The sequence below is a fragment of the Schistocerca cancellata genome, chromosome 8 (assembly GCF_023864275.1).
Source record: "Schistocerca cancellata isolate TAMUIC-IGC-003103 chromosome 8, iqSchCanc2.1, whole genome shotgun sequence".
NCBI lineage: Eukaryota > Metazoa > Arthropoda > Insecta > Orthoptera > Acrididae > Schistocerca > Schistocerca cancellata.
In genome coordinates this window covers 47,998,706-48,070,794 of record NC_064633.1, presented here as the reverse complement: position 1 = coordinate 48,070,794, position 72,089 = coordinate 47,998,706, and positions in this window count along the sequence as shown.

The window sequence follows — 72,089 nt, the reverse complement described above, 5'->3', positions numbered from 1 at the left end:
CTGATGACCTCAGATGTTAAGTCCCATAGTGCTTAGACCCATTTTGAGCCATCAGAATGACGAACATTTTCGGTGCCTGCTCGCCACACTGTGCCAAAGTTATTGTACGTTTTAGAACATTAGCCCTACGTCTGACAGAGTTTCCTGCGCTATTTCGAAGACTGCGTTCTATAGAGCCTTTCATTGGCACTTTCATCCAGCATAGCTTAGTGTGTGCGCTCTGTTTCTGCACAAGTGTTCATGGTTTGTCTGTCGATCATGGCTACTGCAGCACAAGAACTGTTCAAATGTATGTGAAATCTTATGGGCCTTAACTGCTACGGTCATCAGTCCCTAAGCTTACACACTACTTAACCTAAATTATCCTAAGGACAACCACACACACCCATGCCCGAGGGAGGACTCGAACCTCCGCCGGGACCAGCCGCACAGTCCATGACTGCAGCGCCTCAGATCGCCACAAGAACTGTCACAAACTCAGATTATTGAGTTGGAGGCTCAGGAGATGCAACAGCTTATGGAGTGCACAACAGACTGCTAGCAACGCAACTAAACACCGTGGCTCCGCCCCCCGGCGGACGCATCACATTTAAGATACGGACAGGTAACCATATTTTCTTGCAACAGTTGATGTTCCAGTGTATCGGTTAGCCTGCAAACTTTCTACAACCACCCGCCCTGAAAGTGATCCTTACGATGAACTAATTGCTGCACTACACAAGTACTATGGTGAGCAGATTTAATGCGACAGTTTGCGTAGGCGACCAAGTCAGACACATAAGCAGTGGGTGGGTGGCTTAAAAGGACTGACACGCCACTGCAAATTCAAGCGTGAGTGCTGTACTCACACCACTAGTAGAGACACTATTATTGAAAACGTATCAGATTCCCGCATGCGCTTACAGATTCTAAATATCCTGATCCTCACTTGAAATAGGTTTTGGAGCATTAGATAGTGCAGTGATGGACTTTGATTGTGCTCCTATTTGTGCAGTTGAGAGTAAATGTAAACAGGATGTGCCGATCAGCCGCGTCGCACGGCAGGCAAAATGTTAGCCAGGGAAGCGTCGTAAACAGGAGCAACGGGCTTGGTTGCCCTTAGTGTTTCACAACAGTCGGCACATAATCGGCAGGCGTGCCCCTGTATTGACGTTAAGCAAACACGGACACGTTCAGGCCGTCGGTCTGCAGAAACGCAAACAAACTCTCTGCATGTTTTCCAGTGCACGTCTATCGATGTAAACTCAATGTTTTCAAAAACAGGTAGCGTTTCTCGTACTAGTCACTTGAAGTCATGTACAACAGCGAAGAACTCACTCACTTCGTCCATTCTGGACTACGCTGATAACCTGTCACTTTGCCGACTACCAAACCCAATGTAGTTGTTGTGGTCTTCAGTCCTGTGACTGGTTTGATGCAGCTCTCCATGCTACTCTACCCTGTGCAAGCTTCTTCATCTCCCAGTACCTACTGCAACCTACATCCTTCTGAATCTGCTTGGTGTACTCATCTCTTGGTCTCCCTCTGCGAGTTTTACTCTCCGCGCTGCCCTTCAATACTAAACTGGCGATCCCTTGATGCCTCAGAATATGTCCTACCAACCGATCCCTTCTTCTAGTCAAGTTGTACCACAAATTTCTCTTCTCACCAATTCTATTCAATACCTCCTCATTAGTTATATGATCTACCCATCTAATCTTCAGCATTCTTCTGTAGCACCACATTTCGAAAGCGTCTAATCTGTTCTTGTCCAAACTATTTATCGTCCATGTTTCACTTCCATACATGGCTACACTCCATACAAATACTTTCAGAAACGACTTCCTGACACATCTATACCCGATGTTAACAAATTTCTCTTCTTCAGAAATGCTTTCCTTGCCATTGCCAGTCTACATTTTATATCTTCTCTACTTCGACCATCATCAGTTATTTTGCTCCCCAAATAGCAAAACTTATTTATTACTTTAAGTGTCTCATTTCCTAATCTAATTCCCTCAGCGTCAACCGACTTAATTCGACTACATTCCATTATCCTCGTTTTGCTTTTATTGATGTTCATCTTATGACCTCCTTTCAAGACACTATCCATTTCCTGAAACTGCTCTTCCAGGTCATTTGCTGTCTCTGACAGAATTACAATGTCATCGGCGAACCTCAAAGTTTTTATTTCCTCTCCATGGATTTTAATTCGTACTCTGAATTTATCTTTTGTTTCCTTTACTGCTTGCTCAATATACAGATTGAATAATATCGGCGATAGGCCAGAGACCTGTCTCACTCCCTTCCCAGCCACTGCTTCCCTTTCATGCCCCTCGACTCTTATAAATGCCATCTGGTTTCTGTACAAATTGTAAATAGCCTTTTGCTCCCTGTATTTTATCTTTGCCACCTTCGGAATTTGAAAGAGAGTATTCAAGTCACCAAACACAAAATCCATATGCAATTGATACTGGTGCGCCTGATTAGAAGCACGTACGAACTATTAGGCAAGCGGAAGCTATGTAAGTCGCAGATAACTCTTTCTGCTTATGATGTATGTAACATTCCTGTACTAGGTATGTGCAGCCCATCTGCCAAATTTCGTACAGTTACAAAAAACACTACACGGTTTTGTGCAGCCATCCAAGATGGCCGAGGCAGAGCCAACAATTTCGAGGGTCAAATTACCATGAAATACAAGGTGTGACCCCGGTTTTGCCGAGCACGGCTCCTCCCTCAAGCTATCAGCGTTCAAGTGGCACAGGAACTCTTATTTTAGCAGGACAATGGTCCCGACTTGGCAGTCCCCTTGTGCATCTGTTATCGTGGACCACATGTCGCTGCACTGGCATCTAGTGATTCGCGTCTGTTAATACAATACTCCATGGCGTCTTCCACGCTACTTCTCATTACTTCTGCTGAAGACCTGCACAAAGGCTGGTTAGCGACACTACACTTGCCCCTCTGTGGAGAACACCCAGCTGCGCGGGATTAGTCGAGCGGTCTAAGGCGCTGCAGTCGTGGACTGTGCGCTTGGTCCCGGCGGAGTTTCGAGTCCTCCCTCGGGCATGGGTGTGTGTGTTCTTAGGATAATTTAGGTTAAGTAGTGTGTAAGCTTAGGGACTGATGACCTTAGCAATTAAGTCCCATAAGATTTCAAACACATTGGAACATTTTTTTTTTTGAGAACACCCAGTCCCTTGGATCTTGTCCTGGCCCCGTTCTCTGCTTACCCTTTATATATGAAACATATTAGTCAACCCTCTTAAACGCTGCACAACTGCTACCTTAATCCTTAACCTCCATAAAGCTATATTTCGGTTTCTGCTCGCTCTGCTTAATCTCACATCGTCTCCCAAGCGTCACTTTCCCTCATCATTAACTCAATTACTGAAAACCGCAGTTCAGTGATAGGCTTCTTGCTATGCTTATTCAAAACAGCTACTAAGTCTCCATTCCACACTTACAAATTCAATGACTGTCTTTGATTCCTCAATAAATTATCCTTAACATATCAGCTTCAACCAGACGTTTTCTGGCTTTATTAAACTCTTATGCTTCACATCTCATATCTCATTTGTCTATCTGGGGGTTTCTTAACCCTTCGTTATGGAACAACTTTTGAAATTTGAGACAACAGTTCTTCCTATGCTTCCCCAGTTCTTCTTATGCCTCCCAGCAAGGGGGGGGGACTCTGATTTGTCAAAGAGGACCTTAAAGGGACTCGTTTTCCATTTCATTCTGAAAAGACATATATTATTTTTTTAATTTTATTTCCATGATATGCTTTCATGAGGCCTTCATACAAATAATATTTCTTCTATAAAAGTAAGCAAGAAAAACTGTTCTTAGGAAACTATAACACATTTTTCTCAACAGCATATATGTGTATGAAATTTCGGGGATACATTTGTCGAAATAACATATTTCAGTGATGAACATTGCAAAATCACAGGTTAATATAAGTGTGGGATAATCCATTACAAATGCGAAATGTTGGTGTTGCAGATGTGCATGCATTGTGTTGTACAGGTTCCGGATGTCAGTTTGTGGGATAGGGTTCCACGCCTGTTGCTCTTAGTTGGTCAACACAGGGATGGTTAATACTGTTTGTGGATGACTCCGAAGTTGTCATCCGATGATGTCCCATATGTGCTCAATTTGAGACAGATATGATGATGAGGTAGGTCAATACAACATGTCGACAATCTGTAGAGCAGGTTGGGTTAGAACAGCGATATTCTGGTGAGCGTTATCCTGTTGGAAAACATTCCATAGAATTCATGAATGGCAGCACAACTGGTCGAATTACCAGATTGATGTACACATTTGAGGTCAGGGCGCATGGGATAACAACGAGATTGCTCCCGCTGTCATCGTACCACAAACCACAACTCCAGGTGTAGGTCCAGTGTGTCTCGCACAAAGACAAGTGGTTGCAGGTCCTCAACTGGCCTCCTTCTAACCAGCACATGGCCATCGCTGGTACCGAGGCAGAGCCGTCTTTCATCAGAAAACACAAGGGACTTCCAACCTGCCCTCCATTAAGCTCTCGCTTGACACCACTGAAGTCCCAAAAGGCGGTGGCTTGGCGCTAGGAAAATGCACGCTACATGGCCTCCGGATCGTAGCTGTCCCTGAGGTAACCGATATATAACAGTTCGTTGTGTCACTGTGGTGCCAACTGGTGCTCAAATTACGGCAGAAGATGCAGTACCATGCGCCAGAGATAAGCTCCGAACACGGTGGTTCTACGTCTACATCTACATCCATACTCCGCAAGCCACCTGACGGTGTACCTTGAGTACCTCTATCGGTTCTCCCTTCCATTCCAGTCTCGTATTGTTCGTCGAAAGAGAGATGCCTCTGTGTGGGCTCTAATCTCTCTGATTTTATCCTCATGGTCTCTTCGCGAGATATACGTAGGAAGGAGCAATATACTGCTTGACTCCTCGGTGAAGGTATGTTCTCGAAACTTCTACAAAAGCCCGTACCGAGCTACTGAGCGTCTCTCCTGCAGAGTCTTCCACTGGAGTTTATCTATCATCTCCGTAACGCTTTCGCGATTACTAAATGATCCTGTAACGAAGCGCGCTGCACTCCGTTGGATCTTATCTATCTCTTCTATCAACCCTATCTGGTACGGATCCCACACTGGTGACCGGTATTCAAGCAGTGGGCAAACAAGCGTACTGTAACCTACTTCCTTTGTTTTCGGATTGCATTTCCTTAGGATTCTTCCAATGAATCTCAGTCTGGCATCTGCATTACCGACGATCAACTTTATATGATCATTCCATTTGAAATCACTCCTAATGCGTACTCCCAGATAATTTATGGAATTAACTGCTTCCAGTTGCTGACCTGCTACATTGTAGCTAAATGATAAGGGATCTTTCTTTCTATGTATTCGCAGCACATTACACTTGTCTACATTGAGATTCAATTGCCATTCCCAGCACCATGCGTCAATTCGCTGCAGATCCTCCTGCATTTCAGTACAATTTTCCATTGTTATAACCTCTCGATATACCACAGCATCATCATCCGCAAAAAGTCTCAGTGAACTTCCGATGTCATCCACCAGGTCATTTATTTCCGGAGTCCCGTCTTCTTGCGACAGCACATTCTCGTAACCGCTGCTGCCATTTATCAGGTACAATGGCGACATTCCGGCGAAGTCTTTCTGCAACATCGCAGAAGGCACCTCCAGCTTCTCGTAGTCCTATCAAGCGACCTCGTTCAAACTCAGTGAGCTACTGACAATGCGTTTTTGTCACGTTAAAGACGTTCTTAACTAACTTCAACTCACAACGTCCAACCTCAAAGGTAAGCAACGCTCATGACCGCTACAGCGCGTGTTTGAAGCGAACCTGATATCCATCCTCATAGTGACACATTCTCTTATGCGACTAGTGTGTGCATTTAAATTTACGACTTATCTGAAACCAATTCAGAATTTCTTCAGCACATCAGAGCATCACACTTCCCTCAATTCAGTCTCAAACTTTATTAAAATATATTTCATTTCACGAAAACGGTTGTTTCCTTAAGTAATCAAGAACTTTGTGAAAATTATTTTTTCAACAGTCAACCTAAAACCATTGCAACCAAATGTATTTGTAAAACAAAATGGACTACACAAATACTATTAGCTAAGTTCCGAGACCTCAGCACTGATTCAGGCAATGATTCAAACTAGAATTCTAATGTATGCGACCTCATAGATTGGTTTGTACTTCGCCATGATAATATGGTTGCACAGTCTTTGGTGCTAATAAAGTCCTCTACGATGTACAACATACATTGACGTTTAGATGACGTTTATTTATAAATACTGTAGAACTGTGACTGTTTGTCTCAGGATATTATGTATAAGATATTTCATAGTGGTCCATCGTTGTTGTGTAAGTAGGCCGTTTATGTTTTCTTATTGGCAACATTACGTAGCGCTCTGTATGAAAATCTCTGGCTATGTTGTGTGCAGTCTGTGGCTAGTTTGCATTGTTGTCTGCCATTGTAGTGTTGGGCAGCGGCAGCTGGATGTGAACAGCGCGTAGCGTTGCGCAGTTGGAGGTGAGCCGCCAGCAGTGGTGGATGTGGGGAGAGAAATGGCGGAGATTTCAAATTTGTAAGACTGGATGGCATATATATTATGATTATTAAGGTAAATACATTGTTTGTTCTCTATTAAAATCTTTCATTTGCTAACTATGCCTATCAGTAGTTAGTGCCTTCAGTAGTTTGAATCTTTTATTTAGCTGGCAGTAGTGGCGCTCGCTGTATTGCAGTAGTTCGAGTAACGAAGATTTTTGGTGAGGTAAGTGATTTGTGAAAGGTACAGGTTAATGTTAGTCAGGGCCATTCCTTTGTAGGGACTTCTGAAAGTCAGATTGCGTTGCGCTAAAAAATATTGTGTGTCAGTTTAAGCACAGTCACGTGTATAATTGTTTTAAGGGGACGTTTCATACTTGTAATAAAACTTGAAGACACAATATATCACCATCCTACAGCCGCGCGGGATTAGCCAAGCGGTCTAAGGCGCTGCAGTCATGGACTGTGCGGCTGGTCCCGGCGGAGGTTCGAGTCCTCCCTCGGGCATGGATGTGTGTGTTTGTCCTTAGGATAATTTAGGTTAAGTAATGTGTAAGCTTAGGGACTGTTGACTTTAGCAGTTAAGTCTCGTAAGATTTCACACACATTTTTGAACCATTCCACAAGTGAGTCATATTTATGAACAGATAAATAGTGAAAAATACCTATCGCTAGCCGCTTTGCAAAGTAAATATGGCATTTAGTGCTGGAGGTCTCCAAAGAGATGTTTGGCTCGCCTTTGATGCAGCTTTCTTCACTCGAACAGAGAGGCTGCATCTTTAAGGGAATTTGAATCTGTCAGGGAAGGAAGGGATTCGGAAGGATTTGGCTCTGGCGTATAGCAAGAGCCTAAACTGAAAATAGGAAACCACAAAAAACCATTTTCAGGATCGCCAGCGGATAAATTCGAACCACCACATCCCTGAATCCACGGACTGCTAGCTCAGCGCCTGAGTGCGCAGAGATAACCCAGTCGATGGAGAATTTGGAAAAAAAATATTGGTTGTTGTACATTGTTGTACAGTAAAATAAAATGCCTCACAACAATAGATGGACTTCTGAATTGCACTTTTTCCTTTAATTGTGTATATTTACTCTCCTGTCTTCAGTTATTATAGTATTACGGAGCGTAAATAGCTTTTGGATCAAAGGTAGGGGGGGTTGGGGGAGGGATGCGGGGCGCAGGCGGCTCTCATGAGTTCAAGCAGCTCACTGAAAGAATCTTTTAAGAGGCGAAGTGCACAATGTGCTGTCACAACATACCCCTTCTGCTCTCCACAAACTCCACCCCATCGTTCTGTATCGAAACTAGTTTCTAAACTGAGTACCACCCAGGTGACTAGATTGGGCTATATTTTGGCATTTGATCTACTAATGATATAATTTTGAGCATAATTTTAAAGAAACGAAATCATCGCCGTTACGGCGATATTGTTGTTGATCAACTCGATTTTAGGGCGACACTGGCAAATCCAAGTGTATTTTGATGCACTGGTTTTTATTGAATATTATTTGTAATTATCAGGTTACCTTCCATTAGGAACGTGGATGCACTCACTGACTGTGATACGATTCACAAATGACAGAGCACAGCAATCTGTCGTCCTTTTTTGAAAGTTTTATTTGGCAAATATAGATTTCGGCTAGTGCCTAGCCATTATCAGTGCAATATTTCATTAATGGCTAGGCACTAGCCGAAATCTATATTTGCCAAATAAAACCTGCTAAAAGGGAGGACTGATAGCTGCGCTCTATCATTTCAAAAAAATTCAAATGGCTCTACGCACTATGGGACTTAACTTCTAAGGTCATCAGTCCCCTAGAACTTAGAATTACTTAAACCTAACTAACCTAAGGACATCACACAGACCCATACCCGAGGCAGGATTCGAATCTGCGGCTGTAGCGGTCGCTCGGTTCCAGACTGAAGCGCCTAGAACCACTCGGCCACCACGGCCGGCGCTCTATCATTTGTAAATTTGTTATTGTGTTTGCCTCTCCGTGTCTTGTGAAGTTCTGAAATATTGCAAGTACGAAGTTCTACCAGACTCCAAATACGACTCCAATACTAACATCAAAGTGTTGTAGATAGGTAAGTAGGCTGTTATAGTAGAGCACACATATTATTAACACTCCGTAATGGAAGAATCAAAACTGTTTTTCCTCTTCCTTCCTATTACAGCCGGCCGGCGTGGCCGAGCGCTACAGTCTGGAACCGCGCGACCGCTACGGTCGCAGGTTCGAATCCTGCCTCGGGCATGGATGTATGTGTTGTCCTTAGGTTAGTTAGGTTTAAGTAGTTCTAAGTTCTAGGGGACTGATGACCTTAGAAGTCCCATAGTGCTCAGAGCCATTTTTTTTGTTACAAACTTACCTGTAACTGGAAACTAGCAGAACAGCACTCAGCACAAAAACAATAAACGACAGCACTTACATTGCATTCAGCTGCAAGTAAGAACTGAACTGATTAACAAAATAACAACTGCGCTCAAGTAAGGCGGACAATGTATAGTAGACAGTCTCGGCTAAAGTACGGATGGGCGATTGCCGATAGTGCTGTCGATATCTCGATGTTTTGTTATCTGTAGATGGTTCAAATGGCTCTGAGCAGTCCCCTAGAACTTAGAACTACTTAAACCTAACTAACCTAAGGACATCACACACATCCATGCCCGAGGCAGGATTCGAACCTGCGACCGTAGCGGCCGCGCGGTTCCAGACTCAAGCACCTAGAACCGCTCGGCCACATCGGCCGGCCTCTGTAGATGGCCTTGTTGACTATCGACAGTACATATAATTTTTTCATCTTATGACTAAAAGCCAAAATATCTTTCCGTAGCACTACACGGCAACTAGAGCGTATAATTTCATTTAGGAGGGTCCGCACCCCCTGCCCCCCCCCCCCCCCTCCCCGCTTCCGCTTTGGCTACGTCGTTGCTCCCTGGACAATATACTCCACATCCTTACAAGAAAACCAGAAAACCACATACAGCACTATCATTCACAATACTGTTTTCCGGTACTCCTGCTCACCTAAAACAACTTCCCGGTGCCTGGAGGCACCATACCATGCGAATCACTCCTTCGCGCTTTTATACACGGTTTAACTGGTTTGTCTTGTACACTATATTCAGCTGGTGACAGCTCTGCAGTGGCAACAGCTCTCTGTCGCCGAAAGGAATCTTTAGCATAATTTTCACTCGAAACGCTTGCTTTCTGGCTCATGTTGTTTGCTTCAGCCAATTCATATTCTTTGCGTACGTCAGACTTCGGCTGTGCTGTAAACAGCTCGCTGCACACGTCAGCTGCAAGGCTCTGACCTAGCACTTGTGTCTGCACCACATTCTGAGCCCTGTCTAATTTGATTATACACTCTACGAACTCGTCTGCTCCTTATTTTCCTCCGTTTACCATGCTTCTGTGGAGATATGCGTCTATGCCGTTTCTGACACAACATCTGCAGCATAACGATCAGCAACTTCATATGCATTCCCTGTAGTAGTTAAAACAACAAAATCGTCTGCAGTTCCACTCTGCGCAGTGCAAGAATCACTGGGGCTTGTACTTCCGTGTGCATCTAACCCAGGCTGTTTGACTTCACCGCAACACCCATTATCTCCCAATGGGAAGATACTCCCACATCACTCATGTCGTTGTCCGAACACTTAATCATTTTGGTACAGCCGACATGCCGTCTGCTTGGCCCTACAGTTACCACAGACTTTACAGTTTCACTGGATATCCGAAATGGTACATTGTATACGAGTATTAACCGAGGACTTAGAAAGGACGGAGAGGCTCCGTCCTCGCCGCAGCCGCAGTGGTCCACAACCCCACAACGACTAACGCAGTCCACTTCACCCCTCCGCCGCCCCACACCGAACCCGGGTTATTGTGCGGTTCGGTCCCCGGTAGACCCCCGAGAGAACGTCTCATACCAGACGAGTGTAACCTCTATGTTTGCGTGGTAGAGTAATGGTGGTGTACGCGGTTGTGGAGAACTTGTTTGCGCAGCAGTCACCGACATGGTGTAACTGAGGCGGAATAAGGGGTACCAGCCTGCATTCGCCAGGCAGATGGAAAACCGCCTAAAAACCATCCACAGTCTGGCTGGTTCACCGGACCTCGACACAAATCCGCCGGGCGGACTCGGGCCGGGGACCAGGCGCTCCTTCCCGCCCGGAAAGCCGTGCGTTAGATCACCGCACGACCAACCTGGCGGGCAAATGGTACATTACTCTCCTTAACTTCAATAAACTCACCACTCTGTGGCCCACATAAATTCTCAGGAACTTATATTACGATTAACCTAATCTTTCCACTAAAAAGAATGTCTAACCAACCTCACAGGATCAACAGGTTCAATTACACCAACTGCAGTCAGACGTTCTCCAGGAACAGGTAAACCATCCATATATTACTTAAACGTGGTTGCCTAAAACGAAAACTTTATTACCACACAGACCCCGTGCAAATTGTAATGTGGCAGGTCCCAACTTCTCCTACCTAATAACTCTCTTCGGAGCACTGAAACATGCACCACTGTGCCCAACGAAACTTGATATTCCCTACACACCCACTATGGCATATTCCACCTCTGAATTCGTTTTTACTGTACTCATCTTTATTGGGAACTCCTTCTGGTAGCACTGGATTTCCATTTTCAATTGAACAGGTACTTCTTACCAGTCAGATCACCTCTCCTATTACCATTATATCCCTGTCGTTGGTACACACTACCACTACAATGAGTTACATTAAACTGTCTGGAGGCCACTCCATCTCTGTTACCCCTCTGTTGTCGCGAACACGCTCCTTGGGTCCCTTACATCAATCTTCTCGTACTCCAATGTTAGCCTAAACGCTGCATGGAAGACTTTCGGCGCCCCAGTCACATCCTGCTACACATCCCCGTCGCCAAACCTCTCAGAGAAGCATCAAGCCTACCTTGCTCGGCATCTTGTAAAAATACTTTGTTCTTCTCCTTCCACTGCACATTTAGTTCCGTAATCCTATCCACGAAATCCTCAACCGCTTCAATATGCCTCTTGGAAACAGTACGCAATCGCTCACGAAAAAGACCGTGCGCTATTCTACTTTCTGTGCCTTTGATCCTGCCCCTGCCTGGGTTGCTCAAAAGCCTGTGCACTGCGTAGCGACTCTATGCACTGCACAAACATCATCTCTTATTAAAAATAACCTTGCTATCCGCGACAATTGTTCATCAGGCCAATCCCCTGTGTTAGCCGATGACCTGAGAGCCTTCAAAGATGTCAGTGCATCCTCAGACGCCCTTCTAGAGAAGAGAGAAAAAAAGGTTATCAACTGCTGGATCCACTCCTAGAACCTGTGACCTTAATATCTCGATTTCCTGATATTTCTCTGGGACCACTTTATCCGCCTTTAACTGAGTCACCTGATTCACCAACGACTGTATAGCCTCCTCACTAATGACACCTTGCGTCTGCGATTTTTCCACAACACAGAATAATAAATTACAAGTAACCAGTACAGAAAAGGTAGCCGTGCAGCACTCTACCATCCTACTTCTTCTGCATAAGCACGAGCTACATGACTCCCTACATTACCTGGCCATGTGCCAGAAACAATGACATGTAAAAATAAAAAAAAAAAAACAACAGACTAGGCATAAGGGGCAGAACGTCCAAGCAAATTGAATTGCACTGTGTACAACACATTGGCACTAACCACTCATATCTCAAATTTCCCTTAAATTCTGATAAGACCACTGATTCTTCTGGTTGCAAAAAGATGACCCTCATACACTCCTGGAAATGGAAAAAAAAGCACATTGACACCGGTGTGTCAGACCCACCATACTTGCTCCGGACACTGCGAGAGGGCTGTACAAGCAATGATCACACGCACGGCACAGCGGACACACCAGGAACCGCGGTGTTGGCCGTCGAATGGCGCTAGCTGCGCAGCATTTGTGCACCGCCGCCGTCAGTGTCAGCCAGTTTGCCGTGGCATACGGAGCTCCATCGCAGTCTTTAACACTGGTAGCATGCCGCGACAGCGTGGACGTGAACCGTATGTGCAGTTGACGGACTTTGAGCGAGGGCGTATAGCGGGCATGCGGGAGGCCGGGTGGACGTACCGCCCAATTGCTCAACACGTGGGGCGTGAGGTCTCCACAGTACATCGATGTTGTCGCCAGTGGTCGGCGGAAGGTGCACGTGCCCGTCGACCTGGGACCGGACCGCAGCGACGCACGGATGCACGCCAAGACCGTAGGATCCTACGCAGTGCCGTAGGGGACCGCACCGCCACTTCCCAGCAAATTAGGGACACTGTTGCTCCTGGGGTATCGGCGAGGACCATTCGCAACCGTCTCCATGAAGCTGGGCTACGGTCCCGCACACCGTTAGGCCGTCTTCCGCTCACGCCCCAACATAGTGCAGCCCGCCTCCAGTGGTGTCGCGACAGGCGTGAATGGAGGGACGAATGGAGACGTGTCGTCTTCAGCGATGAGAGTCGCTTCTGCCTTGGTGCCAATGATGGTCGTATGCGTGTTCGGCGCCGTGCAGGTGAGCGCCACAATCAGGCCTGCATACGACCGAGGCACACAGGGCCAACACCCGGCATCATGGTGTGGGGAGCGATCTCCTACACTGGCCGTACACCACTGGTGATCGTCGAGGGGACACTGAATAGTGCACGGTACATCCAAACCGTCATCGAACCCATCGTTCTACCATTCCTAGACCGGCAAGGGAACTTGCTGTTCCAACAGGACAATGCACGTCCGCATGTATCCCGTGCCACCCAACGTGCTCTAGAAGGTGTAAGTCAACTACCCTGGCCAGCAAGATCTCCGGATCTGTCCCCCATTGAGCATGTTTGGGACTGGATGAAGCGTCGTCTCACGCGGTCTGCACGTCCAGCACGAACGCTGGTCCAACTGAGGCGCCAGGTGGAAATGGCATGGCAAGCCGTTCCACAGGACTACATCCAGCATCTCTACGATCGTCTCCATGGGAGAATAGCAGCCTGCATTGCTGCGAAAGGTGGATATACACTGTACTAGTGCCGACATTGTGCATGCTCTGTTGCCTGTGTCTATGTGGCTGTGGTTCTGTCAGTGTGATCATGTGATGTATCTGACCCCAGGAATGTGTCAATAAAGTTTCCACTTCCTGGGACAATGAATTCACGGTGTTCTTATTTCAATTTCCAGGAGTGTATAATCATACCCCCTAAACTTCGACCACATGATTATCACCACAAAACAACAAAAGAAGGCTGACTCACCTCAAATGTCGACAGTTGTGAATGGTGGTCTGGTGGCCCAGTGGAAACACTGTTGGCAGTTATGGATGGCTTTCATTAACACTACATGATATAGTGAGGCAAGCATGCCTCTCTCTCTAGTCTCGGGCCAGCGCTGACTGGTGGGCAGTGGCCTCTGCCCTGGCTGCTGTGAAAGCACCCTACATTGCTGACAGCAGGCCTGTGGTAGTCCAGCAACCTGAAGAGACCATGACGACTGACATCAGTAGTGCACGACTTTCCTCAGCATCGTGGAATCGTGGAGCCCCCATGGCCCATCACTCCACATGTGTCACTGTGGTGGTATGTAAAGATGGCTGTGCATGGTGTGTAGCTCACTGTCCTCTATCAAAGTTGGGCAGCAGCTGGTGCAGTGGCACCAAGTCTCACTAGAAACTCGGTGTCAGTGGCAGCTGGAATGTACAGCAAGTCTCGAGAACGATTCAGTGTTGGCAGCAGCCGCAGACTGGCCTCGAAACCATGACTGCTGCTGGCAGTGCCCAGTCATCCATCTCACTGTCTGGTGTATCCCTGGTGTCGTGGGGATGCTGCTGGTTTCTGGTGACAAAGGACGATACCCTGCCACGAAATTCAGACTCATTTATATGCTCCAAAGGAAATAAAGATTTTGGCTGCTATTGAACATTGAAATATATCAATGAGGAAAACTGAAAATTTATGCCAGACTGGGATTCAAACACTCGTGAATGGTCACTTTGACTGCTCCAGCCATCTGGACACAGTGTCTGATCAACTCAAGTTCTCAACTTATCCACACACTACTGATGCAGTGCCCCTGCGTATTAACCTGACTACTCACAGCCATTCACTGATTCCTGTAAGAGTTTGAGCATGTTTGTGCACATGGACTATATACCGATATGCCGCTGGGGCACATTTCTTTCACTAAAACCTGGCACCTAATTCACGTCGCCCATACCAAGAGATTAGCCCTGGTGTGGTGACCATTGTGTGCTGCAGTATACTGTTGTGCTCAGCTATCATGTCGCCACTCTGGCAGCTACCAGCTTGTGGCTGTTAACACAATGCTCCATGGAAGCTTCAACACTACTTCTCATTACTAAAACTAAAGACATAATGTTTGCTTAAAGACAGGGTAGCGGCGCTACAACAGGTAAACCGGGGAGAATAAGTTACAAAAATCCATGTTCTTATCTGTTGACGCTATTGTAAGTAATTTTATTTAGATTTACCTTTATTGGCTGTCCTTAATAATTTTTGGTTATATAAATTACACGGATGCTTTCTTTCCTATGTGCGGTAACCTGAAGATGCTGCTTTAATGCAGCGAAACTGGTCGTTAATAAATCATCACTTTACAGCTGCTTGCGTTTGATTCAAGTTCAGTTTACCTCATTTATTTAGTCTGCGGTAGCCTGACGAGATAACCACCATCGGTACAGTCGTTTTTGCCTTAGAACCAAAACAGTCCCGGATATATTTATAATTTTTCTTTAATTTACATTTTGTTCACGTTTATAATCATTTTAATAATTTTGTATCATTATAACAGTATTTTCATGTAATACCACCTTAAATGTTTCGCTTAATTAATGATAGTTACGTTACACGTGTTGCTGGTTTGTTTAACACTTACTTCATTTCTTCATTACTTAATTATATTAAATAAGTGCAATGTATCAGGATAAGTTTAAAGAATTTTAGTTTTTACACAAATGTATTAGTAGTACAACTGTCTCAAAAGATGTACTTAAAATTATTATAATGAAAACTAAGTAAACCTTTGTAAGACAGTCTTCTGTTTCATTTTCTCATCAAGCGTATCATTGTAAAATGCTAACTGCGTCCGCTACATTTTTTTTTTAAATTAGCTCGGTTCCAGAATGTTTATAATTTTTTTTAAAATTTGTTAAAAAAATGTCAGCAATTTCTTTCTTTAGAAGTTATTTTTCGAAATCATATTTTGATACTTGTAATAAACAGAATCATAAAAATTATTTAACAGCATGGTATCACAACTCCTTGCGAAGAAAATAAGACCTCAACATTTACTGTAAGGCCTTGCTGAATATGTCTAGGCAATTACTGAGAGCGCCTTTTTTTCCAAAAAATCTATGTATTGAAGAAATAATTAATATTTTTTAATTTTTCAAACAAGTAATTAATGTGGGCTATACTTAAAACTAAACAGGAAGTATGGGAATGTGAATGTCAAGGATTTATAGAGATCCGATTGTTAACGGTTTTTCGATCTATCTCGAAACGTAAGAAGGCAATCGTTACTTATAAATAGAAATCGATAGACTTTTTATGCCTACAACTTTCTCATTTAACATTTTTCGATCGGAACTTAAGTACTGTTTACTTATTTACAAAAAAGCGTTTTTTTGTCACTTTGCAGATTTTTTATGGCCGTGTTCGACTTGTTGGCGTCGAGTTTCGTGAAAAATAACGTTTTCAGGTGGTAAGTGTTGCGAATTTAACGCCAGGGCATCACACAGTGTTTGGCGTATCTACTGCACGCACCAACACTGGGGCACGTGACCACCGACACTGGGGCACTGATGTGTTATACATCAAAACGATGCTCACTCGCCCAGATTTGAAAGTTCCAGAATCCAGGACAAATGAGGAGTACAACCTCGATACGTTAAAACATTAAAGATAGCAGTTCTTACATAGGAAGATATTTACACAGTTGCATTTGAGAGGCACCCACATGCCTTGCTCATACTGTGGCATCGAGCAGTCAGGCTTGCAAGATGAGTGGTCTGCCAAGCGAGTGGATTAATTCTTATTTATCGAGTAACATGAACTCTCGTACTCACAATTAAGTTACAAATTATCCTCCTGTATGAATAATACGCAACGGAAACGCACATCTGACTATCAGTGATTTACAGAACTCAGACTGTTCACTACGCACTGGCAATACCACATTTTCTTTATGTCTTTTATTTAACGGCTTTTATCAACACGTGGCCACCGCACTGAATATGAGTGGCGCAAACATTATAAATGCGGGACATTATTACAACATACAATTCGAAGGAAAAGTCCACCAATCTTTTTCTTTTCACTATCTTATTTATTCCGATAAATTCTATAACCTAAACACACAAATTCTATAACCTACAACAATAACACATGAGAAATTCCGCCCAGTGGGCATGGCTTTACATTGGTGAATCTCTATATTATGGTCTCGTAATTATTTAACGCTACAGTGCACTTTCTGGATAGGATGGTGGATCTTTTGTTATACCTCACACTTCGACTCTCACAATCATCACGAAACTTTCCTCCAGACCGAGCGGTACAGAAGGAACAAGCATAACCCACTAATCTTTTGAAACTACCTCGCTACTCTCCCATGCAAACCACACATACCCAAATTACATGACATACATCACACTACAATATGAAATACTACACAGGTATAGTCACAACATATCACTTTCAGCTTTCCCACTTCAATTAATATTTATCCCAGTTTCACACGACATTGCCCCATTTCGTAATTCTACTTTCCCACTATGAACTCTGGAGATATATGCACGTCTTCCTGTGCAATGCAAGCCAAGTGGCGTTGCTGGATAGACGGCCGACTCACCTTGTTTCTCTCTCAGAGTTTGAATCTAGCGTCACACGGAATCATATCACGCAAAGTAATGTTAAGAACGTATTCATCACACACGCGAGTCCTCAACTGATACCATGGGCGAGTACTTCTCTTTATCCTTTGTCTCATACACAGTTTGAGACTCACACAGTACTCACCACGGGGAAGTACTCGTCTCTAATTTCAAGTCCTGCACACGCCATTTCTTAAATATTTCAACTTATGGTACACACGCTATTTCTTAAATATTTCAGCTTATTGTACACACGCTAGTAATTCAGCTTAACTTAAGCACACGGAAGTATTTCAACTTATTGCTACACGTGGTTTCATTGTGACCGTTGGTCACTTCCAAAGATTACTAGAATCCCATTAATATTACCTCCCTGACATTTAATTCTCCCCACAAAAGTTCCTGAAATAGAGAAATTATTATTTCAAACTACTCTTAAATATTCCACATCCATACCATGTCTCCACTCTTTCGTCATTACAGAGCACAACTAAAACAGGTCATAACAGCACAAGATCCAGCGGCAGAGTTCTGAAACATGGCCGTTCTCGAGGTCCTCTCGCACCTCTGCTGAAGTGGGGGAGCACCTTGCTACTGTATTGGTCAGCCACATTTCAGGCGCTCAAAGCTCAGGTAAATTTCATCTCTTTGGTCCCACCAAAGGTGGCCAAAGGATCGACTCAAAGATGATCATATATTCACATTCACTATCTGCAGTTAGCAGACGACCATACACTCATTCATTTCAAAAGATCTCACCAAACTGGACGTAGGGATTTATTTTGTGGGAGTGCACATGTGATCAATTAAATAAATAGATTGTCATTCTTTCCCACACTGATATCCGGCTTCGCTGTATTAATTGAAATTGAGTTATTTTACAAAAAAAAATGTGTTGTTCTGACAAAAATAATGAAGTATGTTGTACCTATTTTCAATGTCTGGCGGTACTGTACCCTTTCACATTATACGAAATATTATAGAATTGAAACATTCATCTACATCTACATCTACATGATTACTCTGCAATTCACACGTAGGTGCATGGCAGAGGGTTCATCGAACCACATTCATGCTATTTCTCTACCGTTCCATTCTTGAACAGAGCGTGGTAAAAACGAGCACTTAAATCATACTGTGTGCTCTGCTTTCTCGTATATAATCACGATGATCATTTTCCCCTATGTATATGAGTATCAACTGAATATTTTCGTAACCGGAGAAGAAAGATGGCGATTAAAATTTCAGAAGAAGATCCTGCCACAGCGAGAAACGTCTTTGTTTTAATGATTGTCACCGGAATACACGTATCATGTCCGTAGCATTCTCCTATTTCGCGATAATACAAAACGAGCTGCCCTTCTTTGAACTTTCTCGATGTCCTTCGTCAGTCCCATCTGATGTGGACCCACAGTAATATTCCAGAAGAGTGCTGACTAGTGTGGTGTAAGGAGTACCTTTATTAGGCCTTTTGCAGTTTCTAAATGTTCTGCCAATAACTGGCAATCTTTGGTTTGCTTTACCCGCAACATTATTTTTGTGGTCGTTTCAATTTAAATTATTTGTAATTGTAGTCCCTAAGTATTTAGTTGAATTTATAGCCTTTAGATTTGTGTGATTTATCGTGTGACGGAAATTTGGGGGGTTTCTTTTAGTACTCATGGTAATAACTTCACAGTTTTCATTATTTAGAGTCAATTGCCACTTTTCCCACCATACAGATATCTTGTCTAAACCATTTTGCAATTGGTTTTGATAGTCTGATGACTTTGCAAGACAGTAAATAAATGCATCATCTGCAAACAATGTAAGAGCGCTACTCAGATTGTCTCCTATGTCGTTAACGTAGATCAGGAACAGCAGAGGGCCAGAACACTTCCTTGGGGAACGCCATAGATTACTTCTGCTTTACTCGACAACTTTCCGCCAGTTCCTACGAAATGTGATCTCTCGGACAGGAAATGACGAATCCAGTCACACAGCTGAGGCGATACTCCACAGGCAAGCGATTTGATTAGATGTCTCTTGTGAGGAACGGTATCTGAAGCCTTCTGGGAATCTAAAACTATGGAATCAATTTGACATCATCTGTCAATAGCACTCACTACTCTGTGAGACCAAAAAGCTATTTGTGTTTCACAGAACGATGTTTTCTGAATCCGTGCTGAATATTTCTCAATAAATACTTTTCTTCGAGGTAATTCATAGTGTTAGAACACAACATATGTTGTAAATTCCTACTGCAAATCGTCATTAGTGATATGGATCTGTAATTCAACGGATTACTCCTATTTCCTTTCTTGGGTACTGGTTGACTTGTCCAACTTTTCAGTCTTTAGGTACGGATCTTTCGAAGAGCTAACGCTTGTATACGACTGTGAATCATGGATTTATTACATCAGCATACTCTGAAAGGAACCTGACTGCTATACAGTCGGGACCACAGGCCTTGCCTTTATTAAGTGCTTTAAGTTGCTTCAATATACCAACGTTATCTACTTCTAAGTTACTCATGTTGGCAGTTATTCTTGATTTGAATTTTGGAATATTTACTTCGTCTTCTTTGGTGAAGGACTTTCGGAAAACCATGTTTAGTAACTCCGCTTTAGGGGCACTGTCATAAGTAGCATCACCATTATTATCGCACAATGAAGGTACTAATTGAGTCTTGCAGCTGGTGTTCTTTACATGCGTATGACCATTATCTCTTTGCTTTTTGTGCTAAATTCGTGTGGGAACTACTGAAAGCATCTCGCATTGAAATTCGTGCTAAATCTCATGGACTTTGGGTTATTTTAAATTTGGCATGCTTTTTTCGTTGCTTCTGCGACAGTGTTCTGACCCGTTCTGGAAACCATGGGGGATCAGTACCACCTATTATTAATTCATGTGGTATATACAGAGTGATTATTAAAAAACTTTCAAACCGCTGTAGAAATAACACCACTGGTCGGAATGGCCTCAAATTGCAACTGAATATTATCGCAGAAGAAAAATAAATAAATACAAAATGTAGCAATATATGGCGCGGTTGTTGTTGTGGTCTTCAGTCCTGAGACTGGTTTGATGCAGCTCTCCATGCTACTCCATCCTGTGCAAGCTTCTTCATCTCCCAGTACCTACTGCAACCTACATCCTTCTGAATCTGCTTGGTGTACTCATCTCTTGCTCTCCCTCTGCGATTTTTACTCTCCGCGCTGCACTCCAATACTAAATTGGTGATCCCTTGATGCCTCAGAACATGTCCTACCAACCGATCCCTTCTTCTAGTCAAGTTGTGCCACAAACTTCTCTTCTCACCAATTCTATTCAATACCTCCTCATCTAATCTTCAGCATTCTTCTGTAGCACCACATTTCGAAAGCTTCTATTCTCTTCTTGTCTAAACTATTTATCGTCCATGTTTGACTTCCATACATGGCTACACTCCATACAAATACTTTCAGAAACGACTTCCTGACACTTACATCTATACCCGATGTTAACAAATTTCTCTTCTTCAGAAATGCTTTCCTTGCCATTGCCAGTCTACATTTTATATCCTCTCTACTTCGACCATCATCAGTTATTTTGCTCCCCAAATAGCAAAACTCCTTTACTACTTTAAGTGTCTCATTTCCTAATCTAATTCCCTCAGCAGCACCCGACTTAATTTGACTACATTCCGTTAAGTTACACGAAAAAACGGTAGCAGCATGCTCGTAAATATATTTATTCCTCTATGTCTCTCTTCGACTACATTCCATTATCCTCGTTTTGCTTTTGTTGATGTTCATCTTATATCCTTCTTTCAAGACACTATCCATTCCGTTCAACTGCTCTTCCAAGTCCTTTGCTGTCTCTGACAGAATTACAATGTCATCGGCGAACCTCAAAGTTTTTATTTCTTCTCCATGGATTTTAATACCTACTCCGAAATTTTCTTTTGTTTCCTTTACTGCTTGCTCAATATACAGATTGAATAACATCGGGGAGAGGCTACAACCCTGTCTTACTCCCTTCCCAACCACTGCTTCCCTTTCATGTCCCCCGACTCTTATAACTGTCATCTGGTTTCTGTAAAAATTGTAAATAGCCTTTCGCTCCCTGTATTTTACCCCTGCCACCTTTAGAATTTGAAAGAGAGTATTCCAGTCAACATTGTCAAAAGCTTTCTCTAAGTCTACAATCTTTCTTCTAAGATAAGTCGTAAGGTCAGTATTGCCTCACGTGATCCAGTATTTCTACGGAATCCAAACTGATCTTCCCCGAGATCGACTTCTACTAGTTTTTCCATTCGTCTGTAAAGAATTCGTGTTAGTATTTTGCAACTGTGGCTTATTAAACTGATTGTTCGGTAATTTTCACATCTGTCAACACCTGATTTCTTTGGGATTGGAGTTATTATATTCTTCTTGAAGTCTGAGGGTATTTCGCCTGTTTCATACATCTTGCTCACCAGATGGTAGAGTTTTGTCAGGACTGGCTCTCCCAAGGCCGTCAGTAGTTCCAATGGAATGTTGTCTACTCCGGGGGCCTTGTTTCGACTTAGGTCTTTCAGTGCTCTGTCAAACTCTTCACGCAGTATCGTATCTCCCATTTCATCTTCATCTACATCCTCTTCCATTTCCATAATATTGTCCTCAAGTACATCGCCCTTGTATAGACCCTCTATATACTGCTTCCACCTTTCTGCTTTCCCTTCTTTGCTTAGAACTGGGTTTCCATCTGAGCTCTTGATGTTTATACAAGTGGTTCTCTTATCTCCAAAAGTCTCTTTAATTTTCCTGTAGGCAGTATCTATCTTCCCCCTAGTGAGATAAGCCTCTACATCCTTACATTTATCCTCTAGCCATCCCTGCTTAGCCATTTTGCACTTCCTGTCGCTCTCATTTTTGAGACGTTGGCATTCCTTTTTGCCTGCTTCATTTACTGCATTTTTATATTTTCTCCTTTCATCAACTAAATTCAATATTTCTTCTGTTACCCAAGGATTTCTACTAGTCCTCGTCTTTTTATCTACTTGATCCTCTGCCGCCTTCACTACTTCATCCCTCAAAGCTAACCATTCTTCTTCTACTGTATTTCTTTCCCCCATTCCTGCCATTTGTTCCCTTACGCGCTCCCTGAAACTCTGTACAACCTCTGGTTTAGTCAGTTTATCTAGGTCCCATCTCCTTTTTGCAGTTTCTTCAGTTTAAATCTACAGTTCATAACCAATAGATTGTGGTCAGAGTCCACATCTGCCCCTGGAAATGTCTTACAATTTAAAACGTGGTTCCTAAATCTCTGTCTTACCATTATATAATCTATCAGAAATCTGTCAGTATCTCCAGGCTTCTTCCATGTATACAACCTTCTTTTATGATTATTGAACCAAGTGTTAGCTATGATGAAGTTGTGCTCTGTGCAAAATTCTACCAGGCGGCATCCTCTTTCATTTCTTAGCCCCAATCCATATTCACCTACTACGTTTCCTTCTCTCCCTTTTCCTGCTACCGAATTCCAGTCACCTATGACTATTAATTTTTTGTCTCCCTTCACTATCTGAATAATTTCTTTTATTTCATCATACATTTCTTAAATTTCTTCGTCATCTGCAGAGCTAGTTGGCATATAAACTTGTACTACTGTAGTAGGCGTGGGCTTCGAGTCTATCTTGGCCACAATAATGCGTTCACTATGCTGTTTGTAGTAGCTTACCCGCATTCCTATTTTTTTATTCATTATTAAAACCTACTCCTGCATCACCCCTATTTGAATTTGTATTTATAACCTTGTATTCTCCTGACCAAAAGTCTTGTTCCTCCTGCCACCCAACTTCACTAATTCCCACTATATCTAACTTTAACTTATCCATTTCCCTTTTTAAATTTTCTAACCTACCTGCCCGATTAAGGGATCTGACATTCCACGCTCCGATCCGTAGAACGCCAGTTTTCTTTCTCCTGATAACGATGTCATCTTGAGTAGTCCCCGCACGGAGATCCGAATGGGGGACTATTTTACCTCCGGAATATTTTACGCAAGAGGACGCGGTAGGGATCATAATTTAATAGTGGTCGACTACAAATGACAAATTAATCATACAACAGTGCCTAAGGTGTACGTTTGACGTTAAACAAACTGCACCACTCAGGTGTGATACTGTTAGTTACGTAAGCCCATCCACCACGGAAAGGTCATACCACATCGGATGGGAAAAATCGGTTTTAATTGTCCTGAGGGCATCAATCACATCGGTTTTTAATTGCCCTGAGGCCAAAAACCGCATCAAAATCATCAATCATATCGGTTTTTAATCGTCCTAAGGCCAAAAATCGCATAAAAAGCACCAATCAAAATCGAATCGGATTATTAATTTCCGTGTGACTGGCGCAAAACATGTTCAATATGCTCTCCACCGTTTTCTGCAAGAAGCTGAAATCGAGAATCAGCATTTTCCACAACTGATCGAAGAGTTTCCGGGGTCACGTTCAGAATGTGTTGCGCAATGCGTGCCTGCAGTGCAAACAACACCTTTCATATAGCTCCACAGCCAGAAGTCATACGGATTAAGATTAGGTGATCGGGACGGCAAGGCTGTAGGGAAATGGTGGTTGATAATTCTAGCATTTCTGAAATGATGCTTCAGCAGCTGATTAAGTGGATTTGTGATGTGCGGAGGTGCGCCATCTTGCATAAAAATGATCCCATCCACGCTGTGGGAGTACTGGAATGATGAGGTTGCGCAAAGACACTCATAGCGCTCGCCAGTGACGCTACAGGTAACAGCACCGGAAGCACCTGTCTTTTCGAAAAAATATGGCCCTATGATAAACGATGCTGTAAACCCGCACCACACAGAGACATTTCAGGATGAAGTGGTAATGGTTGATTTGCATGTGGATTTTCCGTTGCCCATATTCAACAATTCTGTGGATTGATATATCCTGTCAGATGGAAATGGACTTCATCTGTCCACAAAATCTTCCACTGCCAGTCACTGTACTCTTCCATGAGAGCAAGAATTTATAAAGCAAAGATCTCTCTTGTTGGTAGGTCAACGGGGTGCAACTCGTGCACACGGGTAATTTTGAATGGGTAGCAGAGAAGGATGTTTCGAAGGATTTTACGCACAGTGGTCACGGGTATGTCCGATGTTCGGGCAATTCTCCGTACACTACGCGTTCGCACACCACCACTCGTCTCCTCCTGCATTGCCGTGGCCACTGCTTCCACTGACGTCGAATCAATTCGTTTCCTCCCTCTACCAGGTTGTACACCATATGAACCTGTCTTTTCGAGTTCCCGAATCATTTTGTCCAGACCAACGGCAATCATCGGACCAACGCCTTTTTTCAAACTCTTCAGTGTCCGGAACTTCTGCTGAGCGACGTTTGCACAGTCATCAATGTTGTAATACAACTTTGCAAGCACAGCGCGATCCTGCATTGAGAAAGTCATGGCGTACGTCGCAGACATGAAAGGAGGAAAAGCCGTGTATCCGGCGCGTTTATACGAACTTCAATGGGTAGTGCGCATGACAGGTGTTTTCATTTACATGTTCTGACACATACAGCGCAATCTATTGATAAATTTTCACACTATTTGTTTTCTTCTGCCATACGTATTCCCCCTTCTCTGATAATATTCCGTTGCAATTTGACGTCATTCTGACCAGTGGTGTTATTTCTACAGCGTTTTGAAAGTTTAACTTCAATTATGATCACCCTGTATCTCTCAATGCCGTCGATACTATTTCTTTGAGTTCAAACCACAGCTGTTCTGCACTTTTGTAGTCAGAGCAGAAGGAGCTGAAACTGTTTCCTAGAAAGGCATCAAGGGAATCTTCATATGATTTTTTTAAATAGATGTATTTTGCGTTTGTTTTTGGTGGGTTTGGATGTTAGGTGTTCAGTCTCGCCACAACTGCTTTGTGGTCACTAGTCGCTGTATCCGTCATGATGCTCCCTATTTGCTTATGATTATTTCTTGCTAAGAGATCAGTTATGTATTAGCAACCATTTACATTTCGAGTGGACTGCTGAACTAATTGTTCAATGTAATTTACTGACAAAGCATTCAGTATGATTTCAGACGATGTTTTATGCCTACCATAGGCTTTAAACACGTATTTTGGCCAACATGTCGTGGGTAGATTGAAGTTACCACCAACTATAATTGTATGAGTGGGGCATGTACTTGAAATAAGACTCATGTTTTCTTTGATCTGTTCAGCAATGTACCATTTGAGTTAGGGTTTCGATAAAATGAACCAATTAGTAATTTATTCTGGTTGTCAGGTATAACGTCTGCTCATACTAATTCACAGGAACTATCTACTTCAACTTCACTACAAAGTAAACTTCTTCTGACAGCAATAAACACTCCACCACCAACTGTATTTAATCTATCTTTTGTGAACACTGTTAGGTTCCTTGAAAAAGTTTAAGTTGTACTTATTTTTGGCTTTAGCCATCTTTCCGTATCTATAATGATTCAGTGCTTTCTATCAGCGCTTGGAGGTCTGGTTCTTTCTCAACACAACTACGACAATTTACAACTACATTGCCGATTGCTGCTAGGTGTACTTTCCTTTGTTTGCCCTGCACCATTTTAGATTCAAGCCCTCTCTGTAATTTCCCAACACCCTCTAACTGAACAACCCAGTGCCCTCCACACATCCCCCACTACCTCTGTGTGTAATGGAGCCCTGATCTCCAAAGCGAAACACAGAAATCCCCACGTAATGACACAAGTCGCAGAACCACCTGTGCCTCTTAAGACCATCAGTCGGCTCTGTACCAAAGGACCACAGTTGGTCCTATCGGCGATGCTGCAGATGGTGAGTTCCACGTTCCTCTCACAAGCAAGGCTGGTCGTCTTTATCCACTTAGCTAGTTGCCAGAAACCAGAGCGAATCTCTTCCGATCCAAAGCGACACACATCGCTGCTACTGACATAAGACACCACCCGCAGCTGGATACAGCCCGCGCTCTTCGTGGCCTCTGGCAGCATCCACTCCACTTCTGGAATGACACCTCCCGGTATGCACACAGAGTGTATACTGATTTTCTTTCCCTCCTTGGTTGCCATACCCCTAAAGGGGTCCATTATGTGCCTAACGTTGGAGCTCTCACCTACCAATAAACCTAACTTCTGTGAATGCCCGGACCTTGCAGGCCAAGAAGAGGGCGAGCGACTGCATCAGGTTCAGGGACTTCATCAGCCACACATAGCGCCAGAATCTTTTCGTTAGACGAAGCGGTGTGGCCCTCCGATCGGCACCAAGAAATGTAAGTGTGTCTTAGTTTATGTCACGTAAACTATGGTGAGGGATACAGACTAACATTGTTTTCTTATTGAAATATATATTGTCACTTAGCTGATAAGCAACAAAGCTTGAGGCGTATTTGACTTCATGAACATATTCAGGATACTTATCTGAGCCTCAGATTCATACAAATCGTCACTGAAAAGCATTTTCCTGGTACAAACACCTCACGATCTAATGCTACTGACATCCATGTTTATGTCACTTATCACTGTTTACATCACACATCGTGACGAAGTTACCGTGAGCGCTAATCTCCAATTAGAGATAGAAATTCTGTATATCTGTGCGTTAATTACCATTTTTTACGTGAAATAACTCTGTAATTGACTCTCCCTTAAGTTCTTCCTTTTACTTTAATTCTGTTTAGATTTCTTTCGCGGTGTATGTAATTTATATAAATGCAATTTTTTCATCTATTGTGGCTGCAGCAACATTCGCTACTGATACTAGTACTACCAATAAACCTGGTACTGCATGTAAAACCTATTGAATGAGATATTCAGAATGTCAGTGTGAAATTATTGTGCCTTGCATATTCAGAGTAATTAATGTTTGCCTCCCTACCTAAAAGACCAATCTGGATACTTCATCGAAATGATTGTTTTGCATGTCTTAGACAAATGGAAAAGCATCACATGATGATGTGGGAATTCCCACCAATAGTATCACAGAATTTACAGAAGAAAATGCTGTGGAAGCTCTGCATTAATCAGAGCTGAAAACAGAAAAACTACTACCCCCACAAACCACATGGGGTTCAGGCGAAAAGTGTTGCATTCTGGTTTTCCACACAAAGAAAAAGAAAGAAAACCGAAGGCGGTTAACTGTAACTGGGAGACACTGAAGGACCTAAATCGAAACAAGAGCCTGAGAGTAAACGACATTCTGTCAGAACTACTGATAGCCTTGGGAGAGCCATGACAAAATATTTCCGTGCTATGTGCAACCTGCATGAAACAGGCGAAGTACCCTCAGACTTCAAGAAGAATATAATAATTCCAGTTCCAAAGAAAGCAGGAGCTGAAAAGTGTGAATATTACCGAAATATGCGTTTAATAAGTCATCGTTGCAAAATACTAACACGAACTATTTACAGAAGAATGAAAAACTGATAGAAGCTGAACTCGGGGAAGGTTAGTTTGGATTCTGGAGAAATGAAGGAACGCGAGGCAGTACTGACCCTACAACTTCTCGAAGGTAGGTTAAGGAAAGGCAAACCTACGTTTATAATATCTGTAGACTTAGAATACAGGGAGCGAAAGGCTATTTGCAACTTGTACAGAAATCAGATGGCAGATGTAAGAGTGGAGGGGCATGAAGGGACGCAGTGGTTGAGAAGTTAGTGAGACAGGGTTGTGGCCTCTCCACCCGATGTTATTCAATCTGTACATTGTGCAAGCAGTAAAAGAAACCAAACAAAGCCGCAATAGCAACTTAGGTTCAAGCAGAAGAAATAAATACTCTGCGGTTTGCCCGTGACATCGTTATTCTGTCAGAGACGGCATAGGACTCGGAAGAGCAGTTGAACGGAATGAACAGGGTCTTGAAAGGAGAATATAAGATGAACATTGTCAGTTCTTTATAAATTATTGAACTACTTAAATGAATGCCTGAACTGGGAATGCATACAAAACGGGAGTCATCGTGTAGCGTGTTGCAACTGCAAGTTGTGTGCTTGATCTATGTTATAGTTAGCAAAACTTCACACAGACTGATTGGGCAATGCAACTCCCAATACTAATAAGGAAATACAGTCACTGCACAATACATTCAGCCCCGTAGGTACTGAATCCTCTGGCCCTGTTCAAAACTGATAAGTTTGGTCCCTGTGCATGTAACAAATAAATAAAATTGCCTTACCTCTAAAGCAGCAATGATGGATCATGTTATTTCTGCTCTCTCATGAAGAAGAACAAAATATACTAGCTACAGGCTCAGCGGTGTGCAATGCTGGCTATAATACTTTGAAATACACATAAAATTTTTTTGCCTGATAAATGAAAACATTTAATAAAAACTTAATTTCTTTAAGAAAAAAAAACATAGACCTGGACAGGGAGGCGGCAGTGATCTGGGTGACTTACTAACAATGACTTTTTCAATAGTGAAGCTGTATTCGAAGTTAGGTTTGGCTTTTCAAAATACCTGCCAAGTGAAACTACATTGCTCAGAAAAAAAAAATCCTTTTTAATAAATGAAAAACCTTTCTTTTCTGACGTAGCGACAAACAATGAGATTATTTTGTACAGCAAGTATTATCCAACATCACTAAAAAGCATAAAGACAAATCTTTAAATTACGTATATCTGTGTTAACAAATCTTAGAAACATTACAGAAGGAAAATATCTAACTAGCCTATACATGGAATCTGTTTACATGCATTCTGGGTTACTCAACATAGAACTCATTTACACTAACGCGCCGGCAAAAGGAAAATAATAAAAAATTAACTTCTTCGTCTTAACTGTGAGAAAACTTCTACTTCGACATTTATATTTCCAATAATACATGTACTCGTAAAGCTTCTTTGTAATATCAGTCCGGTAATCCTTTCTTGTCACAATTAAAGTTACATTTCATTACTTCACTTTACATTCCTTTATAAAATCACTCATCATTTTTAACTGCCTATTTTACATGCGGTGTAACACAAAATGTTGGTACGAGAAAATGTGTACATTATACTCTAACACTTGGTGTCTTTACAGAGCACACCACAAAAACTGCCTACTGCATTCTCTTTCGCTCACAGATTGAAACACACTCACTGCTGTGTACCAAGTGCTCTCTCACTCCAACACTACAATCTCAGACCAGAAGCAGTATCTTTGGCTCTGCGGTCATGAAAAGTCAGCGATCCACTTTATAGAGTCCATCAGAAACATACGTTGTTCACAATACAATAGTTCCATTTTAGTTTACACTTGTATCATTACAATATTTGGGTGCGGCATATAAGTGTATCCCAGTAGACTCCTTTCACAACCCTCCAGCAGGGTTTAATAAATTTGCTGTACGGTTTGAATGTGCACTGGGCACAAAGTGTAGAACAAATTTTTACATCAGTGTTTACAATATGAATAATTCATGTTACGTAATCCTTACAATATAATCCTAAAGACCATAGAAAGATGTATGTCGTCATGTGACCAAGTATAACAGTACAAATCATTGAGCTCTTCAGCAAACTGCTGCTCTGGAGCATAAGCAGTAAATTTAAAGCCTGGTCATGTCATATACAAAATGCTCTAAATTCCTGTTGCTAGAAGATGCATAACATTAGTGAAAGAAAGAGTAAAGTACATCCGTAGTTGTCAAGAAAATAATGGGTAAATGGTTGACATGTCAATTCTATACAACACAATGAGAAGTCTGGCAACAGTCTGCCTGTAAGTAAAATAGCTCTCTTTAACATATGACAAGAAATATGGCATTAGTCTGTCTGTGAGTATATCAGCACCAGCATACATGCCAAATAAACAAGACATAAAGGTTTAAGCAAACAAGGTAAGATAAAATTATTGGTAATGCATAATCCTACATAGTAACCTACAAAGGCCTATATACATAAAGCATAAAGAAGTGGTTAGACATATTAGAAAAATAGTGGGATGGTTACAAGTTCATTTTACGTAGTGTAATCCTGACAAAGTATTATATTAATGAAAGCTCATAGGTTGGCTACAAGTGGCCGTTATAGAGTATGCATGAGTACATACCTAACTAAAACTGTAGTGTAAATTTAAAGTTCCTGGCTCTTAATGTCCTTTTGACATAAACTTCTCACAAACTTCTCATAAAATGTCATGAAAATTAGAATGCTGGCTCTCAATGGCCAATTGATATAGAATGTATTATAGTCTAGGAAACAACATAAATTCATTTATCTACATCTGTACGTGTAACACAAGATTAATGGTCATTATAAGGACAGGTACATAAATAGCTTCATGAATCACGTGTAGCATAATAGCTGTTAAAGTAGAGATGCAGTACTTGTAAGCTGAATAACACTGTCAGGTCCGTATACACTGTGAGTTGACAAATGACCTAAGTCTATAAAATGTGCATAACTATAGCAAAAGGATTTGGAACATAGTTGTAAGGAAAGTGCACTTAATCACTGAAAAGAAATGACTGGCAGACATTTGTCTGTCACAGGATGCCACACAATGGTGCAGTTAAAACATAATTATAATGAGTGTGACCACAGTATAGTTATAAAAAAAACGATAGTGCTAAGTATAGGATTGCTTACTGCAAATACATGAGATAGATGGGTGAAAATGAGAGTGTTGTAAGATTTGTCACTAGGAAATAATGTTATTAGGGTGAAAGGAGATACACTTATATAACGTCACATAACAAGACAATGACATCTGCAGTAACACGAAAAATGCGAAGTGTTAAATATAAAGTTTCAATGGCAGTTTCATCACAAGCACATGAATTCGCAAAGTACAGGGAAGACAAATTAGCCTAGAAAGGACATGACATACACAGTAGATATAACATTATAGCGAAGCACAGTAAAATTTATGTGAGAATAATTTTCTTTATTTCTGTGCAGCTCGGGAGGGGGGGGGGTGAACACAGTTAAATTCCCATTTCATTATATTATAAATTCGTGCAGCACAAATGCTGACACATACAATATATACCATAATAATTCTTAAAACTAATACACATACCAAAGAAAATACTTAATATTAAACTTTACAGCCAATATACCCTATCCACGCTGAATGCTGACGAAAAATGTGAATTTAAATCGCTGCCAAAGAACAGTGACAAAAGTGTAAGTGACGTCAATAAAATTATTCTGGGTTTGAGGCCGTATTGTCATCTGCAAAATTCCGACGTTCCGGCAACTATTGCAAGGCGCCTTCCTCAGGGTGTATTGCTAGCAATACCTACAACGTGAGGAAAGTTTCCAACCGATTTCTCATAGACAAACAGCAGTTGTCGGGCGTTGCCTGGTGAAACGTTGTTGTGATGCCTCGTGTAAGGAGGAGAAATGCGTAACATCACATTTCCGACTTTGATAAAGGTCGGATTGCAGCCAATCGCAATTGCGGTTTATAGTATCGCGACATTGCTGCTCGCGTTGGTCGAGATCCAATGACTGTTAGCAGAATAAGGAATCGGTGGGTTCAGGAGGGTAATACGGAACGCCGTGCTGGATCCCAACGGCCTCGTATCACTAGCAGTCGAGATGACATGCGTCTTATCTGCATGGCTGTAACGGATCGTGCAGCCACGTCTCGATCCCTGAGTCAACAGATGGGGAAGTTTGCAAAAAACAACCATCTGCACGAACACTTCGACGACGTTTGCAGCAGCATGGACTATCAGCTATGAGACCATGGCTGCGGCTACCCTTGACGCTGCATCACAGGCAGGAGCGCCTGCGATGGTGTACTCAACGACGAACCTGGGTGCAGGAATAGCAAAACGTCACTTTTTCGGATGAATCCAGGTTCTGTTTACAGCATCATGATAGTCACATCCGTGTTTGGCGACATCCAGATGAACGCACATTGGAAGCGTGTATTCGTCATCGCCATACTGGCGCATCACCCGGCGCGATGGTATGGGGACCATTGAGTACACGTTTCGGTCACCTCTTGTTCGCAGTGACGGCACTTTGAACAGTGGACGTTACATTTCAGATGTGTTACGACCCGTGGCTCTACCCTTCATTCGATCCTTGTGAAACCCTACATTTCAGCAAAATAATGCACGACCGCGTGTTGCAGGTCCTGTACGGGCGTTTCTGGATACAGAAAATGTTCGACTGCTGCCCTGGCCAGCACATTCTCCAGATCCCTCACCAACTGAAAACGTCTGGTCAATGGTGGCCGAGCAACTGGCTCGTCACAATACGCCAGTCACTACTCTTGATGGTGGTATTGTGTTGAAGCTGCATGGGCAGCTGTACCTGTACTCTCCATCCAATCTCTGTTTGACTCAATGCCCAGGCGTATCAAGGCCGTTATTACGGCCAGAGGTGGTTTTTCTAGGTACTGATTTCTCAGGATCTATGCACCCAAATTGCGTGAAAATGTAATCTCATCTCAGTTCTAGTATAATGTATTTGTCCAGTGAATACCCGTTTGTCATCTGCATTTCTTCTTGGTGTAGCAGTTTCAATGGCCAGTAGTGTATATACACTTTATATACAAAAGAACACAAATTGTTATAATAAAAAAAATGGTTTGGGTTACATTGTGTAGCGGTCAGACTAATGAAAGAGTATGATCTGCTGTGCATTTGCAGAAAATAAAATATCTCCCTCAGTTGGGTCCTAATATAGATTCTTATGAAAAAAATGCCTAAGTGTACAGCAACAGAACCGACCTGCAAGATTCCTCACCGGGCATGTCGCCACCTAATAAAATGCTGAATAATCAAGGATGGGTGAAAACAAGGTACCAACAGAATATGTATGAGGATGGGAGATGTATCAGGTAAGAAGAATCTGTGTTGTGTCATGTTATTATGTACACTCATATCTAAATCAGAATAAGAATATATAGAACCTGGTAAGATAAATATGGACATCAGTAAAAAATTTTGCAAGTATCATATTTCCTGAAAAGTAGCAAAAAAAATTATACAATGCTGAAAAGTGTTAAAAGTAGCCGGCCGAAGTGGCTGTGCGGTTCTAGGCGCTGCAGGCTGGAACCGCGAGACCGCTACGGTCGCAGGTTCGAATCCTGCCTCGGGCATGGATGTGTGTGATGTCCTTAGGTTAGTTAGGTTTAACTAGTCCTAAGTTCTAGGGGACTAATGACCTCAGAAGTTGAGTCCCACAGTGCTCAGAGCCATTTCAACCATTTGTTAAAAGTATATAAATAATATTAGTATGATGTCTTCAGAATTCAGGACGTCGAACTGAAGAAATAATTTATGTCGTACAAACTGGTGCACATCAGTAGTGTAAATAAAGTAGCTGGTTACATAGAAATGCTGTAAAAATTTTTCTGAAATTCTTGCTGCTGGAATAAACGTGCTTATAATTTCGTTCATAATCGCAGCCGTATACTTGGCGCTAAAAATTACCTTATTGGTATTTCAGTAATTTCTCTTTATTGCTGTACGATGGAAATCTAAATTCAGTGCACAGCATTCAGGTGTTTCATAGCTACAAAAGACGTAAAAAATGAACAAATTCAATGTATCAGTATGGAAACTTCGCAGTCTGGAAAAGCAAAATCGTATAGAAAGTAATTTATGTGATGACAGAATCTGCTATGTTGTATTTACGTAGCTCAATACAATTGATCCAGCTCTGTTGTTGGCTTGGCATAATATTTTTGAGATGAATGTAGATGTGATTAGTTTGAAAAATAGATGTTTTCAAATAAATATGCTTGACAGTTTGGTGCTGGTGATATTGAACCCTGGTTATTTTATTGTTGACGGATTTGCTGATGATGGCTTGGCGATTAATTTCACAGGATCTGTGCACTGGTGTTAAATCAGATTGGCATTGCGAGTAAAAGGAAGTAACTTTGATGTCTGTGGGCGTGATATATGTGGAGGAGAGATTTATTTTGATCGGCGTGGCACAACATTGCTTTGAAGAAAGCTGTGGCGTACCGTTGTGCGGCCCGAAGGTATTGTTGACAGCGCTGCTGCTGGTTTCAAGAATGACATGGTACTTAACATGTTGCAGATATCACACTTCGTCTGTCCGTGGCCTCTATGCTTCCAATAGGCTGTACTATCCATTGAACTTGCCCTTAAAAATTTGTAATATTCGTTAAATCTCAGCGTTATCAGAGTTACTTTCAGTCTGTATAGGATGACTGTGCGGTGTCGGTATATCGGAATCTGTTCGTTTGCTAACATTAAATAAAGGTTGAGTTGAATATAAAATATTTTCTATAAAATCAGTCATCATTTTTAACTACCTATTTTACGTGCTGTGTAATACAAATTATTGGTATGAGAAAATTTCTACATTATAATCTAACACTTGGTGGCTTTACAGAGCACACCACAAAAACTGCCTACTGCATTGTCTTTCGCTCACACACTAAAAAGCACTCACTGCTGTGCGCCAAGCCCTCTCTCACCCCAAACTACAATCTCAGACCAGAAGCTGTATGTTTGGTTCTGCGGTCATGCAAAGCCAGCGATCCACTTTATAGCGCCCATCAGAGACGTACGGTAGTTTCATTTTAGTTGGCATTAGTATCATTACAGTATTCGGGTGCCACATATAAGTGTACCCCAGAAGACTCCTTTAAACCTCAACGAAAGCAAAACAAGGGCAATGGAATGTAGTCGAAGTAAATCAGGTGACTGTTGTGTCGGCAGATTAGCCAACACAACGCACACTAATTTAGAGGAGGCCGAAATGCACGCGTCAACTCACGCAGGCTGGCGTTACGTCTGAAACAGATTACGTAATGAATGCTATAAAGAAAAGTACGTAGCTGCTGGAATACTTAACTTTAATCCATCATTTGTATACAGCGTTCTTGATGATACAAGTGAGACTCTCTCTAGAAATGATTAATGGCGCCTTGCTAGGTCGTAGCCATGGACTTAGCTGAAGGCTATTCTAACTATCTCTCGGCAAATGAGAGAAAGGCTTCGTCAGTGTAGCCGCTAGCAAAGTCGTCCGTACAACTGGGGCGAGTGCTAGTACGTCTCACTAGACCTGCCGTGTGGCGGCGCTCGGTCTGCCATCACTGACAGTGGCGACACGCGGGTCCGACATGTACTAACGGACCGCGGCCGATTTAAAGCTACCACCTAGCAAGTGTGGTGTCTGGCGGTGACACCACAGTGACGATGAGGGGTTTATCGTAGGAAACGAGACACTTAAAAGTATTGCATCAGTTTTGCTATTTGGGCAACGAAATAACTAATAATGGCCGAAGTAGAGAGGACATAAAATGTAGACTGGCAATGGCAAGAAAAGGGTTTCCGAAGAAGAGAAACTTGTTAGCATCTAACGTAGATTCAGTGTGAGGAAGTCGCTTCTGAAACTATTTGTATATAGTGCAGCCATGCATGGGAGTGAAACATGGACGATAAACAGTTTATACAGAAAGAGAATAGAAACGTTTGAAATGTGCTATAGAAGAATGCTGAAGATTAGATTATTAGATCACGTAACTAATGAGGAGATACTGAATAGAATTAGGGAGACAAGAAGTATATGGCATAACCTGACTAGGAAAGGGATCACTAATTTAGTACTGGAGAATAGCGGGCGGTGGAGGTAAAAATCATTGATTGAGACCAAGAGATAAATACTATTAGTAGATTCAGAAAGATGTGGATTGCATGGTTATTCGGGGATGAAGAGGCTTGCGGAGTATAGAGAAGCATGGAGAGCTGCAACAAACTAATCTTAGGACTGAAGACCAAAATAACAGCAACTGCAGACAGACCCCAAAAAATGAAAGATAATGGTGATACAGGTAGAAATGGAATGTCAGGAAACGCAGAACCTCTACCGAAAACCGAACTCTAGGAGATGACATAACTGAACTTCATTTATACAGGGTGGTCCAATGATCGTGACCAGGCCAAATATCTCACGAAATAAGCGACAAACGAAAAAACTACAAAGAACGAAACTTGTCCAACTTGAAGGAGGAAACCAGATGGCGCTATGGTTGGCCCGCTAGATGGCGCTACCATGGGTCAAACGGATATCAACTGCGTTTTTTTATATAGGAACCCCCATTTATTACATATTCGTGTAGTACGTAAACATATATGAATGTTTTAGTAGGACCACTTTTTCGCTTTGTGATAGATCGCGCTGTAATAGTCACAAATATATGGCTCACAATTTTAGACGAACAGTTGATAACAGGTATGTTTTTTAAATTACAATACAGAACGTAGGTACGTTTGAACATTTTATTTCGGTTGTTGCAATTTGTTACATGTACCTTTGTGAACTTATCATTTCTGAGAACGCATGCTGTTACAGTGTGATTACCTGTAAATACCACACTAATGCAATAAATGCTCAAAATGATGTCTGTCAACCTCAATGCATTTGGAAACATGTGCAACGACATTCCTCTCAACAGCGAGTAGTTTGCCTTCCGTAATGTTCGCACGTGCATTGACAATGCGCTGACGCATGTTGTCAGGCGTTGCCGATGGATCACGATAGCAAATGTCCTTCAACTTTCCCCACAGAAAGAAATCCGGGGACGTCAGATCCGGTGAACGTGCGGGTCATGATATGGTCCTGCCATCATGTTGGAATTACATCACTATTCTGTCATGCAGTGAAACATCTTGTAGTAACATCGGTAAAACATTACGTAGGAAATTAGCATACATTGCACCATTTAGATTGTCATCGATAAAATGGGGGCCAATTATCCTTCCTCCCATAATGCCGCACCATACATTAACCCGCCAAGGTCGCTGATGTTACACTTGGCGCAGCCATCGTGGATTTTTCGTTGCCCAGTAGTGGATATTATGCCGGTTTACGTTGCCGCTGTTGGTGAATGACGCTTCGTCGCTAAATAGAACGCCTGCAGATTAATCTGTCATCGTCCCGTAATTTCTCTTGTGCCCAGTGGCAGAACTGTACACGACGTTCAAAGTCGTCGCCATGCAATTCCTGGCGCATAGAAATATGGTACGGGTGCAATCGATGTTGATGCAGCATTCTCAACACCGACGTTTTTGAGATTCCCGATTCTCGCGCAATTTGTCTGCTGCTGATGTTCGGATTAGCCGCGACAGCAGCTAAAACACCTGCTTGGGCATCATCATTTGTTGCAGGTCGTGGTTGACGTTTCCCATGTGGCTGAACACTTCCTGTTTCCTTAAATAACGTAACTATCCGGCGAACGCTCCGGACACTTGGATGATGTCGTCCAGGATACCGAGCACACGCCGTTGGGCATTTTGATCGCAATAGCCATACATCAACACGATACCGACCTGTTCCGCAATTGGAAAACGGTCCATTTTAACACGGGTAATGTATCACGAAGCAAATACCGTCCGCACTGACGGAATGTTACGTGATACCACGTACTTATACGTTTGTGACTATTGCAGCGCCATGTATCACAAAGCGGAAAATGTGGTCCAACTAAAAGATTAATATTTCTTTACGTACTACACAAATATTTAATGAAAAATGGGGGTTCCTAATTTTTAAAAAATGCAGTTGATATCCGTTTGACCTATCGCAGCGCCATCTAGCGTGCCAACCATAGCGCCATCTGGTTTCCCCCTTCAAGCTAGATAAATTTCGTTCTTTGTAGTTTTTTCGTTTGACGCTTATTTCGTGAGATACTTGGCCCGGTCACTATCAGTGGACCACCCTGTATACAAGGAAATCGAAATCTTCATTTTTCTCACGCCGTGTTGCCAGGCGCAGGCTACGGCCGCTTCGTGGGAACCGCTCGTTAACGTGTCTGCCGTGAGACCCACTCGCGCTGCGATGGCCACAGCCGCCAGCCTTCAGCTGCGCTTCAAGGGAACCGCACGTTAATCGCTCTGCCTTTAGCTGGGTGACTTGGTGGTGAGCGGGGCGCGACCGCAGGCTGTTGGGAGCTGATGTCGCTGCGGCGCTGCAGCGTTCGCAGACGTCGAACTGGCCTCCCTGGTGCTCTGAACGCTGCGAAGATTATGGAGAGGGCAGTTAATGCAAATGGCCGTGTATATCTATGAAACTGTTCTCGTTAGCGTCAAACATCCCGAGCCACTGCGGTTTTGAGCCGCCGCCGGTAACACTGTCACCACCTACCCGCGGGATGGGCCCCGGTACTACCAAAGAGGCTAACGAGGCTGCGCGGCCTCGGAGCCCCCATCAGCACTTACGACTTAATGTGTCTTCCGACGCTTTCCTTGTTGCAATCCTCGCCAACGTATCCCCTTTATCGCCTTTTCATCCCTTACGAGCAGCGTACCCGTGGTAGCCGGCACGGTAGCTCAGCGTGTTCGGTCAGAGGGTTTAGCAACCCTCTGTAATAAAAAACTGAGTTAATGGATCAACAACTAACTTAAACGGATGTCTTACGACGTCCGCCCCGAGCAGATGCAACGAACAAAATTGAACAAAATGAGATTAAAAAAAAATGGGGGTAGCGTCTTCGATTCATAATCAAAACATCTTCGGTCCCGGGTTCGATACCCGCCACTGCCTAAATTTTGATAAATAATCAGCATTGGCGGCCCAAGACTTCCGGCATAAGAAGTCAGCCTCATTCTGCCAACGGCCTTGTCAAAGAGGGCGGAGGAGCGGATAGAGGTTCAGGGCACTCTCTTGTCCTAGGGGTGGCAAATTGCCCCTAAAGGCGGAAAAATCAGCAATGATCAACGACATGAGGATGCAGAAGGCAATGGAAACCACTGCATTAAAGACACGTAACGTGTATCCACAGGACATGTGGCCTGTAATTGAAGAAGTGTCATGATGATCTCTCCATTGGCAAAAGATTTCGGAATAGTCCCCCATTCGGATCTCTGGGAGGGGACTGCCAAGGGGGAGGTTACCATGAGAAAAAGATTGAATAATCAACGAAAGGATAACGTTCTACGAGTCGGGGCGTGGAATGTCAGAAGCTTGAACGTGGTAGGGAAACTAGAAAATCTGAAAAGGGAAATGCAAAGGCTCAATCTAGATATAGTAGGAGTCAGTGAAGTGAAGTGGAAGGAAGACAAGGATTTCTGGTCAGATGAGTATCGGGTAATATCAACAGCAGCAGAAAATGGTATAACAGGTGTAGGATTCGTTATGAATAGGAAGGTAGGGCAGAGGGTGTGTTACTGTGAACAGTTCAGTGACCGAGTTGTTCTAATCAGAATCGACAGCAGACCAACACCGACAACGATAGTTCAGGTATACATGCCGACGTCGCAAGCTGAAGATGAACAGATAGAGATAGTGTGTGAGGATATTGAAAGGGTAATGCAGTATGTAAAGGGGGACGAAAATCTAATAGTCATGGGCGACTGGAATGCAGTTGTAGGGGAAGGAGTAGAAGAAAAGGTTACAGGAGAATATGGGCTTGGGGCTAGGAATGAAAGAGGAGAAAGACTAATTGAGTTCTGTAACAAGTTTCAGCTAGTAATAGCGAATACCCTGTTCAAGAATCACAAGAGGAGGAGGTATACTTGGAAAAGGCCGGGAGATACGGGAAGATTTCAATTAGATTACATCATGGTCAGACAGAGATTCCGAAATCAGATACTGGATTGTGAGGCGTACCCAGGAGCAGATATAGACTCAGATCACAATATAGTAGTGATGAAGAGTAGGCTGAAGTTCAAGACATTAGTCAGGAAGAATCAATACGCAAAGAAGTGGGATACGGAAGTACTAAGGAATGACGAGATACGTTTGAAGTTCTCTAACGCTATAGATACAGCAATAAGGAATAGAGCAGTAGGCAGTAAAGTTGAAGAGGAATGGACATCTCTAAAAAGGGCCATCACAAAAGTTGGGAAGGAAAACATAGGTACAAAGAAGGTAGCTGCGAAGAAACCATGGGTAACAGAAGAAATACTTCCGTTGATTGTTGAAAGAAGGAAGTAAAAACAAGTTCCGGGAAAATTAGGAATACAGGAATACAAGTCGCTGAGGAATGAAATAGATAGGAAGTGCAGGGGATCTAAGACGAAATGGCTGCAAGAAAAATGTGAAGACATCGAAAAAGATATGATTGTCGGAAGGACAGACTCAGCATACAGGAAAGCCAAAACAACCTTTGGTGACATTAAAATCAACGGTGGTAACATTAAGAGTGCAATGGGAATTCCACTGTTAAATGCAGAGGAGAGATCAGATAGGTGGAAAGAATACACTGAAAGCCTCTATGAGGGTGAAGATTTGTCTGATGTGATAGAAGAAGAAACAGGAGTCGATTTAGAAGATATAGGGGATCCAGTATTTGAATCGGAATTTAAAAGAGCTTTGGAGGACTTACGATCAAATAAGGCAGAAGGGATAGATAACATTCCATCAGAATTTCTAAAATCATTGGGGGATGTGGGAACAAAACGACTATTCACGTTGGTGTGTAGAATATATGAGTCTGGCAATATACCATCTGACTTTCGGAAAAGCATCATCCACACAATTCCGAAGACGGCAAGAGCTGACAAGTGCGAGAATTATCGCACAATCAGTTTAACAGCTCATGCATCGAAGCTGCTTACAAGAATAATGTACAGAAGAATGGAAAAGAAAATTGAGATTGCGCTAGGTGACGATCAGTTTGGCTTTAGGGAAAAGTAAAGGGACGAGAGAGGCAATTCTGACGTTACGGCTAATAATGGAAGCAAGGCTAAAGAAAAATCAAGACACTTTCATAGGATTTGTCGACCTGGAAAAAGGGTTCGACAATATAAAATGGTGCAAGCTGTTCGAGATTCTGAAAAAAGTAGGGGTAAGCTATAGGAAGAGACGGGTCATATACAATATGTACAACAACCAAGAGGGAATAATAAAAGTGGACGATCAAGAACGAACTGCTCGTATTAAGAAGGGTGTAAGACAAGGCTGTAGCCTTTCGCCTCTACTCTTCAATCTGTACATCGACGAAGCAATGATGGAAATAAAAGAAAGGTTCAGGAGTGGAATTAAAATACAAGGTGAAAGGATATCAATGATACGATTCGCTGATGACATTGCTATCCTGAGTGAAAGTGAAGAAGAATTAAATGATCTGCTGAACGGAATGAACAGTCTAATGAGTACACAGTATGGTTTGAGAGTAAATCGGAGAAAGACGAAGGTAATGAGAAGTAGTAGAAATGAGAACAGCGAGAAACTTGACATCAGGATTGATGGTCACGAAGTCAATGAAGTTAAGGAATTCTGATACCTAGGCAGTAAAATAACCAATGACGGACGGAGCAAGGAGGACGTCAAAAGCAGACTCGCTATGGCAAAAAAGGCATTTCTGGTTAAGAGAAGTCTACTAATATCAAATACCGGCCTTAATTTGAGGAAGAAATTTCTGAGGATGTACGTCTGGAGTACAGCATTGTATGGTAGTGAAACATGGACTGTGGGAAAACCGGAACAAAGGAGAAACGAAGCATTTGCGAAGTGGTGCTATAGACGAATGTTGAAAATTAGGTGGACTGATAAGGTAAGGAATGAGGAGGTTCTACGCAGAATCGGAGAGGAAAGGAACATGTGGAAAATACTGATAAGGAGAAGGGACAGGATGATAGGACATCTGCTAAGACATGAGGAAATGACTTCCATGGTACTAGAGGGAGCTGTAGAGGGCAAAAACTGTAGAGGAAGACAGAGATTGGAATAAGTCAAGCAAATAATTGAGGACGTAGGTTGCAAGTGCTACTCGGAGATGAAGAGGTTAGCAAAGGAAAGGAATTCGTGGCGGGCCGCATTAAACCAGTCAGTAGAAAAAAAAAAAAAAAAAAAAAAAAAAACAAACACGAACAGCGTAATGCAGTTGCTCGTTACAGGGCTTGTTCGCGACGAATAAGGCTTGCTGAATGCTTGCAGTTACTTTAGAAATATCCTTTTTGGAAGCTTTATTACCATGAGGACATAGATCGTTGCGGAACAAGTTTTGTTTTACCTTTGGCAACGATTTAACTACTTTGGAATACATTGTGAGAGTGCACAGTGATCAATGTGCTACAGATGTTGTTGTTGTGGTTTTCAGTCGTGAGACTGGTTTGATGCAGCTCTCCATGCCACTCTATCCTGTGCAAGCTTCTTCATCTCCCAGTACCTACTGCAGCCTTCATCCTTCTGAATCTGCTTAGTGTACTCATGTCTTGGTCTCCCTCTACGATTTTTACCCTCCACGCTGCCCTCCAGTACTAAACTGGTGATCCCTTGATGCCTCAGAATATGTCCTACCAATCGGTCCCTTCTTCTAGTCAAGTTGTGCCACAAACTCCTCTTCTCCCAATTCTCTTCAATACCTCCTCATTAGTTATGTGATCTACCCATCTAATCTTCAGCATTCTTCTGTAGCACCACATTTCGAAAGCTTCTATTCTCTTCTTGTCTAAACTATTTATCGTCCACAAATATTTACTATCAAATACAGTCTTGATCACAATTTATTTATTACGGTGACTGGTTTCGACCACTACTGTGGTCATATCAGACCAATGAGTAAAAACCTCATTCTGGTGGTAAACCAGTCACCGTAATAGATAAATTGTGATCAGAACTGTTGTTGATAGTAAATAACGATTTAACTGCCGTTCACAGCGAGAAATGACGTCGCCACAGAATTTTAAGATCTTTGTGCCTTTTTACTCAGAGCACGTATGAAGACCTGAAGAGATAGATCGGAAGCTTTGGTATTCGAGTGGCCATGCTATTTTGGTTTTCTGCAACGCCCCTTAAAACATTTGAGACCTTGATCAGATCATTATCGATTTCATCCATCTATAGGGTGCTACCTTAGCCAGTATAGACGGAAAACTATGCACCATATGGGTACCCAACTAACTCATGCTCATAAATTAAGAATAATGGTGATGTATGGTGTAACAACGCTCTGGTGGGCCGTTTGCGGGTTTAAATCACCTCAGTGTTTGATCATGCGGTGCATTTGACCTGCGGTTGTCGCACGGTGGCGCCGGCAGCAGTCCACATACACAGAGGTGTGTTAGTGCTTGTGAGAGTACGATGCAGCGAGTAAGTGTGCAGACGTTTTCAGACGTGCCAATGGTGACTGTGTGTTGAAAATGGCTCAAAGAACACGTATTGATGTTATGAGGAGTAAAATACTAGGGCGACTGGAGGATGGTCAAACACAGCAGATCGTCGCACAGGCCCTCTGTGTGCCACAAAGTGTGATCTCAAGATTATGGCAAGGGTTCCAGCAGACGGGAAACGTGTCCAGGCGCTACAGTGCGGGACGTCCACAGTGTACAATGCCACAAGAAGACCGATATCTCACCATCAGTGCCCACAGACGGCCACGGAGTACTTCAGGCAGCCTTGCTCGGGATCTTACTTCAGCGACTGGAACAGTTGTCTCCAGACGCACAGTCTACAGACGACTGATCAGGCGTGGTTTATTCGTCCGGATTGCAAGGTGCATTCCACTGACCCCTGGTCACAGGAGAGCCCGTAAACCCTCGTGTCAAGAACACAGTACATGGTCATTGGAACAGGTGTCCCAGGTTATGTTCACGGACGAGTCCAGGTATGGTGTGAACAGTGATTCTCGCCCGGTTTTCATCTGGCGTGAACCAGGAACCAGATACCAACCCCATAATGTCCTTGAAAGGGACCTGTATGGAGGTCGTGGTTTGATGGTGTAGGGTGGGATTATGATTGGTGAACGTACACCCCTACATGTCTTTGACAGAGGAACTGTAACAGGTCAAGTGTATCGGGCCGTCATTTTGCACCAGTATGTCTGCCTTTTCAGGGATGCAGTGGGTCCCACGTTCCTCCTGATGGATGACAGCGTACGGCTCCACCGAGCTGCCATCGTGGAGGTCTGCTTGTTCTCCAGACCTAAACCCCGTCGGGTACGTCTGGGATGCTCTCGGTCGACGTATCGTTGCAGGTCTTCAGACCCCTAAGACACTTCAGGAGCGTAGACAGGCACTGGTGCAAGAATGGGAGGCTATACCCCGGCAGCTGCTCGACCACCTGATCCAGAGTATGCCAACCCGCTGTGCGGCCTGTGTAGTGTGCATGATGATCATATCCCATATTGATGACGGGGTACATGAGCAGGAAACAGTGGAGTTTTGTAGCACATGTGTTGCGCGACGGCTTTCTCAACTTGTCACTAATACTGCGGACTTACAGATCTGTGTCGTGTGTTTTCCCTATGTACCTATGCTATTAGCGCCAGTTTTGTGTAGTGCCACATTGTGCACCACATTCTGCAATTATCCTCAATTTATGAGTATGAGTGTACATAGGAATGATGTCCATACTGAGCACTACAGGATTTACGTTTTTAATAGTGCAGTAACCTGCCGTTAGGTGCAGGTGTTCTTACGGCAACGTAGGGTTGAAACACATTTACATTTGCAGACAGTCAACACGTCCCTGAACAAGGTGGCAAAACTGTTTTATCAAAACAGCAACAATACACTGAGGTAGCAATTGTCGTGGGATAGCGATAAGCACGTATACAGATGGCGGTAGTATCGCGTTCACAAGGTATCAAATGGCACGGAATTGACGGAGCAGTCTTTCGTAGTGAAGCGATTCATGTCAAAAAGGTTTCCGACGTGACCGCCTGACGGGAATTAACAGACATCGAATGAGGAATGGTAGTTGGAGCTAGAGGCATGGGACACTCCATTTCGGAAACCGTTAGGGAATTCAACATTTCGAGACGAACCTATCCGCCAGCAAAATGCGGCGAAATTTGGCTTTAAAGAGGTATGGCTACAGACGACCGACGCGAGCGTCTTTGCTAACAGGACGACAACTCCTACAGCGCCTCTCCTAGGCTCGTCACCAAATCGGTTGGACCATAGACTACCGAAAAACTGTAGCCTGGACAGATGAGTCCTGATTTCAGTTGGTAAGAGCTAATCTTAAGGTTAGAGTTCGGCGCAGACACCATGAGGCCGTGGTCACAAGCTGTCAACATGGCTCAGTGCAAGCTGTGAAACTTCTGTATTTAAATGAGTGTGTGTCTGCACTTAAATTGCTGAATGACTGAGAAGATGAAACTTCTACGTTATTTGATTCTGAAACAGTTGAGTAAAACTGCACCTACTGAGCCTACTTTCTCTTTACTTTTTCTTATCGTGCCAACACTGACCCACAATTTTCTAGCGCAACGCAATGTGACTGCTCAAAGAAATTACAATCCGACTTCAAAAAATTAATTCAAAAGAATGGCCTTGACTAAGAAGAAATCTTAACAACAACCTATACATTTCATTAAGCACTTACCTCGCTAGAATCTTCATTACGCGAACTACTGCAATACAGCGAACGTCAATACTGCCACCTAAATAAAATATTCTAACTACTAAAGCCACTAACCACTAAATAGGCAGGTGGTTAGCAAAGGAAAGATTTTGTTGCAACCAAATAATATATTTTTTACCTTAATAATGTGACATCCAGTTAAAACACGAATATAAATCGTCATTGACATCTAGTACAAAGATATATAATCATGAATAATTTTCAATCTCCAAGTCGGATACTTCCAGATCGTTAGCTTACGCTAACATTCAGGCCTCTACCCTTCATCAGTGCTAACTTCTCACATCTGACATCCATGGCTGCTGGCTGTTCACCTCCAACTGCCCAACAGTACTTCCATCACTGCTGGCGACTAACTTCCAACTGCCCAACACTACTGGCGATTAACTTCCAACAACGAGTCCAACCAGCCACAGAGTCTCTTACAAAGAAGCGCAGTCAGAGATGCAATGGAAAGCGCTACACAGCGCTGCCAACACAGAAGCAGCCCACTTAGAGCTGGTGGTGGCTCCATAATGGCGTTGACTGTGTTTACATGGAATGATTTTGCGCCCTCTGGTTAAACTGTGAAACATCCCCTTAGAACAATTATACAAGACTGTCCTTAAACTGACACACAGTATTTTTTTAGCGCAACGCACTCTGACTTTCAGAAATCCCTACAAAAGAATGGCCGTGACTAACATTAACCTCAACCTCAACTTACCTCACAAAAATCTTGGTTACTCGAACTACTGCAATACAGCGAGCGCCACTACTGCCAGCTAAATAAAAGATTCAAAGTACGGAAGGCACTAACTACTGATAGGCATAGTTAGTAAATGAAAGATTTTGATAGAGGACAAACAATGTATTTACCTTAATAGTGTTGAAACATCATAATATACATAGCAGTTCATAATATCCAGTATTACAAAATTCAAAACTCCGTCATCTGTCTCCTCATCCACCACTGGCGGCTCACCTCCAACTGCGCAACGCTACGCGCTGTTCATGTCCAGCTGCCGCTGCCCAACACTACAGTGGCAGACAATAATTGAAACCAGCCACAGACCGCACAAAGCACAGCCAGTGATTTTCATACAGAGAGCGCTACGTGGCGGCGGCGCTACCAATATAAGAACCTAAACAGCCTACTTACAACTGAACCGATAATTGTTTGGCAATGGTTATGTTCGGCTTTTTGGAGACCATTTGCAATCATTTATGGACTTCAACATCGATGGAATTTTTATAGATGACAATGCTCCATGTCACACGGCCACAATTATTCGCAATTGGTTTGGAGAACATTGTAGACAATTCGAGCGAATGATCTGGCCATCCAGACCGGCTGACGTGAATCTCACTGAACATGGTGGGACATAATCGAAACATCAGTTCATCCACAAACTCCTGCACCGTCAACACTTTCGGAGTTATGGACGTCTGCAGAGGCAGCATAACTCAGTATTTCTCCAGAGGACTTCGAACGACTTGTTGAGTCCTTACCACGTCGAGTTGCTGCACTACCCCAGGGAAAGGGAGGTCCAACACGGTACTGCTCTTCGGAGCTATTGATGCATTAGAAGTGATGGCTCTCGATCTTCCACCATAACCGATTCCATCAACACGAGGTGGCAAATATGAGGCAGCCAAGGAATTTGAAACGTGGGTTCTACTGTGGTTCAAATGGCTCTGAGCACTATGGGACTTAACATCTAAGGTCATCGGTCCCCTAGAACTTAGAACTACTTAAACCTAACTAACCTAAGGACATCACACAACACCCAATCATCACGAGGCAGAGAAAATCCCTGACCCCGCTGGGTATCGAACCCGGGAGGTTCTACTGTGCCAAGACTGCTTGGTAGCTACAACAGGAAAACACAATTAATTAGCAGTAGTACAAAATAAGAAAGTATTTATTACTTAACTTTGCTGTAGTCCATGATCAGTTGGTTGACAATTATAGAACACGCGACTAGACTAAGCGTCAGTAGAATGACATAATTTACAAGTCACAGATCTTGCAGTGACAAATGATTCTCTCGTAATCTTGAATGTCGAATCCGGTAAATTTGAAGACTAACTTGGAACGCAGCCACAAAGACTTGATGGCAGCAATGACTGAGCTGCAGACGATGACTAACACCGGCGCTGGCGACCACTGAGCGCGGCTACCATGGAGGTAAGAACAGAGGGAGACGCCGTGACGTCACAGCTGTGAAGCTATGTGAAGCCGAGGGTAGCCATCTCAATCCGACCAAAACATTGCTGCTGTAAGCTTGTGTGCATAGGCTTGTCGCTCGCTTTTGGAAGGATTTTGCGCTATTATGGTGACTTGTGTGGTGTTCGGATGTACGAATCGTTCTGATTGTGATGCGAAATCGAAGGGAATAATATTTCATGTGTAAGTTGTCTCGTTAAGTGTGATTTTACAACTTCATTGTGAATGAACGCGTGCTACATCGGTACTTGTACTATAGCGTGTTTTTCTCCTGTATGATTTTTAGATTTCCTAAAAATGAAAGTCGGAAAGCTCTGTGGGAGAATGCCGTGAGGAGGAAGAATTGGCGTGCGTCTAAATGGAGCACTATATGTTCTCAGCGTTTCCGAGAAGAGGGCATAGACCGAACTTCCCTTTCAACAGTAAGGCTCCGAGAAAATGCTGTACCATCAGTTTTCCCTACACACCCAAAACATTTGCAAAATGTATGTTAATTCAAAGAATTAAATTCTTAGTTTTCAAGTTCACGTTTCAGTATAATACGTACGTATCGTCGATAGCCGAAGTGTTGAGTAACTCACTTTGTCTTCATCATGTACCAAATTAAAAGCTAACACTACATTAACTGGCGTAAAGTATAGGCCTAAACAGGACACTGTGTAGATTTGCCATTCTATGAACCGTATTTCAGTAAATTTTGGTGGTAATGAACAGTGTTTCCCAGTAGTGTAACGTAACTGAAATGTCCCAGTACGTACTACAAACAAGATGTATTTATGGGGCTTTGGAGGGACGGTATAGCTAACTTAGTTTCAGTTTCTATTATTTAGTTTGTGATACACGTTTATTACTGAATTAACAAAATTTTATCGTTTACATTGAAGGCTAGCTATTCGTAATATTACATTAAAAACTGTTTTTAATCAGAAGAAACGCGGAATTTCGCCTTTACGAGATTTTATTTTAAACAGAAACTTTGAAACAACCAATCTGATGACGTTACATGCGTATATGGTGCAATAGCGACTGTAATACACGCAGCGCTATAGCACACTGGCAATGTTTTGGTCAGTGTGTCATGGCAGCGAGCCACGCCCCCATGGCTTCAAAACGTAGTACGGCTGGGATACGTAGCGCCATCTCCCCTTATTCTTACCTCCATGGCGGCTACGGACTGTAGACTGGCACAACTGCACTACTCTCATGCTGCACACGAAGTGCCCTAGCGGCGCCTCGCGGCGAGCATAAGTACTGTCGCTGGCTGTGTACTCTTTGGCTAGCACAGCCGTTCTTCTGTTTATTGAGAGAATCGCATCCGGCGGACCGATCTGTCAGGCGGCAGTGTGGTCGTATGACTGACGACATCACAAAAAGAATACGGAGGGTTCCTCATTCCGCAAACGGGTTGAAGAAGATGATTCGGAATTTCGAATTACTCCAAACTGCGTGGCCGCCAAGATCACTAGATTTGAACCCGGGCGATTTGTAGCTGTGGGGTTACAAGCACGGGGTTTATCAAAGAGACACTAACACAAGTTGGAGGTTGGAGATGAGCATAGCGAGTTAGCTAGTCAACATCCCACCTGAAACGTTTCGAGTAGCAGAAGAGCAGTCTCAATTGTGGTTCGAGGCTGTTGTGGATGCAAATGGTCGTCATACATTTGTAACCTGGAACGTAAGCAAGGTATGCAATTAACAAACGTAAGTCTGTCATGTGGCAATTTTAATGTATTTCTTTCAATAGTTTTCCGTTATCTATCTCCCGTATGTGCTTTCAAAAGTTTGCACGAAGTTTCGTTGTCCTACGATCACTCATTACGCAGGGGCCCCTTCAAGTAGCGAAAGTCTGATTATGACGACGCTGTACATCTACGACCGCAGACCACCTTAATGTGTGCGGTGGACTGTCGTTCTGGTACCACGATCGTTCCATTTGTGGGTGGTGGGTGGGTAAAAGCACTCTCAGTAGGTCACCCTATATGAGCTCCAATATCTCCGAGTTTGCCGTCGTGAACATTTCGCGAGACGTATGCACCAGAAACTTATTCGCTGCCCGGCTCTTTCAGGAATTTATAACTTCCTAGCGATTCACAGCGCCTCTCTTGTAGCGTCTGCGACTGGAATTTGTTAAGCATCTCCATGATGCTTTCGCAGTTTGTTAAAAAAATCCCGCGACGAAGCGCGCCGCTCTCATTTGGATCTCCTCCATCTCGTCTACTAACCAAAGAACTGCATCGTAATCGAATGGTTCAAATGGCGCTGAACACTATAGGACTTAACTGCTGAGGTCATCAGTCCCCTAGAACTTAGAACTACTTAAACCTAACTAACCTAAGGACATCTCACACATCCATGCCCGAGGCAGGATTCGAACCTGCGACCGTAGCGGTCGTGCGGCTCCGGACTGTAGCGCGTAGAAGCGCTCGGCCACTCCGGCCAGCGCTTCGTAATCCACTTCTTTCGTGGGTGAATTACATACAATTAAGATGCGTCCAATGAATCTCAGCCTGCCATCTGCTTTAGTTACAAGTAGTCACATGTGTTCTTTGCATTTAAGGCGGCTCAAGAAGGTAACTCACAGATGTTTCAAAGTTGTTACTGCTTCCATTGACCTATCACCAGAAACATAATAAAACAGTAGCGGATCTCTTCCCATATTTACGCTCAAAACGTTACACTTACGTTCAGCTTCAAAAGCTAGTTTCTGCACTGATGTGGATTCTCTGCATGTCTTTCAGCTTTTCGCTGCAGTCTTCTCGTGTTGCGACGTACGTATAGAGAACACCATCGTCTGGTTAGGCGTCATCGAGTTGCCTACCCTACCCACTAGACCATTTATATACTTTTTCCGTAAACAGAAATGGCTATGAAACACTCCATTGGGGTATACCCGAAACTTCCTTTACGTGTATCGATATCATCCCATTAAGATCGACTGTTGAGCTGTGTCTGCTGAATCCGGTCACCGTCTGATCTTATACTCGGTAATATCATGTGTAGAACGGTATTCACTGCCTTCTGCAAGTCAAGGAATTCAGCAGCAACATTCCTTCACTAGATCTGAGCAATTGATTTTGGTTTCCTTCGTGGTTGGTGGACTCTTGGAAACGAGCTGGTGCATCAGATGGAAGGTGCTCCTCCTAGTGACGTGCGACCGTAGGGCACTCTCTTCCGAATCACATACTTTGTTTACGAAAACGGACTCAGGAAAAATTACGAAGTTTGCACTAAAAAAAATCACATTTCCTCCCTTTTCCACATGTCAGTCACGTTATTCTGTTTGCAGTACTCATAAATAAAATCTTCTATATCAACATCAATGACGCAAAGCAAAAAGGAAAGCTCTATGCCCAAACAGTAAGGGCATCAACTTTTGAAACTTACAGTACAAATAGTTCAATATAAATTGACGTTAGTCGTCCTCATCAGATAAATCTTATTTCTTCACTCTAACTTTTTTGCAAAATTCTAAGGTCACTCTGGTTAGATCACTCTGAAATTTGGTTTCACAGGACAGAGCGGATCAGGTTATGGTTTTGGAGGGGGCCGTAATCAGTTACTGTCAGTTGCACAAAACACACAAACTTTTATTTTTCTAAGAACCACTTAATTACACATCGCCTTAAAAGGACCAAATTAAAACAATACGGCTGAAGGCCTAGTTAAGAAAACTTGCGATACCTCCTGGGCTGAAGGCCCAAAACCACACCAAAAACAAGAACGGCTGAAAGCCTGAACACAAGTTATTAAAATTGTTTCAAAGAATATACGCAGTTGAAGGGCTTACTTAAAAAAATATTACTTGTAAACATTCTGCTGAAGGCCACGCACAAGACATTGAACAACCTAGGACTTAGGGCCTGGATAACAAGAATTTCCAATAGAACAAACTCTCAAAATTTTAGTTATTAAACCATCAGTCTTCGAACTTTAATTTAAGTCAGCTGAAGGCATTTTGCTCTGATTGTTGCCAGCATCATATTTAAAGTACCAGGGAAGCAGGTTGCTAGCCTTACTTGCCCCGAGTCCCATTGGGTTTTACCCCTAACAGCTGAGGGACTAACCGGTGGATTTGGTAGTCAGGTTGTCAGGACCAGATCTTTAGCTTACGGCAAATAATGGAGAAGTGTTATGAGTGGAACAGGGAATTGTATCTATGCTTTATAGATCTAGAAAAGGCATATGACCGGGTTCCTAGGAGGAAGTTATTGTCTGTTCTACAAGATTATGGAATAGGAGGCAAACTTTTGCAAGCAATTAAAGGTCTTTACATGGAAACTCAGGCAGCAGTTAGAGTTGACGGTAAATTGAGTTCATGGTTCAGAGTAGTTTCAGGGGTAAGACAAGGCTGCAACCTGTCTCCACTGTTGTTCATATTATTTATGGATCGTATGTTGAAAACAATAGACTGGCTGGGTGAGATTAAGATATGTGAACACAAAATAAGCAGTCTTGCATACGCGGATGACTTAGTTGTGATGGCAGATTCGATTGAAAGTTTGCAAAGTAATATTTCAGAGCTAGATCAGAAATGTAAGGACTATGGTATGAAGATTAGCATCTCCAAAACGAAAGTAATGTCAGTGGGAAAGAAATATAAACGGATGGAGTGCAAAATAGGAGGAACAAAGTACTTAGGATGCATATTCTCACAGGATGGCAACATAGTGAAAGAACTGGAAGCGAGGTGTAGCAAAGCTAATGCAGTGAGCGCTCAGCTACGATCTACTCTCTTCTGCAAGAAGGAAGTCAGTACCAGGACTAAGTTATCTGTGCACCGTTCAATCTTTCGACCAACTTTGTTGTATGGGAGCGAAAGCTGGGGTGGATTCAGGTTACCTTATCAACAAGGTTGAGGTTACGGATATGAAAGTAGCTAGGATGATTGCAGGTACTAGTAGATGGGAACAATGGCAGGAGGGTGTCCACAATGAGGAAATCAAAGAAAAACTGGGAATGAACTCTATAGATGTAGCAGTCAGGGCGAACAGGCTTAGATGGTGGGGTCATGTTACACGCATGGGAGAAGCAAGGTTACCCAAGAGACTCATGGATTCAGCAGTAGAGGGTAGGAGGAGTCGGGGCAGACCGAGGAGAAGGTACCTGGATTCGGTTAAGAATGATTTTGAAGTAATAGGTTTAACATCAGAAGAGGCACCAATGTTAGCACTGAATAGGGGATCATGGAGGAACTGTATAAGGGGGGCTATGCTCCAGACTGAACGCTGAAAGGCATAATCAGTCTTAAATGATGATGATGAAATGATGATGATGATGAGCTGAAGGCATTATTTTAAAAATATTTCAAGTAAAAGCTCGGCTGAAGTCCACGCACAGTACATCAGACTAAAATGAAAATCACAATTTAAAACCAACAGAACAGTGGTGCTCAGAAGTGTTCCAAGTGTCGGACAGAGGAGGTAGCTCTAACATAAGGTGATGTCAGACAGGCAGCCAAGAGTAAGGTTAAGTAATTGGATGGCAACCTGACCCAGGGATGGGTGAAGGACCGACCAGCAACCTAATCAATTCCCTTCCGCCCGACCAACGGTACGACAACGGAAAATATCAGCCGAGGACGAAGATACCAGCCACACTACGTCTTCAAAATTGGCGTCTAAAAACAACCAAGGCACAATAACCACTCTTAATAAAAAAAATGAACAAACAACTAAAAGGCTGTCGAACTACACGCTGTGCCGAACAGCATCAACACGGCGAGTAAACACACACTGCGGGAAAACCACGCTAACGACCAGGGCAGGTAACTGGGGCGTTAATGGCCACAAGGCAGAAAACACCGCTGGTGCACTTCACTGATAAGTCTCAACCAATTTAACTGTTAAAGACCATACAGGAAAACAGCTGCAAAATTTCGCCGACTCTAACACACGATACATTGCTGCTAGCCGGAACAGCCCAGGAAGCAACAACCGGCAATGAACTAAGAGATGTTACAGCAGTTGAGGTTTCATGACAGGTTAACTGATCGTTCAACTTCAGTGTTCAGTCTCGGTGGGCAACGAAGTAGCTCTCGCAGCTAGCGCCTCACAAATTGACCACGTGTGCAAGCCGCCAGCAGTCCCGGCCTGACTTTCGCAGCAGAGACTTCCTCGCTGCCCTGTCCCAACCTACCGACTACCACACACACCACAACACGGGAATGTTGCGGTCACAGCAAAGATGGTACAGCAGTACTAGTATCAATAAGCGCTGCTGCTGCCACTGACGGAGGCAAGTCAGCAACTCGTTATGGTAGTAACTCAGGGAGAAATAAGATGCCACTCGATTGCGACAAAATGTCAAAGAACAAACGACATCACCGCGAGCCAGCCACGGTTCGCAGTCCTTCTATTCAGCAGCAGTGAAATATCATGCTCAAAACTACACTCCTGGAAATTGAAATGAGAACACCGTGAATTCATTGTCCCAGGAAGGGGAAACTTTATTGACACATTCCTGGGGTCAGATACATCACATGATCACACTGACAGAACCACAGGCACATAGACACAGGCAACAGAGCATGCACAATGTCGGCACTAGTACAGTGTATATCCACCTTTCGCAGCAATGCAGGCTGCTATTCTCCCATGGAGACGATCGTAGAGATGCTGGATGTAGTCCTGTGGAACGGCTTGCCATGCCATTTCCACCTGGCGCCTCAGTTGGACCAGCGTTCGTGCTGGACGTGCAGACCGCGTGAGACGACGCTTCATCCAGTACCAAACATGCTCAATGGGGGACAGATCCGGAGATCTTGATGGCCAGGGTAGTTGACTTACACCTTCTAGAGCACGTTGGGTGGCACGTGATACATGCGGACGTGCATTGTCCTGTTGGAACAGCAAATTCCCTTGCCGGTCTAGGAATGGTAGAACGATGGGTTCGATGACGGTTTGGATGTACCGTGCACTATTCAGTGTCCCCTCGACGATCACCAGTGGTGTACGGCTAGTGTAGGAGATCGCTCCCCACACCATGATGCCGGGTGTTGGCCCTGTGTGCCTCGGTCGTATGCAGTCCTGATTGTGGCGCTCACCTGCACGGCGCCAAACACGCATACGACCATCATTGGCACCAAGGCAGAAGCGACTCTCATCGCTGAAGACGACACGTCTCCATTCGTCCCTCCATTCACGCCTGTCGCGACACCACTGGAGGCGGGCTGCACGATGTTGGGGCGTGAGCGGAAGACGGCCTAACGGTGTGCAGGACCGTAGCCCAGCTTCATGGAGACGGTTGCGAATGGTCCTCGCCGATACCCCAGGAGCAACAGTGTCCCTAATTTGCTGGGAAGTGGCGGTGCGGTCCCCTACGGCACTGCGTAGGATCCTACGGTCTTGGCGTGCATCCGTGCGTCGCTGCGGTCCGGTCCCAGGTCGACGGGCACGTGCACCTTCCGCCGACCACTGGCGACAACATTGATGTACTGTGGAGACCTCACGCCCCACGTGTTGAGCAATTCGGCGGTACGTCCACCCGGCCACCCGCATGCCCACTATACGCCCTCGCTCAAAGTCCGTCAACTGCACATACGGTTCACGTCCACACTGTCGCGGCATGCTACCAGTGTTAAAGACTGCGATGGAGCTCCCTATGCCACGGCAAACTGGCTGACACTGACGGCAGCGGTGCACAAATGCTGCGCATTCGACGGCCAACACCGCGGTTCCTGGTGTGTCCGCTGTGCCGTGCGTGTGATCATTGCTTGTACAGCCCTCTCGCAGTGTCCGGAGCAAGTATGGTGGGTCTGACACACCGGTGTCAATGTGTTCTTTTTTCCATTTCCAGGAGTGTAGAAAGCACACATTTATAAAGGAATTAAGTTTCCCGCAAACTGGAAAGAGCTGAATGACTACTGAACTGAGATCGAAACAGGAAGTGACGTAGGAAGCAATCTTGCAATTCAGTATCAGAATTAGCAGTACTCTAGGAGCGACTGAGCAATACTGCTGCGCGGTGGCAGCTGTCAGTGTGAGCCAGGGAGATACTTGGCTGCTGGAGCGCTGGTTATTTTTCGTGTTTTGCAGTGATACGTAAATTCCTTACTCGTACCACACTTACACACCATACCTTAAATACCATAAAAGAGGAAGCGGTATGGAATCATGGTCAGTAGTCACAATTTATAATTAAGACAGTTTATTGGCATTACCCCTTTAAAAAAATTGACATTTACAAATTGTGGACGAGCCACTAGATAAAACTTTGCAAATACAGTTAGAAACCCACCGTACTCAGTACTATAACAAACAATTCCAAATTAAGAAAAGGGGGTTACTGACAAACTTGAGAACTTCAAACTCCCATATAGGACTTTCCTCAAAATAGATATAATGAAACAATTACAGGTAAAGGATCACTTAATAACACTTGAAAACTAGTGCCAAGCTAAGACACCATTACATAACATGATAGAACCATTAAAATAAAAAACTACAACAGACACACTGATCTTCAAAAATAAATGTTCACGTGCTCAGACGTGTTAATAAAAAATTACTAGAAAAAGCTGCACAAGGAACTCAGCAGATGCAATGCAGTTTACGGTTTAACCAGTTGCCAGTCCCTAATATCTAAGAAAACAATTTCATATACAGACTGGTTACATACAATATCAGCTTAACCCTCGTTGACGGAAGGAAGCTAAATACTAAACTTTGGAAGGGGATATATGAACAACTCCGGTAGTGACCAGGTTGTTAAACACTGCCAGGCCTAGACCTAGGATGACATTTCACTCCCCGACAAGGCGCTGGCACAACACACAAGACATTGCAAAAAACATAGAAACACTCGGCAGAACCTTTGACTCATACATGGACATCTGTATTAATAGAGTGCAGGCTTTAAAAACGGCAACATAAAATCACAAAGCACTAGTAAAACATCTGAGAAAATTTTCAAATAACGGCCACCGTTTAACTAGGCCAACTGAACTCTTCCACGCAATCTTAAGGTTCGACTATGAAAATCTCACCATAATAATAAAGTTTAAAGTTTCTGAGTGCTTCGGTGAACAAACAATTACGACGACTTGCTCCATATCAGGTACACAATACGAGGGAACGGGTTCCACAGATTCACCAGTCCCCTGCATATTTTGTTCCCAGCGAAGTCACAGAACTTGTATCTCCAAGCTGCCCATGTCGCCAAAACGCCCAACCAATTTCACCCCACAACGTGTAACGGTCATCACACTCGTTCGGCAGCCGTTGACACTCGTTTCGCCTGCCAAGCCACAGGATACGACACGCGAAAAGCAAAGATAGCTTACTCACCCACAATCGATCTCAACGATACCTGAACAAAAGACTGTCACCAGCTCGCCAGGGCTCAGCAGTCCCTGTTAACACAAATCAATAAAACGAATATTGCTTTAGACTAATTTCGGACTGCTCTATCGAATGGGCACGTACATTTCAGCTTTATAAATAATTTTGATGGTAAACGGAAACAAACCGACGCTCTTCGTCGACACTGGACCATGCATGAATGATGTAGTGCGTACCATTTGTGTGGACTGGCTTCTCTACACATTATAGGAAGGAAATTACATATATATACCGAAACACAAACACACACGCTCGCACGCAGCACACACATACACACACACACACACACACACACACACACACACACACACACAAATAGGCTTGACGACTCTTACGACTGACAGCATATACATAGCACCGAGTACTGCAGAACATACATCTAATAACGGGTATGACAGCCAGAATGTTGAGTGCAAGCACGCAAACGTGCATGCATGGTGTTCTACAGGTTGTGATGACCTCAACCCACAGGAAAAATAATTATCAAAATCTGAACTGTGAAGTCATCCAAAATTCTAGTTGGAAAACCACACTCTTTGTTATACTTCTCAATTGGTCGCGATCCCACTTTGTTTATCAACTGAAAACTCTAATATTCATGAGCAACTGCTCTGAAATTAACCTGAACCAACAAAATTGTGTATATATTCTCTGAAACTTCAAAGACATCTAAGACAATCTCTCAAAGGAATTAGAAAAAATGACAAACTTTCGTTAATCACACACAATACTGTTATATAGTTAGTTAATATTTTACGAAGAGCAGATATTCGAAAGAGAGTAAGTAGTACAAAGGGAATGCATGAACGCCTGGGGGGGGGGGGGGGGGTTTCACCATACATCTACCCACTTTTGAGTATAACCAGTGTCTCCTAATACTACGATTCGTAGCAATACAATATCAAAAACTTTTATTACTGGGTAAACAGTCCCTACGTGATTTGACAGCTGACATTTATAATTCATGCTCACTTCAGGAAATGCACCAATACTTGGTCAGAACGCAAGCAATTATGGCGGTCGCCGTAATTTTCGCGCGACGCCATATTTCGTGACAAAATATTCTTATTAGTCACTGTCATATATCTAGTCTCATAACAATACATAAAACCACATAAAATAACTACAATAATTTTGACATGCAAGGAGAATTAGTTCTAATGAGAGGAAGAAGTTTATATTTACTGGTGTTTCAACAATGACTACCAGGCAACTTTTAATTCACTGATTGTAATTTTATTTTCGTTAGCAGAAAGCAAACATAAAGTAAACAAAAAATTTATTGGAATAGAGTCTGTAATTCTTATTATTTTAATAGAGAAAGAAAGTTTCTAGGTCAGGGGATACGTTCGGCGAAATCTCTTAACATTTTGTTGCATACGAAGCGTTGCGTTGGGCAGCACGATGTCGGCGGGTTACGATGATGACAGTAAGATACAGGCAGTTCCGCTGGTTAATCTTCTCCAGCGAAACTCAAATAAAGTTCCGGCACAGCTGTATCATTAACCCCGTGGTGATTAACAAACCACAAGACGCCAGTATACACTCCTGGAAATGGAAAAAAGAACACATTGACACCGGTGTGTCAGACCCACCATACTAGCTCCGGACACTGCGAGAGGGCTGTACAAGCAATGATCACACGCACGGCACAGCGGACACACCAGGAACCGCGGTGTTGGCCGTCGAATGGCGCTAGCTGCGCAGCATTTGTGCACCGCCGCCGTCAGTGTCAGCCAGTTTGCCGTGGCATACGGAGCTCCATCGCAGTCTTTAACACTGGTAGCATGCCGCGACAGTGTGGACGTGAACCGTATGTGCAGTTGACGGACTTTGAGCGAGGGCGTATAGTGGGCATGCGGGAGGCCGGGTGGACGTACCGCCGAATTGCTCAACACGTGGGGCGTGAGGTCTCCACAGTACATCGATGTTGTCGCCAGTGGCCGGCGGAAGGTGCACGTGCCCGTCGACCTGGGACCGGACCGCAGCGACGCACGGATGCACGCCAAGACCGTAGGATCCTACGCAGTGCCGTAGGGGACCGCACCGCCACTTCCCAGCAAATTAGGGACACTGTTGCTCCTGGGGTATCGGCGAGGACCATTCGCAACCGTCTCGATGAAGCTGGGCTACGGTCCCGCACACCATTAGGCCGTCTTCCGCTCACGCCCCAACATCGTGCAGCCCGCCTCCAGTGGTGTCGCGACAGGCGTGAATGGAGGGACGAATGGAGACGTGTCGTTTTCAGCGATGAGAGTCGCTTCTGCCTTGGTGCCAATGATGGTCGTATGCGTGTTTGGCGCCGTGCAGGTGAGCGCCACAATCAGGACTGCATACGACCGAGGCACACAGGGCCAACACCCGACATCATGGTGTGGGGAGCGATCTCCTACACTGGCCGTACACCACTGGTGATCGTCGAGGGGACACTGAATAGTGCACGGTACATCCAAACCGTCATCGAACCCATCGTTCTACCATTCCTAGACCGGCAAGGGAACTTGCTGTTCCGACAGGACTATGCACGTCCGCATGTATCCCGTGCCACCCAACGTGCTCTAGAAGGTGTAAGTCAACTACCCTGGCCATCAAGATCTCCGGATCTGTCCCCCATTGAGCATGTTTGGGACTGGATGAAGCGTCGTCTCACGCGGTCTGCACATCCAGCACGAACGCTGGTCCAACTGAGGCGCCAGGTGGAAATGGCATGGCAAGCCGTTCCACAGGACTACATCCAGCATCTCTAAGATCGTCTCCATGGGAGAATAGCAGCCTGCATTGCTGCGAATGGTGGATATACACTGTACTAGTGCCGACATTGTGCATGCTCTGTTGCCTGTGTCTATGTGCCTGGGGTTCTGTCAGTGTGATCATGTGATGTATCTGACCCCAGGAATGTGTCAATAAAGTTTCCCCTTCCTGGGACAATGAATTCACGGTGTTCTTATTTCAATTTCCAGGAGTGTACGACTGCTGCTGACATGTCTACTCTTTCAAAGTACATTACATAGACATCCCTCGTTTTTACACTTTATGCACTGTCCGTGACGCTATCGTCCATAATTAGACAGTTCGTCGCATTCATATAGGCTTAGCCACAAATACACAGTTCATAGAATTGTTCTTCTGTGTGAACAACATCGTAAACAATGTCCACTCTGTTCTCGCATTTCAAACTTCGACAACGTCACTGAAAGTCATTTATATTGCACAGTTAATTAAAGTCTTCACTTTCACGGCTTGATAGAATGTGATAGACAACAGTTCCACCACCCAAAACCAATACCAGCTAAGTTCATTCGCATAAAAGCACTGTTCGTGTCGGCCACAACAAAGTATTGTTAGCGGCACTTTCACAGTCCGGTTTTTTTGCTCTTGAAGTTCGCTGGCGATGGCATTACATACCGCAGTGGTAAAGAGAATTAACAATCTGATAGTTCGGTATCACTGTCCATACAATTACGTATGCTTTTCATAAAACACAGTACTATTTTTCCGCGCACGCTTCACAGACATACCATCCACCATCCCCTCTACTACACAACCTTTCGACTATCGATATCACCATCACTAACCCTTGTCTATAGATGTTATATCGTTATCGTGAATTACATAAATCTTTATAAATGTTATTGACTGCAATTTTCACAATTAATAATATTCCAAAAGAGAACTTTACAAACTTTACCACAGGTACAAATCAAGAAACATATTTATCCATTGGCAAACGAAATAACCACAAGTACATCTTTACATTTAAAAACCACAGTAGAATGTTACATGTTACATAATCACAATTAGAAATGCCCATATGAACAAAAGAAAAAGAATAGAAATCTAAAGAAAATCACGAAAAAAATTTTATATGCGTAATTAGCAATGCCTTCACAAGGTGCCGGTTGTCAGTTTTTGGGATGGTGTTCCATGCCTACTGTACCTGGTCAGGCAGTGCAGTGACGGTTAACGCTGGTTGTGGGTGACGCTGGAGTTGTCCGAAGACGTCAATACGCGCTCGGCTGGAAGCAGGTCTAGTGATCTATCACGCCAGATTTCTGTGTAGCATAACAGCGGTATGTGGGGAATCGTTATCATGCTGGAAAACATTCCCTGGTATGTTGTTCGCGAATGGCAGCACAACAGGTTGAAACATTGGCACACAAATTTGCCGTCAGCGTGCGTGGGAGAAAACTCCTGCTGTCATTCGAAATCGCACCCGAAAACCGTAATTCCACGCGTAGCTCTGGTACGTCTAGCTCGCAGAGAGGTTGGTTTCAGGCCCTCAGCTGGTCTCCTTCTAACCAACGCACGCCCGTCACCTCCACCGGGGTGGTACCACCTTTCATCAGAAAAGACAACAGACACCTACCCTGCAATCGAGTGAGCTCTCGCTTGACACCATTGAAGTCGCAATTGGCGGAGGTGTGGGCTCAGCGGAATCCACGCTACCGAGCGCATGGCTCGGAGCTGTCGTTGAAGTAACCGATTTGTAACAGTTCGTTGTGCCACTGTGTTGCCAGCTGCTGCTCAAACTGCTGCTGCAGATGAAGGACGAAGCGACAGAGTCATATTCCTCTAGGTAGTACCACGTGGCTCTCTGGAGCACGAGTTTTTTGCGACCGTAGATTCTCCACCACTGCCAACAGCCACTACATTCCTGCCAAGTCTCTCTGTAATATTGCAGAAGGAATATCCAGCCTCTCGTAGCCCATTTGCACGACCTCGTTCAGACTCAGTGAGGAGTTAATAATGGCGTCTTTGTCACCTTAAAAGAAATCTTGACTAACATCAACTCACCACGTCCAGCCTCAATGGTAAGTAACCCTCACGGCCATTACAGCGTGTCTTTAAAGCAGACTTGATTTGCATCGTCATATTGGTGGTAGAAGAATCAATCTTATGCAGCAGGTACGAAATTTGAACAGATATCGTCTTTCAGATGTAGAAACACAGCTACCAACTTTCGTTTGTGTCGCACAACCTCTTATTGGTATTGTGACTTTTTTCGCTTAGTATATATAAAACTTATTGCGTAAGAAAGCAAACTCGTTTTTTACCTGAGGTAACTACCACCTTTGTCATGGCCCAACCTCCGCCGACTCTCCTAAAGTGGGTAGTGAAGGAACGTCGTGCTTCATGTGGATGTGGAATGACGGTGCATACCCTACATTATTCAACTTGCGTTAGCAGAGGTATAGAGTGTCTATTTGTGCTTGTTAAAATTGGCTTCCCGCTGTGTGAATCTAACCCAAGGTTTAAGCAAACGTAGCTAGTATCAGTCCAACAGATCACCAACTTACAGAGAGGACTGGTTTCTGATTGTATCCTGAAGAACATGCTCCACACGGGAAAAGATTTCTGGAGGTCACCTGCACCCAATTCGATACACTCATTTCGTTGTTCGTCCACATCAGTATCCTCTAACCGACTACCCAACGTGTGTTTTTGTGTTGATTTTTTAATCACTGGAAAAAAAGCACAAAACAGCCTCTGGACTACCTGGCAACACAGTAGGATGCGGAAATTACTGCTTGAAGTATTGCCCTCTACTTGTGATTTAGTGCTGATGTATGTACTTATGTCTCAAAGATAACTAACGCTCACGACCGTTGCAGCTACACTGGCATACGCTTCTGCTTTTCTTATTTTATTTTCTTATTTTTTTTATTTGCAGTCAACCATTATTTTGAGTTTCACGTGAAACGTGGTGGTAGTCAAGGGAAGGTAGGATTCGGTTACGATTGCGGACGGTACGTAATCAGTTACTATTGGTTGCCTTTTACAATTACACACAATTTATTTTAAACCAGTCATTCCACACTCAACAATAAATAAAAAATATCACACGTTATTAATGAAGGAATAAACAAAAGCGTATATAATAGTGTTTTCAGTGAGCTACAATTTAGCAAATCACTATTAAATACAGATACAACAGACAATGTTTCAAAAGCAAGCCACTATGATCTGGGCAGAAGGCCTTATGCGCCAGGAATGGCAATAAATTAAGAATTGTTTAAAACTCGCTAAAACTCACAAATTACAGGTATCGAAATATTAAAGGTAAATCGCCACAACACAGCAGACGGCATTAGACGTCAGGAATGGCACTAAATAAGGTTTTAAAGGCTTACTGCGTAAATAAAAATACCAAATTAGAATTTTAAGGCAAATGACCTAAATCACGGCTGAATGCCTTACACGCCAGGAACGGCAATAACATAAAAAAAATTGAAACCTGCTGTAAAACAGCAAATAAAATAGCAAAAGTTAATTAAAAAACAAGCATCTGATCCAGAAGGTGCTCCAGAAATCGACCTCTGAGAGGGTCCGGCAACAAACAGCTTCGCGAGCGATGATATAGGTAGCCAAGAGTTGCATTCACTTCACAAGATGGTAACTCAGACTAGCGGAAGTCTAAAAAATGACTAATGATAATCTTGCTGAAGCTACCCGATGTCCGAAAAACCAAATTCAACGATGGAACAATACGCCAAAGCCGGAACCGGCGGTCTGCACTACGTCCTCAGAACGAGAAAGGAATCTCTACCACCAGAGTAGAAGAATCAACAACCGGCCTACAATCAAGAAAGCTGTCAAAACCACACGCCTTACCGGACAGCAGCGGCAAGGCGAGGAAACGTACACTGCCGTTACATACACTAACCCCGAGGGCAAGTAACTGGGCGTTAGCGGCCACCATGGAAGAAAAATTACCGCTGGTAGAACTTAACGAATTGTAACTGATGTGTTGGCAGAAGAGCCAACACCGTGTAGCTAGAGGAGTCCGAAATGCACGCGTTTAAGCTCACGCAGACTGGCGTGAGGTCTGGAACAGTTATGGGAATTTATAATAGCAAATAAAGTACGTAGTTGACGTAATACTTAACTTTAATCCATAACTGGTGTACATCGATCTTGTTGATACATGATTTATAATCTCAATATGAACTGGTAATGGCGCCTTGCTAGGTCGTAGCGAATGACGTAGCTGAAGGCTATGCTGACTATCGTCTCGGCAAATGAGAGCGTATTTGTCAGTGTAGCATCGCTAGCAAAGTCTGCTGTACAACTGGGGCGAGTGCTAGGACGTCTCTCTAAGACCTGCCGTGTGGCGGCGCTCGGTCTGCAATCACTGACAGTGGCGACACGCGGGTCCGACGTATACTAGCGGACCGCGGCCGATTTAAAGGCTACCACCTAGCAAGTGTGGTGTCTGGCGGTGACACCACAGTAACAACTTAAAGACAGTAAATAGTAATAAGAAGTCGAGGAAAGCTAATCAGATCCGCCTTCCACAAGCAGTCCACTCGCTGCTCTTCGCCTCGGTGATACTACGAGCAGCAACACGAACCCAAGTCACTGGAGAATCGCGAGATATCACAGTGGTCGATGTTTCTCTACTTGGGTTGAAGTGCACTCATCTTGAAGCTTGCTGGATCCGGTTTACGACGAGGTCGTGCACCCTCGTGACCACAGCCCTTCCATCCGGCAGTGCGTGCGCGCCGCCAGTGGTCCCGTCATGTTTTGGCACTGCGCGAACCTGGCTCCTCCTGAGTACCCAACCGAACTGGGCCACTCACACGACCCGAAAACAGTTACTACATATCGATAACAGCCGCTGCTGCCACTAGCGGACAGGCAACGCGTGCGAAACCGAGTGGCGCCAGTCAACACGAGAAGAAGAGAAACAACCGGAACCATGCCAACTAATCGATACCGTCTGGACTGCAACAGAGGGCGGAAACCTACAAACAGCACCAACGCGAGCCGCAGCACGGCTCAACACGCAACGGCTCAAATCCCTGTCTGACCACCCTGATTTAGCTTTTCCATTGTTTTCTTAAATCGATTTTTTGCTATTTGTCGTCTGTTAAGACCTCTTTTTCGCAGGAACGGGCAGAGGTATGAAGTAGAAATTTATGTCAAATACAGAGGTCTACGGTCCCTTGGGGATGTAAAGAATTTAAGGTTCCAAGTCAGTGAAGTCAAAAGATACGGCCATGTATGTTACATACTTCGATACTCGAAAACTCACATAGCAGATCCTATTGATGGAGAGAGTGTGGTCATACTGGTCCTGGCCGGACTCTTTTATCGGCTGCGGTCTCGCGCGGCCCCTTTTGCGCGCCTGCGGTAAGTGTGAGCGCTTATTGCAGCTTCCTGCTGTGGTGTCTGTGTTTGCGGGAGTATCGGAAGATGCAAGTATGAGTCAGCTCAATAGTCTGCCTTTGATGTCCTCCTTGCTCCGTCCGTCATTGCTTATTTTACTGCCTAGGTAGCAGAATTCGTTAACTTCATTGACTTCGTGACCATCAATCCTGATGTTAAGTTTCTCGCTGTTCTCATTTCTACTACTTCTCATTACCTTTGTCCTTCTCTGATTTACTCTCAAACCATACTGTGTACTCATTTTACTGTTCATTCCGTTCAGCAGATCATTTAATTCTTCTTCACTTTCACTCAGGATAGCAATGTCATCAACGAATCGTATCATTGATATACTTTCACCTTGTATTTTAATTCCACTCCTGAACCTTTCTTTTATTTCCGTCATTGCTCCCTCGATGTACAGATTGAAGAGTAGGGGCGAAAGGCTACAGCCTTGTCTTACACCCTTCTTAATACGAGCACTTCGTTCTTGATCGTCCACTCTTATTATTCCCTCTTGGTTGTTGTACATATTGTATATGACCCGTCTCTCCCAATAGCTTACCCCTCCTTTTTTCAGAATCTCGAACAGCTTGCACCGTTTTATATTGTCGAACGATTTTTCCAGGTCGACAAATCCTATGAAAGTGACTTGATTTTTCTTTAGCCTTGCTTCCATTATTAGCCGTAACGTCAGAATTTCTTCTCTCGTCCCTTTACTTTTCCTAAATCCAAACTGATCGTCACCTAGCGCATTCTCAATTTTCTTTTCCATTCTTCTGTATATTATTCTTGTAAGCAGCTTCGATTCATGAGCTGTTAAGCTGATTGTGCGATAATTCTCGCACTTGTCAGCTCTTGCCGTCTTCGGAATTGTGTGGATGATCCACCTTGTATCGGTACTTTGCTAAACCGACTCTTATGAATATTGAATCTTTTGGTGAAGAATCTGTGAATATAGGTTGTAATGATTTAGTTGGTATCTGCTTCTCTATCCTGAGTCTGATGTGTATGTCAGACTGATAAATGCCGATCTTTGGGATAAAATTGTCGACTCTAGTGGTGGAATCTTTAGATTTAAGCATTCTGAGGGGAAAAATTAGTAAAGTTTCTGTTACCCACGCCTGTTTCGGTCTAAGAACACTAAGGACATTCGAACCACTTTTAGAAGTTTCCAGTAAGCAAATAAATGCAGTAGTCTCGGATTATGGGAAAGCGTTCAGTAATTTTCTAGAAAAACAGTTCGTCTGGTCACGTGCGGGCCCAATTTATACAACGGCTCGTGGCGCATGTGGCGACCTACGGCTATGTTCTCCACGCCGATAGCGTACGTTGAGGCTGTCACTGGACTCCCACCCGCCTCCCCCGTTCTGGTCACTTCTCAGACTGGTAATGCTACTGATAATGGCATTCCAACAGAAGTCGCTGAAGTAGCGAAGGTCACTCATGCCGCACCGCCACCAACCGAACGTTCCAAGGAAGCCCTAAGCGAACCAGTTCCAAACAGTATTCCGAAATCGGATGCATCCTCTGCTGACGGGAACGTCATATTGCAGCAGGAAATTCCGCGAGCTCGCCGAAAAGCCACTCCCACAGAAAATACAAAAAACTGCGGATTGAACATCAAGCTGCTGAGTATAAATTGTTCCACTGACGCACGAAAATGACCAACAAGTAATCCACATGTTAAATGAAAGTTCAAAGGAATTTTGCAATGGTACTCAGCCTGAACTTGTTCATACACCAGTCGCTGATAGTGCACTCATCCCCGCGGAAGCAAAACAAGAGACAAGTGCAGTTCCCCACAAAGGTACCGCAGAAATCCGCCGTACAACCGCGACTGACATTTTCAGATCTCCGTTTGTGAAGAACTGGGCGGACAAGACCGCGGAAGATGAGGAAATGAGGGAAACACCTTAAACTTACAGGGGAGCACTGCCAGTCTCCGCTCACGAATGGTTGTCTCACCCGGGACAAGTAGCAGAAGGCGGATATGGTGTGAGACTTCTTGACTGCTCTCCTACTCACTGCTTGTGATGCACGAGTTGAATTTATGAAAAGTAGTGCATTACGAACCCGTGTCAAGCCTACAGAGTTGCAGCTTAGAACGTCAACACCATACAGACAGAAGCCAACAAGCAGTTTGTCAATAGTAAAAGAAATAACACGAGAACAAAATAACGAACTCTCCTTCAACAATTTTTGTCACACGGTAATTTTTCCTTATTTATTTATTTTTTCAATGAAACAGAAATCTACTCTGAAATTCCTAACTCAGAACCTGATTTTGTATTGAAGCAATGTCGGAGGAAAACATTATCCTCACGACAAAAGACGTCGTACTTTATTCCGTGTGTCAAAACTTCTTTTAACCAGAAGAAATGATTATCCTAATTTCCTCTGTTCTGCGATACATTCATCGCCACCTGAAACGTACAAAATGGCAGCATGGAGTTTCCGGTGAGTGAAGTGTTCGGAAATAATAGAAGACCAACTTGGCAAACAAACCTCATAAAACTGATGCACTGGATGACTAATAAATCGGGAAACGAATCATCGCCAAGAACTACGAAGCCGTCTTTTACCTGAGACAATTCCTGCACGCAAATTGCCGAAGTGACATTCAAAAAATAGACTTGCACTAGGGGATTTAGCACAGGGAATTGCTATTATTATTATTGTCTATAAACACAATAAAGTTGGTATGGAGTAGTAATCACACTTGTCTAGTTTTTTTGGGTAATCTTTGCCCTGGTGGATTATACATTAATACTCTTCACATAATATGCTGCATGATAAAAGGTAATTATATCAGTCTAAATGCGGTTTAAAACGTAAAGACATTACTGTGCTCCATATATGGCTTTTACACTGCGCCGTATTTATGAGTAGACCATACATACGTGCGTCAGCACGGAATAACAAGTGGAAAGCAATACTTCCAACAGTAATTTCCGCATCCTACCGTGTTGCCAGTTTGTGCAGCTGGCTATCACGTGATTTTTTTTTCAGTGATTAAAAAATCAAGTAAAAACACACAATTGATGGACAGCTAGTGAATATCGATGTGGACGAACAAGAAAATGAATGTATCGAGCAGGGTGTAGACAGTCTCCAGACAAACAGAATTTTTTTTCCGAGTGGAGCATCATTTCTTACGACACACTCACAAATCAATCCTCTGTGAAGGTTGGTGGTCTTTGGAAAGATTAAGGCCTGCGCTCGATTCACACAGTGGGAAACCATTTGTTACCTCTGGTAACCCAAGTTGAACAAAGTAGGGAACGCACCGTCGTTCCAGATCCACATTAAACATACTGTTCCTTCGATGCCTATTTTAGGAGAGCCGATGGACTTTGGGCCATGACAGAAGCGTTAGTTACGCCAGGCAGAAACTCTGTCACGAGTTTGCTTTCTTACACCACTTTTTTTGTATTAATGACCAACTCGTCATTTAAGATCAACGGACACTTATTTCTTATTGTTTCTAAACTTCAAAATATTTATACTGGAGTAGGATCCGAAGTCACTCTCCCTTCACTGGGTTTGACCCCTTTGAGACGATGCAGTTTATTGTTTCCTCAAGATTATGAACTTCTCAAGGTCTCCATGAAGAGCGTGTGTCTCGGTTTCGAATCCGAATCTGCCACAAAAATTTCCATCTTGTCATTTAAATCTCTAGCAGCCGCACACCAAACTGCAGGTGACAAATGGTTATGATTTTTAACACGTCTCCGTGCGTTTTCCAAAAAAGCGTTTGGTACCGGTTTCGACTACCAGTCAGACACAGGACTTTTGGTCATATCATTACAGGTTAAAACACGCCATTCTTAGTTACTGGTGAAAAATAATTCGACGGTCAACGTTCCTTTGTGTGTAGTCAACGATTATGATATGTGCAGGGATCGACACAGAATTTTACGTCATGTTATTGCCAGTTGAAGCAAGTGCACATCTCGCTACTGGTGAAATAAATCGATTTTTAACGTCTATTGGTGACTGGAAATTGACGTCGTCAGGTGGTGGGCTCGAATCCCATTAGGTTAAAATTTTTTAGTCTCATCACTTCAGATTGAATCAGCTCGCTGTTGGTGAAAAATTACGATTGATTGGGCTTAGTTAACAATCCATTTGGTACTGTGTTCGAATCCCAGTCCAACCCAAACCTTTACGCCCAGTCGTTCCAAGTTTAAGCCTGCGCACACTTTGTTGATCGTGATCAAAACCATATATGATGTGTTTCGTATTTAGTTAACAGAAACTATAGTTGCTAGATTGGAATGCCATGTCCCAGTCTAGTATGAAAAAGTTCATAATATAATTTCAAGTTGAAAGTTGATTTTTGAAACGTCATTTATTGTGGTAAATTTGAGTTTACAAGCGTATTGGCTGTGTCATCTCAAAAGTAACATTTCTTGTGATATTTGAATTATCGTGATATTAATTTGCATCTAGATTGATAGCCATATGGAGGAGTTATCTCTTGTGGCCTCTTGCAGTCGCTATTTTGTGTAGTCAAACGACTGTACCGAAAAGACAGCAGAGGATCGTCAAGACAGAAACGTTACGTTAGATGCATACATATCGGGCAAACGCAGTTCAGATCGTTTGGATACTTTTGAGCATGATAATGTATAGCCTGCATTATTTCAGTAACATTGCCATCGTTGTTTTGGGAAGAAAGCTAAGGGATGTTTAACTCTTGTGTAAATTTGTAGAGAAATTAACATTATGCAAGGTTATGTGATATAATCTTCTTAATATCTCTAGAGCGTTATTTCAAAGGGATCAAGGGGATATTTAATTCTTTTCTAAAGTTTTTATAGGATTACACCACGATATACAAATATGTGAAGCAACTATGAAGATTTTGAAATCGTTTGTTATAATTATTCTATTAGGATAGATTCGTGATGGATCTGTTTTCGAGAATTGTGCAGAGTCATAAGGGTGGAGTTCGGAAGAGGTGGAGACTTGGCTAGGGGTGGGTAGAGATGGACCCAAGTGTTGGCAGGTCGCCAGATGGCGGCCATATCGTAGCGGCCCCTTATTGTTAGAGGTCCTGCACAACCGAAACGGAAGATGGGTTGCCGACCCCTTTCAGGAGCCTGGATAGAAACATCGCTAGTGGACAGAAACAATAACAAACTTTCCAAATAAACGTGGAACTACATGTGACCGTGTTCCACCAATCGGAACTCATTTGACCTATGTAGCATTCCGCCGACCCGGCTTTACACGCACGTCTAGACCGTCAGACCGGCAGTGTTTACCAACCGCTAGGAACAGCTCTGGCCACTACTTACGCTGACCCTAGCATTGTATTCACTCGCCGTAGCATTGTGGTAGGACGTATTTCATAGAGTAGATTTTGGTCAGTATTTTCTTCCATTGTCTTATTTCCTTATCTGGTTTGCCACTATAAGAGTTGTGGATTATTTTCTGTTTGTTTTTGCGTTTAACACTTAGTGTAGGCCAAGAAGGCGTTTTTCTTTAATTATAATAAAGTGTGTTCAAATTGAGGTGTTAGTTCCTTCCTGCCGATTGCAGGACACTACAGTTATTGGCGACGAGGACACAACTTTCGTTTTCGAACGGAATGGCCTTCTCCGAGGAACTTCTGCAGTCCTTGGTGGAAACTCTGCAGCAGACTCAGGCGACTCTCACGCATTCAGAAATTCGCCCTCACTCGCCAGCGTTGCGAGAGGTCGCTCATAGAGTTGATTCCATCGCAGGTAAATTGAACACTTTGCACGTGGCTCCACCGACGTTTCCGGCTTTCGATAGGTCTGTCGAACCATGGTCAAATTATGTTGAATGGTTGGAACAACATTTACTGGGACATGGGATTGGCAACAGTCGGTCCACATGTGTATCGTTTAATTCAACAACTGAACCCGGAGTAGTCACCTCGAGATCTCTCATTTACTCACATTAAGGGCTGCGTTTTTTAGCAGTTTGACGCACAAATACACGTCACCTCCGACCGTCAGACTTCATTTTCTTGTCGAAAGTCCCCAGGTCAGACTTATCGGGAATGGATTATGACGCCCCAGGGTCTCTCCTGCGATTGTAAATTCTGGTGCGCCAACGTTGCCTCCAAGTAGTCTTATTCCGATTCGTTGGTTCGTGATATGGTGATGTTCCACGCACCAAACGAGGGTCTTGAGACCAATATTTTGAAGTTACAGGACCAGTCCCTCGACACCTGTCTGCCGATCATTCACGCGTTTGAACAGTCTCACCGCTACAGCCACTGCGTCTTGATCCTTCGCGGCTCGCCAGTTGCCTAGCGCCGAGCGGGAGTCTCGTCGATCCGTTTGTCCATCCCGAGACAAGAAGTCTTTCACCTGGCTTCCATCCTGCCCGGACTGTTTCTGGACTCACCAACAATTGGAGTGCCCCCACTGGTTAGCGAGATGCACGGCTTACAGCCGAGCGGGCCATATCGCCGTAGTGTGTCAGGTTTCGCAGAAACATTGCGTAGATACCATGCTTCTTGCAGACGCATAGGATCGTCACGAATCGTCACCTCGGCATCTGGAAGCCTTGCATTCCATTGACAGATAAGTATTCTCCACCATTCCCCAGTCGGGTGCTCGTTTTCTCCTTACCTTGGAGGTCGCGCATATTCCGGTAGTCTTCCAAATTGACACGGCATCATCCGTTTGTATTGTGGATGGTGCC